Source organism: Lithobates pipiens, unplaced genomic scaffold, assembly GCF_037356315.1.
Source record: "Lithobates pipiens isolate NorthernLeopardFrog02 unplaced genomic scaffold, aLitPip1_a1.2 Scaffold_27, whole genome shotgun sequence".
Lineage (NCBI taxonomy): Eukaryota > Metazoa > Chordata > Amphibia > Anura > Ranidae > Lithobates > Lithobates pipiens.
This window is the reverse complement of record NW_027507788.1, coordinates 27,783,975-27,856,063: the sequence shown is the minus strand read 5'-3', so window position 1 is coordinate 27,856,063 and position 72,089 is coordinate 27,783,975. Positions and strand designations below refer to the sequence as shown.

At 44.8% G+C, this 72,089-nt stretch overlaps 1 protein-coding gene across 1 annotated transcript; it reads right to left on the bottom strand.

Moving 5' to 3' along the window:
- Positions 1 to 57,718: 57,718 nt before the first annotated feature.
- On the bottom strand, positions 57,719 to 60,220 carry LOC143932927 (uncharacterized). The gene has a single exon (XM_077455865.1). The coding sequence runs from the start codon at positions 60,218 to 60,220 to the stop codon at positions 57,719 to 57,721; it is 2,502 nt and encodes an 833-aa protein (XP_077311991.1).
- Positions 60,221 to 72,089: the final 11,869 nt, after the last annotated feature.

Here is a 72,089-nt window from a genome sequence, read left to right as displayed (position 1 = left end):
TAAAGGGATGATGTTTATGGTGGAGGCTGGAGGAAACTGTGGGGGGTGGGGTCTCTGGTGGGGGGGAGCTGGGGGTTTCTCCAAGAAGCTAATGACTTTACAGGGGCACTGTGGGGGACTGGAGGGCACTGCAGGAGCTGTGGAAGCTTGAAAAGAGAATGTGGGGCACTTTTAGAGCACTATGGAGGGACTGGAGGCTCTACAGTAGGCTGGGGTTGGGGCACTGTGTGAGGTTGGGGGGCACTGGGGTTGCTGAGAGGCACTATTGAAGTTTGAGGTCACTATGGTAGATGGGTGGCACTCCAGGAGGTTGGGGAGCACTATGGATGTTAAGGGGTACTGCTGTCCACTATGGTAGGTTGGGGGCACTATGGGAGCTGGAAGGCACTGTGGAGGTTGAGTGGCACTGCTCTCCACTAGGGAAGGTTGAGGCTATTATGGAAGATAGGAGGGACTGTGGGAGGTTGGGGAGCACTGTGATCCACTATGGAAGGTTAGGCGACAATATGGGAGCTGGGAGTCACTGTGGTGAGTTGCAAGGCACACTAGTTGTTGAGGGGTACTGCAGTCCACTATGGAAGATTGGGGAGCACTATGGGAACTGGGAGGTTGGGGGGCACTGAGTGTAGGGAGCTATGGGAGCTGGGAGGCAATGTGGGAGGTCGGGAGGCAATATGGGTGTTGAAGGGCACTGTTGTCTACTATGGAAGGTCAGGTAGCAGGTAGGACTGGGAGGTTTGGGCACTGTGGGTGAAGAAAGGCACCGTGCTTCACTATAGAGGGTTGGGGGACACTATTTAAGCTGGGAGGTTGGAGGGCACTGTGGGTGTAGAAGGGCACTGCACTGCACTAAGGTTGGTTGGACACTATGGGAGCTGGGAGGCACTGTGGGAGGTTGGGGGCGCTAACGGTTTTGAGGGGCACTGTGGACTACTATGGAAGGTCGGGAAGCACTATGGGAGCTGGGAGGTTGGGGGGCAATGTGGGAGTTGAAGGACACTGTGGTCCATTACGGAAGGTTGGTCACTATGGGAGCTGGGAGGCACTGTGGGAGGTTGGGGGGGGGGGCACTATGGTCACTATAGAAGGTCAGGTAGCACTATCAGAGCTGGAAGGTTGGGGGGCACTGTGGGTGTAGAAGGGTACTGTGCTCCACTATGGAAGGTTGGGAGGCACTGTGGAATTGGGGAGCACTATAGGTATTCAGAGGCACTGTGGTCTACTATGGTAGGTTGGAAAGCACTATGGGGTCTGGGAGACACTGTGTGTAGTGAAGAGCACTGTGGTCCACTATGGAAGATTGGTAGGCCTGATGGAAGCTAGGAGGCACTGTATGAGGTTGGGGTAGTTGATCTGCAGCTGACTTGAAACAAAGGCCCGGCAGCGGGCTCTGGCCCCGTGTCTGAGGACCACTGCTCTAGATTGTCATAATTAACTATTACACAATGTCACCTGAGTGCAGCCTGATGGCCAAAGGAAGCTGCCATCTGCCACTTTTCGCACAGCTATTTTTTTCTTTGACATTGATATCGCTTTCCATATTTTATTGGGTTGGTGCTCTGTGGGTACAGAGGACGGCGGTATGAAAAAGCGACAATGCTACAAAAGAATGAAGAACATTATGTCTCCATGACATGTCCCTTTGTAGTAATTTAGCTTTTCCCCGGCGCTATTTGTTTTGATGTACACATCCACAATCCTTATATTAATAATAACAGCCCAGATAAGAGGTTTCACTGGCTCGCCTTTATTTCTCGCTGCAGCAGCCAGGGTAGCTGCTGACTAAAATTATATATGTATGTGTGCGGCTTGTGCAACTTCTCTTTGTGTGAAGAGTTCCATTTGTTGTAGCGACACAATGGAGGCAAACGTTCCGTGTGAGGGTATTAATGATCGCCTTTGCATTAACGGCAACTGGGAACACCGACCGTCGGGAGCTGACTCTGAAATCCTTCCTATAGAACTCCATCTTCACAGATCTATCGCTAGAAAGCCTGTAGTTCCTGGGGGTAGTATCTAAGTGTTATGTTTTTTTTTTTTTATATATAGCAAGTGCGGTGTGAGGTTCCCATCTCAGGACGAGGTACAAATGTAAATTAAGTTGTTGCTCAATGGTGTAGCCATATACTGAAGCTGTATATAAATTCGTTTGGTGCGACTGGGACTGGAGATTAAATGTGTGAAAGGGGAAAATACTCAATTATGGCCACTAGGTGGCTCTTAGTATCATAGGAAATACACACGCTCTTCAGCTCTATCTAGAGGTCATAGTGAGGTATTGTTTCCATTCATACATCTAAATTGCATAGAATATAGCCGGAGTACATTTGATTTGCCCCATTCTGAACAGAATAGAAAAACAGTTATGGAAATCTATCTATCTATCTATCTATTTACTATATCTATCTATATCTACACATTTCTATCTATCGATCTACAGTATCTATATCTATCCATGCTATCTATCTATCTATCTATCTATCTATCTCTATCCATGCTATCTATCTATCTATCTATCTATCTATCTATCTATCTATCTATCTATCTATCTATCTATCTATCTATCTATCTATCTATCTATCCATGCTATCTATCTATCTATCTATCTATCTATCTATCTATCTATCTATCTATCTATCTATCTATCTATCTATCTATCTATCTATCTATCTATCTATCTATCTATCTATCTATCTATCTATCTATCTATCTCTATCTATCTATCTCTGCCCCCAGCACTTGGCCTGCTCCCAGTGACACTCTAATTGCACTTAGTAGAATGGAAGGTTGATATTCTTCACCTGTCAGTGTGTTTTAGGATGAACATCTCCGGTGCCCCTCCCCCTCCCATTCATAAGATCAGTTATCTGGCGGGATCCCAGATTCCGGTCGCCCTGGCAGGCCTGCGGAGAGGAGAAGGAAATTCTGAGCAGACCACACAGATATTACATCTTCCTGCATCACATCAATATATTTCTCATCACCATTAATGTCAGCCTCAGCCACAGGACAGGGAAGATACATTGGGTGCAGTCACTAAGTAATGATTTGATCTGGAGGAATCAGCAGAGTTCTCGCGCTGGGTAAATGTTTTCTTGCTTAAAGTGGAACTCCTGACCAAAACAAAACACATATGGCGGGGGGGGGGGGGATGTCTGTCCATCCAGGCTTGAAATGTACACAGCTCTGCCACACAGTACAGCCCTGTCTGGCAGGGCAGGAGATCTGATTGGTCTCTGCTGCAGTTCAGTAACACTTACAGCCTCCCCACCACCACCACCCCTATCCTGTAACAGTAAAGCCAGTCATAGATGGGTCAAAACTTTGCTGGTTTAGCAAGGGCCAAGATTCAAACCCTCTAAGGGCAGGCTGATTGTACCCAAGTTGATCCAGCGATTGACATGGGTACAACCAACATGTTGGATTTTTACATGTGATTATTGTCAGTGGCTATAGCTGCTAGCAATGACCACTGTGTTTTCCCACCAGGGATGGCTTACCATGCCCCCTGCTGGGAGAACATAACGTTTCCATTGGAGGGATTCTAATGCCCTGTACAGACGATTGGACTTTCCGACAACAAAACCGTGGATTTTTGTTCGAAGGTTGTTGGCTCCAACTTGTCTTGCATACACACGGTCACACAAATGTTGGCCAACAATTACGAATGTGGGAACGTACAAGACGTATGTGATATCTGCATTATGAACGCTACTCATATCTCTGGCTCGTACTTGATTCCGAGCATGCATGGACTTTTGTCCAACAGACTTGTGTACACGCGATCGGAAAGATTGTGTGTAAAGGCAGGCGTCCCAATACTTTTGATATATTGCGCTGATGGGGCTACACTGATAATCAGTGGCCTGATTAGGAGTGTAAATGTCCCCTGTAACTGGAAAACTGGTTATCTGATTTCCTTTCCGCAGACACATGTGATTGACTGTGATTGGACACATCTGATCACATGGTAAAGAACCTATGTCATCATCTCCTTACCCTGCCTGAGGGACATAGCTCACCACAGAAGGGTGCACTGTATGCCAGCAAGATCTGAAGCACATCATATGACGTCCAGCCAGGGTGGGAAAGCCACTGCCCGGCCGTCATTCTAATAGGCCAGGTGGGCAGGTCTTAAGTTAAAAATACATGAATATATATTTTTTCAATTTTAATAGAATTTTTAACCACTTGTGGACCAGCCACCGCCGTTATACGGCGGCAAGTCCCCACAAATCGCCGTAGGTGTACGTTGGCTCCTTTAAGAAAACGATGTGCGTGGCTGGCGGCCGCTATGTCCGCCGGCCACCTGCGTTTGCAGGAATGAGAGCCAGAATGGGGATCTATCAATGTCAACAGACAGATCACGTTCTGACAGGGGAGGAGAGAGGAGAGAGAGATCTGCTGTCTCTAGTGATCAGGAACAGCGATCTCTCTCCTCCTCCAGTCAGTCCCACCCCCATACAGTTAGAAGCACTCCCAGGGAACACACTTAACCCCTTGCTCGTCCCCTTAGTGTTAACTCCTTCCCTGCCAGTGTAATTTATACAGTAATCAGTGGCTATTTTTTAGTTCTGATTGCTGTATAAATGTCACTGGTCCCAAAAAAGTGTCAAAAGTGTTCGATCTGTAATTATTATTATTTTTTTTTGAGGGGGGGGGGGGGATATTTATTACAGCAAAAAGTAAAAAATGTATATTTTTTTAAATTGTCTCTATTTTTTTGTTTATAGCGCAAAAAATAAAAACCGCAGAGGTGATTAAATACCAACAAAAGAAAGCTCTATTTGTGTGAAAAAAAGGACTTCAATTTTGTTTGTGTAGCACCCTCTACCAATAGGTAGGTGCTAGTCATAGGATTTTACTAGGAGACTGTCCGCAACAAGCACAATTAGGCAGGCCTATGCTGCAAGCTAGGGATGTCTGTTTTGATCTGGGGGCTGGGAGTGGTCAGAGTAGCAGTGGATGTGGCCACCTGTGCTCTAGTTATGAGGCGGCTTCCAGGGAGAATGTTCTGGAAGAGGGGCAGGGCCTAGAACTGGAGTGGCAGGCAGCTCATGTGGGAGCCTTGACCAATCCCCAACTGGTATTGACAGGGGGCAGGCCTCCTATGTAAGCTGAGGTAACATGCCACTGGGGGGAGTTGTCGGCTGAGTGAAATGGAGGATGGAATACTAGACCGCAGCAGGAGGCCCCCCCCATCTGGGGGGGGGGTGAGCCAATAGCAGGAGGAGGCTCAGGGAAAGCTGTGAAGGAACTTTGCCTTTACACAGTCATTGGCAATGTCTTTATCATAACACGGTTGTTGATAAAGAACTCCTGGAGCAGAGGGGCAGGTGAAACCATTGGAACGTATGGTCCGGTCAAGTTCTCCATCAAGGACTCAGAGCAGAGAGAGGTCAGTGAGTGTACCACAATGGAGGGCTGGATTTGCCAGGAAGTCTGTGAGGGAACTTTGCTTCTACATGGTCATTAGCAAAGTCTTTATCATTACACGGTCAATGATGAGGAGTCCTGGATCAGAGGAGAGACTGTGGGCAGATGTGTCAAATCGATGTGGCCTGAGAGTACAGGATTTGCAAGCTGGGCTAGCTGGGAACAGTAGTCAACCCTCCAACATGTTCTTCTAAACTATTGGACCTCCAGGGAGAGGCACTACAGGCCTCTGGCCTAGTAGCAGCGAGAAACCAGAGCCAGTCAGAGGAACTATTCAGAGTGGGTCCTTCTAACATACAGAAGAAGATGTGACATATTACTTCACTAACAATTTCATGATAAGTTTGTGCAGGAGGAGAGAATCTCTAGGAACATCACCCTAACACCTTACACGGTCAAGAGTGATGTCCTCACCCTTACACGGTCATGGGTGGGGAATGCCTGGAAGCAATAGTCTGCGGGAGTTAAGCAGAGGAGAATCAATAGTCTGCATCGTAATGCAGGAGGAAATGCAGGAGGAAGATCATAGCTACCATATATGCATATCATTTCTTCAGGCTCAAATATGTACTAACTTTTAAAACCTTTAAATATGATGGCTTCATTTAACTATTCTATGGGCATCCCATATACCCCTTTCCCCAACCAAGTTGTACCCCCCCCCCCCCCCCAATAAACTAAAACAAAACCAGCAAAAGACTGTTCATTGTCTCTGCAAGTTATGTATGGTAGTCTGGCAGCGGGGTGAATTGGTGGATGTTTGTAACTAGTGGCAACTGCACCGCTACATTTGGGTACAGCACTGCACGACCACACAATTGTCAGTTAAAGCGACGCAGTGCCGTATCGCAAAAAATGGCCTGGTAATTAAGGGGGAAAATCTTTGGTTCTGTGGGGAAAATCTTCGGTTCTGTAAGTGGTTAAATTTAAATAAAAAATAAAATAAAAATATATATATATATATTTTTTAAAGATTTTAGCTTTGCTTTACTGTGTCGTTGATATCTGCCCGGGGTTCAGCACAGGCTGAGGCTTCTTATTTTTATAGAAAACAGTTTATTGCCATCCTTTCCATGGGTCTTACACCTCATTATGAACAGAAGCGGGTATTTTTATGAAGTTGAAAAGCTGTGTAGTCGGGTGTATTTCCACATCACTGAAGGGTGAATCCATTAGGCCTCTGGCGGAGATCTCATTAGCCCTCTCTGGCGGTTACATATAACAGGTGCGACAGTCCCGCTTCAGGGTGTCTCTGTGGCCACTTGTGCTGAATTGGCTTTTTTCAAGAATATGCGTTTGCACAGAAGACGGAATACCTCGTGACATCTTTTTCTTCTTGTTTAAAGAGGAAATTCCAACGTATATCTCCGTCATTATAAGGATGAAAATGGCAAAAAAAAACATTACTTTGAAATAGATGTGTTAAAGCGGAACTCCGAGCAAAGAGCTAAATGCTTTATATGTCTGTCTGCCAAAGGCATTGTGTATTTGTTGTGAAGAAAACCGCCAGGGCTGGAATGTGTTAACATCTGCTGTACGTACCCGTTTTCATGGAGTATCAATAAAATTTGAAAAGATTAAAAGCATGTATGGAGTAGGCATGCGCGATTGGTTTCGTACTAATCGAAAATTCGTAAATTTGTACAAATCCGAAATACAAATTTTTATGCAAACGAATTCTGTACGAAATACAAAATTTTGTTTATGAATTTCGTATCCAAATTCATAACGAACATTTGTAATTGTTACGAAAAGTTAATGAACCTAAAAGTTAAAACCCCAGGAAGTCAACACAGAGATGGTGGGAACCCCTCATAATGATAAATTCATCATAAGGAAAATTTGTAATTGTTACGAAAAGTTAACAAACCTGAATGTTAAAACCCCAGGAAGTCAGCACAGCACAGGGATGGTAGGAACCCCTCATAATGGGCACAGCGGGTGTACACTCAGACCCGGGAACTCAGCACAGGGATGGTGGGAACCACTCATAATGGGCAAAGCGGGTGTACAGACCTGGGAACTCAGCACAGGGATAGTGGGAATCCCTCATAATGGGCACAGCGGGTGTACACTCAGACCCGGGAACTCAGCACAGGGATGGTGGGAACCACTCATAATGGACACAGCGGGTGTACACTCAGACCCGGGAACTCAGCACAGGGATGGTGGCAACCACTCATAATGGGCAAAGCGGGTGTACAGACCTGGGAACTCAGCACAGGGATAGTGGGAACCCCTCATAATGGGCACAGCGGGTGTACACTCAGACCCGGGAACTCAGCAGAGGGATGGTGGGAACCACTCATAATGGGCACAGCGGGTGTACAGACCTGGGAACTCAGCACAGGGATAGTGGGAACCCTATGGGAATTTCTATGCTTACGAATGTTATACGAAATACGAAATTCCGTTAACGAACTTCGGATCCAAATTCCGTTACAACAGAAACGTGACTGGTGTTTTGTTCACCAATCAGAGGAAGTCAGCACAGCACAAGGATGGTGGGAACCCTTCATAATGATAAATTCATCATAACGAACATTCGTTATTTTTACGAAACATTAACAAACCTAAAAGTTAAAAACCCAAGAAGTCAGCACAGCACAGGGATGGTGGGGGAGCCCCTCATAATGATAAATTCATCATAACGAACTTTTGTTATTTTGCAAAAAGTTTACAAATCTAACAAAAATTTGTATTTTGTACGAATCCGAATTGAATTTCGGACACGAATTACAAAATACGAATACATTTTCGTACGAAATGGAACGAAACTAATTTATTGAGGGCACGCATGTCTAGTATGGAGTTGCGAATCATCTCCTCTATTGATTATCAGGCTGGCAGCTGAGCGACTGCTTTTCTTGCACGCGACAGCTCAGGAGGTTAATTCCATGGTTTGGGGTAGTAGCTAGGGATGAGCTGAACACTCCCTGGTTCGGTTCGCAGCAGAACATGTGAACAGGCAAAAAATTTGGGCGAACACGCAAACACCATTAAAGTCTATGGGACACGAAAGTGAAAAATCAAAAGTGCTAATTTTAAAGGCGTATATGCAAGTTATTGCCAAAAAAAGTGTTTGGGGACCCGGGTCCTGCCCCAGGGGACATGTATCAATGCAAAAAAAGTTTTAAAAATTACAGTTTTTTTGGGAGCAATAATTTTATTAATGCTTAAAGTGAAACAATAAAAATGAAATATTCTTTTAAATATCGTGTCTGGGGGTATCCTTAGTATGCTTGTAAAGTAGCGCATTTTTCCCGTGTTTACAACAATATCACAGCAAAATTTCGAAGGAAAAAATTTAATTTACAACTACTCGCGGCTTTCATGTATTGTCAAGTCCCAGCAATATAAATGAAAATCATTGAAAAAAACACCCCCCCCCCATTCTTCGGGTCTGGTATGGATATTAAGGGGAACCCCGCACCCAAATATAAAATAAATGGTGTGGGGTTCCCCCAGGCACTATATACTCTGAACAGCAGTATATTATGGCCTGCCCTACATACTCTGCAGAAAATTGGGCCTTAGGTGTTGGTGGTACCAGAACACTGTAAGCCCTCACAGTTACTCTTGGTGAGCACAGGAACGGGCCCTGCTGTGAAATACTATATCAAAAACTGTAATTACATGCCCCTTTTAAACAGAGGCAGAAAAATTGGTGGTGATGGTGGTACCAGAACACTGTAAGCCCTCCCAGTTAATCATGTTAGGCGCAGGAACGTGCCCTGCTGTGAAATATTATATCAATATTTGGAATTACATGCCCCTGTTAAACAGGGGCATAAAAATTGGGACCTTGGTGGTGCCACAACACTGTAAGCCCTCACAGTTACGCTTGCTGGGTGTAGGAATGGGCCCTGCTATGAAATATTATATCAAGAACTGTAATTACATGACCCTGTTAAACAAGGGCAGAAAAATTGGGCCTTGGGTGGTGGTGGTGCCACAACACCGTAACCCCTCAAAGATACTCTTGTTGGGCACTGCTGTGAAATATTAGATAAAAAATTGTAATTACATGCCCCTGTTACACAGGGGCAGAAAAATTGGGCCTTGGGTAGTGGTGGTGGTGCCCTAAATCAAAAATATTGTTGGAAGCTGGCCTCATCAAGGTTGAGGAGGAATAGGATAGTCAGCATAGGCAGTCTTAAAGGGATCCCACATCCATAGAAAATTCATTCAGTTACATCAGCATCAGGTGCTTGATAGCTGCTGATCCAAAACGTATTCATCTTTATGAATGTGAGCCAGGACAGGCCAGTAGCTCAATTGCATATTGAGCAAGTTCTGGCCAGTGGTCCATCCTCAAGACCCAGTAACCCAGTGGATGCTCTGTTGGAAAGGGCTCCAAGTCTGCTCTTGCCCCTAGATATTCCTGTACCAGGTAATACAGACACTGGCGATGGTTGCTTAAACTGATCAGACCTTGGCTCTGAGGACTAAAAAATTGTTTAAAGGCATAGGTCAGCCAGCCACCTTCTCCACCGCTCTTCCTCTGACTGAACGAAGCCTTAGCAACACATTGTCCAGCACCAGGAAACTGTAACCTCCCAGGGTCTGGAAATGCATTGCACAAACCTTTCTTTAAGCCCTCCTGAAGAAGTTTCATCCTCTGCTCCCCCTGCGAAGGTACAACCTTACCCTTGTAATGTGGATCAAGATGGGTTGCCAGTCAGTAATGATCCCTCTCCTTGATATCACGAATCCTAGGGTCCTTTCGCAGGCTTTGCAGAATCAGGGAAGCCATGCAGCGTAAGTGTGCAGAGGCATTCGATTCTGAGTCCTCTGGGTCACTAAGGATCACATGATCAGTAACAACCTCCTCCCAGCCACGTATAACTCCTTGGGTCTCTGGGGACTGAAGACCATCCCTTGAAGACTGCTGCTGAGTGTTATCCTCCACATCCATGCTGACACAATCCTCCTCCTCATCTTCTTCCTGTGTGTTTTGCAGGCCCACAGGTATGTTATCTGGATAAAGGGGGCCTTGAGAGGTAAGGAAGTGCTCCTCTTGATCCTGCTGTTCTGCCTCAAGTGCCCTGTGCATTATTCCACGAAGCGTGTGCTTCAATAGGAAAACTAGAGGGACAGTGTCACTGATGCATGCATTGTCGCTGCTCAATATCCTTGTGGCCTCCTCAAATGGTGAAAGGACAGTGCATGCATCCTTGATTAGTAGCCACTGGTGTGATGAAAAGAAGCCAAGCTCCCCTGACCTTATCCTGGTGCCATACCCGCACAGGTACTCATTGATGGCCTTCTGCTGCATGTGCAGCCGCTGCAACATTGCCAACGTTGAGTTCCACCTGGTGGGCATGTCACAAATGAGGCGGTTGGTGGGCAGGTTGCATTCCATTGAATGTCAGCCAGCCGAGCACTGGCATTGTATGACCGGTGGAAATGACCACAGACTTTTCTGGCCTGCCTCAGGAGATCCTGTAAGTCGGGTACCTGGTCAAGAACAGCTGCACCACCAAATTCAAGACGTGTGCCAAACATGGAGCATGGATCAAGGGTCCCTGTTGGAGGGTGGAGAGAAGGTTAGTACCATTGTCGCATACAACCATTCCTGCCTGCTGGACCATGAGTCAGCGGTAATATGCACCTTACTGCTGACCGCCCTGTACAACAAGGCCAAAACATTGCCTTCCACATTCCGGTAGAGAGCTGGAATGGCCTTCCATGAAAATAAATGGCGTTTATGAAACTGCCACTGAGGTACAGCCCATTCCACAAATTCACGAAAGAGGACAGAGTCTACCAGCTGAAAAGGCAGCAGTTGCAGTGCTAGAAATGTGGCCAAGCTAGCATTTAGACGCTGAGCATGTGGATGGCTGGGATCAAATTTATTTTTACGGTTCAGAAACTGGGGTAGGGAAATTTGCCTGCTAAAATCAGATGGTGGTGTACTGCTAGCAGATTGGCTGCAAGTCTTGGGACACCTATTGCTATACCTTCATTCCTCTCAGTGCAGGTTTTTAAGAGGACTGGAGGTATAGTGGAGTTGGAGATCCCAGATGAGGAGCAAGGAAAATCCGCCTTTTTATTTGCTGTGGATCTTTCAAGTGCTGTTGCCAATGGACTGCACGGAAGGTCGTCATATGTCTGGTCAAGCATGTGTTCTGGCCACGCTTGATCCAATTCAGACATAGGTTGCAAACAGCAACAGTGAGATCTGCTGCACACGTGTCAAAAAAGGCTCACGCCAAGAAACTTTTAAAAGTCAGAGGGGGGGTTAGCAGCGCCCTGCACCTGCGGAGCTTTGCGGTGTGATGCAATAGGGTGCCTGCCCTTAAGCTGCCCCCTAGAGGACATCCTGCTTCGTTGGAGTTGTACCTCCTCCTCCTTCTCTCAGGCACCCAAGTACAGTCAGTGACCTCATCATCCCCTCTCTCCTCGTCACTGGAGCAAACTTGGCAGTATGCTGCAGCTTGAGGGAACATGACTGCCAGTTTCATGTCCTTCTTGAGCACCCCCTTTCTCTAGGCTCACGTTACTCGCTTCCCCAACCTGGGAACCAACATTGGAGCTTTCAAATCGCTGGGAGCCGGTGGAATAGGCTTGCTTTGGTAGCTACGTTGGAAGGCAAACTACTCTGTACCTGGGTGACAGAGGATGAGGACGGCTTTGTTATCCACGCCACCAACTCTTCTGCATGTTCTGGCTCAATAACACAGCCAGCAGCAGAAAAAAAGGACAAACGTGCCCCACGGATACCTGCAGAGGATGCACCATGTCCACGACCAGCACTGTTGACTGTAGACACTGCTTGCCTTCTTTTAGTGGCCTGTAAGTGTCTGCCTCTCCTTGGTGGCCTTCCAGACATGATGTATATTTTGTTTTGCAACACAGCACTACACTGTATTAGATACTGCGTACACCACCAGAAGTGTAGTAGAAACTGTACACACTGTATTAGATACTGCGTACACTGCCTGCACTGTATTAGTAACTGTACTACGGCTGCACTATATTTTGTACTGTGTACACCACCAGAAGTGTAGTAGAATTTGCCAAGAACGCCCCATAATGTTCACTGTTCTGTGAACGGGCGAACACCCAATGTTCGACATGAACATCAAGCTCATCCCCCTAGTAGAAGCACCTTTTCCTTTCTCATTGTATATGTGGTCAGCCATTCTCATGATGTACACTCCATTGCTGGTTAAAAAATCCCTCTGCAACATCCTTGGTTAGCAATACACACCTTCCTGGTTTAACTTCATGGCTTATTACATCAGCTCCCTACTCAATGGCAATCAGACTGATTCCCTATCCAATAAGGGGGCTTGGGGGGGGGGGCACAGAGGTGACACGGGAAGCTGAATGGCTGAAGCAGGAGGATCGTTTGCCTAAATTATTGTACAGGATGAAAGAAATGTGTCCACCGCAGGAGATACGTTTCCTTGCTATTTGGGTTATGGTCCCTTTCAGGGGGACAACTTGAATGTAGTTTTGAGTAGTCATGGGTTTTCATCCATACAGGGTGAAGGTCTCTGGGGTTGTCCAGTTGGAGAGCAGTGGACTGATTTACAGCTCTCTCAGAATTGGCAAGTTCCCATTTAGGACTTGGAATTTGGAGGCTTGGACAGACTTTGGGTAAGAAGTCTCCAAACTCAGTATACAGGGACTTTAGTCCTGAAAAAGGAAAACCCACTTGCAGGGAAGGCCTTAAAAAGGGACAGGAAGGAGTCAACACCTGTCTTTAAGAGTGTGAGGCAGGTCACATCTGTAAGAAAGTGTGGACTGTCTAGTGACTGAGAGACAGTGATTGCTGAGCACAATAAGTACACATAGATTGGGGGGGCTGTAGACTTCTTCTTTTGTTTGGTGGATTTACTGGTGGTACCATATCCTCAATTATTGCATTGGTACAAACAACACTCCCTAAATTAAAAAAAGGCTAAACAGGTGACTCTTGTCACCGAGAATCCTTGGTTGCCAGGAAATAGGCAACTCCTGACACTCAGCATCCTTGGTTGCTAGGACACAGGTTGCTCTTGTCACCAACATCTTTGGTTACCAGGGAACAAGCAGATCTTGTTGCCCAATATCCTCAATTGCCAGGACACAGGTGGCTCTTATCAGCCAGCATCCTTAGTTGCCAGCATATAGGCAGCACTTGTCACTCAACATATTTGGTTAACAGGACACAGGTGGCTTTTGTCACCCATCATGCTTGGTTGCCATGACATGGGTGGCTCTTGCCACTCAGCATCCTTGGTTGCCAGGATGCAGATGGCTCTTGTCCCCCGATATTTTTGGTTACAAGGACAAAGGCAGCTCTTGTCGCCCAGCATCATTGGTTGCCAGTACGCAGATAGCACTTGTCCCCCAATATCTTTGGTTACGAGGACAAAGGTAGCTCTTATAGCCCAGCATCCTTGGTTGCCAGGACTCAGGTGGCTTTTGTCACTCAGCATCCTTGGTTGCCAGGACATAGGCAACTCTTGTTAACCAGCATCCTTGGTTGCCAGGACACAAGTGGCTCTTATCCCCCAGCATCCTTGGTCGCCAGGACATAGGCAACTCTTGTCATCCAGCACCCTTGATGACAGGACTCAAGTGGCTCTTTTCCCCCAGCATCCTTGGTTGCCAGGAAGCAGACAGCTCTTGTCACCCATCATCTTTGGTTACCATGACATAGGCAACTTTTGTTGCCCAGTATCCTTGATTGCCAGGACACAGGTGGCTCTTCTCGCCCAGTATCCTTAGTTGCCAGGATGCAGGTGGCTCTTTTTACCCAGCATGATGACAAGACAGCAGTGATCACTCTAGTAGTGGAGATAGCTACAGTGATTTCCAGCTTGTAGAGGGATCCCACATAGTTGCTGGACCGATGTAACTTTGCCAAAATATGTGGAGTTCAGTTTTGCACATTTTTTTGTGTGAATAGATTAATGTAAATATAGATACTTTTGCCACCACTAATATCCTTTTTTACCTGCAAAGCCTCGTACACACGATCGGATTTTACACAGACAAAACCTCTGACATTTGTCCGAAGGCATGTGCCTGGATTATGTCTTGCATACAAACAGCAACGAATTGTCGACCAACAAACATGAACATAGTGACGTACTATGTTGTTTTTCCGCTCTTTATCGCCACCCTTTGGGCTCCTTCTGCTAATTTTGTGTTAGTAGAGGTTTGGTGAGTGTGGATTCGTGCTTTTCCGTTTGTGCTTTTCAGTTTGTTTCTGAACGGTTGTTCTTCAACCAGACATGTTGCGGAATCGAAGGAGATAACGTGTTTTTTATTATTGGCCTTGGAGTTATTGCTTTGATCCAAGTCCAGTCCAGGAAGAGGAGGAGTTCTTGGACCAAAAATTAGTTTCTTTATTAATAGTGACCATATATGTCATACGCCTTTGCTGCGGGAGTTCCAGGAGAATAATCCAGATGATTTTCGGAATTATCTCCGGATGACGGCCTTCTGCTTTCACCAACTCTTGGCATTGTTGACCCCCTATATTAAGAAGCAGGACACATGCATGAGGCTTTTATTTTATTTTTTTTGTTGAATAATATTGATTTGAGTTGTTATATTTTCTATATTCTTGGATACATAGAATGCACTTTTTGGTTAAGTTCTATTGGCGGCTTAAGTGTCAAGCCTCGTACACACGATCCAGCTTTCAGATGGGAAATGTTCGATGACAGGCTGTTGGTGGAAAATCCGACCGTGTGTACGCTCCGTCGGACAGTAGTTGTCGGATTTTCCACGGACAAATGTTGGATGCCAGGTTTTTTAATTTTCTGTGGACAAATGTCTGTTGTCGGATTTTCCGAGCGTCTTTACACAAGTCCGACGGACAAATGTCCAAAGTACAAACACGCATGCTCGGAAACAAGGACGAGCCAGAAGCAGTCGGTCTTGTAAAGTAGCGTTCGTAATGGTGAAATTAACATTCGTGACGCGGCAAATTATGAAATCTGGAAATGCAGCGCACAATTCTCTTCTTCTTTAATGGGATAATAATGAAGCTGCTTTTCTGGTGATACTGATGGAGTTATTGCAAACTAATTTTCAAAGGCTTTTTTTTTCTAGTGATATCAAGAATGATATTAATATATATTTTTTTTATTTAGGCAAGTTACCACAACACCATTATCCTGAAGTTTATTAAGATCAAAGATACAACTATGTTGGTGTCCCTTGTCAATTTTAAATTTTTTTAAAATGCAACTGCCTCCTCCCAAACTGTCATTTGAAGTAAAACACATAGCCAAGCATTATTCTACACAATTTTTTTTATTGTGCATTAAAAAAAAAAAAAAAAAAATCAGACATGCTATCTGCCAATTGAACTTAAAAAGTGCATTCTATGCATCCAAAAATATACCAAATCAAATCATTATTCAACTAAAAAAATAATGTCAAAGCAATAACTCCAAGGCCAATAATAAATAACATGTTATCTCCTCCGATTCTGCAACATGGCTGGTTGACGAACGGCCGTTCAGAAACGAACTTAAAAGCGTGAAATGAAAAACGTGAATCCACACTCACCAACTTCTACTAACACGAACAAGGGTGGCGCTAAAGAGCTGAAAAACAACGTAGTACATCACTACGTTCGTATTTGTTGGCCGACAATTGTGTGGCCGTGTGTATGCAAGACAAGCTTGGGGCCAACACCCTTCGGACAAAAGTCCATAGTTTTGTTGGCCAACAATCCGATCGTGTGTACGAGGCTTTAGGGCCCAACTGTCGCCAACATTTTTTTGTTTTGTTTTGCATTGCGTGGGAAAAGGTTAGAGCCTCTGTCGCATTTTTATTACCATTGGTGACTGTATTCTGAGAAAATCAGTGAGCCAATCACACAAGCATGAAATTACATTTCTAGGGGGGGGGGACGGGGGGGGGGGCTCTGTACACCATCTGTATACAGGACGCCTCCATGTTGCATTTTACAGAAAATTACAGCTCTGCAGATTGAAAAAGAAAGCTAATTGTTAATATTATGAAACTGTAACATGACTGTAGCAATTGCTATATTATTTTTTTATTTGCTATATTTTGATCACAAAGGCGGGGTTACCCTTTAAATAAATAAATAAGGAGTGGGTTCACCTACAGATTACATACATTATACAGCAATAAAGGCACAGTGACTGCGAATACTCTTTGCACAATGCAGGTTTTACATTATCTGTCACTGGCAGTAACATTTATTTACAGGGATGTGAACATTTTTTTCTTAACGTGTTTTATGCAATTTTATCTGCCACGTCTATAATAAGACCTATCCCAGTGATGCTGATCATATTCATTGCCGCTAGGCCATGTCCTTCAAGCTATTGTGAGCACAATCACATCCCATGCAGGTAGGAGGAGATGGCGGCATTATGAATAGGAGATTGTGTAGCAATGTGCCAAATTCATCATGTGACACGGCATGCCAAGCCTGACCTTTCTCCAATGATATTATCACAATTTTATTTGAACTATACCATGTGATCATTTCACTTGACTCATAAAAAACAAACAAAAAAAAAAAGCGGTATTAAACATAAAAGCAAACATTTGTTATATTGCAGCTTAGCAATTCTTAGATGCGATGGCTGCATTCGTTTTCTTTTTTTGTCTATCTTTCATATGGTGAGCCAGTCAGTAAAGCTGTTGTTTCTCAAAGGCACGAGTTCTCCAGCAGAATGTATCAGTTTACATCAGCGGTCTCCAAACTGCAGGTTGGGGGGGCCGGATGCCCTTTGCTTGTCTTTATCCGGGCCCTTGGGGCATTATTCCTTCCACTGACACCAATAAGAGGGGCGTATTTCCTGTCACTGACCCCAATAATGGGACATTATTTCTCCCACTGACACCAATGATGGGCCACTAATCCTCCCACCGACGCCAACAATGGAGCACAATTCCTCCCACTGACACCAACGATGAGCACAATTCTTCCCACTGACAGCAACGATGGAGCACAATTCCTCCCACTGACAGCAACGATGGAGCACAATTCCTCCCACTGACACCAACGATGGAGCACAATTCCTCCCACTGACACCAACGATGGAGCACAATTCCTCCCACTGACACCAACGATGGACCGCAATTCCACCATGTATTAAAATCCTGCAGTGCCTGCAAGGTCCCCCTCCTCAAAAAGGCACATGTAGAGACCCGTCTGAAGTTTGCCAATGAACATCTAAATGATTTAGAGATGGATTGGAAGAAAATGTTGCGGTCATATGAGACCGAAATTGAGCTCTTTGGCATTAACTCAACTCGCCTCGCCATGTTTGGAGGAAGAAAAATACTGACTATGACCCCAAGAACATCATCCCTACAGTCAAGCATGGAGGTGGAAACATTATGTTTTGGGGCTGTTTCTCTTCTAAAGGTGCAGGCCGACTTTGCCACATTGAGGGGCCAATAGACGAGGGCCATGTATTGTAAAATATTGGACTGACAGCAATGATGGCACACAATTCCTCTCACTGACTCCAATGATGGGGCACAATTCCACCCACTGACACCAATGATGGAGCACAATTCCTCCCACTGACACCAATGATGGAGCACAATTCCTCCCACTGACACCAATGATGGAGCACAATTCCACCCACTGACACCAATGATGGAGCACAATTCCTCCCACTGACACCAATGATGGAGCACAATTCCTCCCACTGACACCAATGATGGGGCACAATTCCTCCCACTGACACCAACGATAGGGCACAATTTTTTCTATTGACACCAACAATGGGGCAGAATTCCTCCCACTCACACCAACAATGGGGCGCAATTCCTCCCACTTACACCAAAGATAGGGCATTATTTACTCCTACTGGATACCAGGTCATATTCTACTCTGACTGGCTGCAGTCTGGCCCCCCCTGAAGTCTGAAGGACAATAAAATGGCCCTTTATTTAGAAAGTTTGGAGACCCCTGGTTTACATGGATGAGACAAACCACTTAGCACTGGCAGGGGTGCTAAAAATTATCAACTTTTATTTATTCTTGCAAAACCTTTACCCCAAAAGGAAAAAAAAAATGTTTGCTGTAACTGCTTATTAGTGTGATCTGAAATGTGGCTTTGATGTGTTAGTGTATTTAAATCTGCTAATACATTTAACACTCCCCCACCCAGACTGACAATGCTGCTGTGCCTCCTATACTGCTTCATCCAGAGGTGTGTCTCACTAATACTAGAAGTGTGTTACTTCACTAAATGAAGAAAAAAAAAAAAGAAAACAAATGCGGCCACCACATCTACTGGTTGTTAAGCTGCAATATATTACATTTTTGGTTTTGGGTTTAATACCACTTTAAGGGCGGGATGGCGCTGCAGTCCAGCATTAGGTGCAAGCTTTTATAATATATTTAACCACTTGCCCACCTTTACGGCTACAGCCACTAAGCCATTTTGGGGGCTCCCTTCAGAATTATCATGCTGGTGACACTGGCAACAGATTGTGCACCTGCACCCCCCCCCCCCCCCAAAGCACCTTGTCTCCATTTTGATGAGGACAAGGGCCTCTGTCTGACAACCCTGGCCGTTGGTTGTTGGGGTCTGCGGGAGGGAGGCTTATCGGAATCTGGAAGCCCCCTTTCACAAGGGGTCCCTCAGATACTGGCCCCCCACACTATGTGAATGAGTATCGGGTACATTATACCCCTACCCATTCACCTAAAAAAAGTGTCAAAAATAAAACAAATTACATGGCATGGATGGGCACTGATAGGTGGCACGGATGGGCACTGATGTGCACTAATTGATGGTATGGATGGATGCCAATCAGTGCCAAACAATAATGCCTGCCAATCAGTGATGCCCATTGTGGGCACTGATTGGAATCCATTGTGGGCACTGTTTGGCATTCATTGTGGGCACTGTTTGGCATCCCTGGTGGTCTAGGGTGGCATACCTGGTGGTGACATCCCTGGTGGTCCTACTGGCATCCCCGGTGGTCCAATGTGGGCATCCTTGGGAGGGCTGCGCTGATAATAAATCAGCGCAGACCCCCCCTGTCAGAGGAGCAGCTGATCGGCTCTCCTCTACTCGTGTCTGACAGACGCGGGTGAGGAAAAGCCAATCAATGGCTCTTCCTGTTTACATTATGATCAGCCGTGATTGGACACGGTTGATCACATGGTAAAGAGTCTCTGTCAGAGACACTTTACCTAGATCGGGGTTGCGGTGTGTCATACTGACACACAGCAACAACGATCACCCCCAAGGGTGCGCAGCAGCTTGATATCCTGGCAACGTCATATGACGTCCGGTCAGGGTATTGAAACCACTTTGCCGCCCTCATTTTGCTATATGGCGGGCGTCAAGTGGTTAAAATACACCTATGATAAAAATTATAGATCCTTCATTTATCTGTAAGTGGGAAACCTTACAAAATCTGCAGGGGATCAAATAATTATTTTCCCCACTGTATGCTAGCGTTTGATTCCTGGTGCTGCTTCTCCTTCTCCTAGTCCGGGCTGTGCTGCTGCAAGATGCCAATACTGGGTCACTTTCTAGTCATTACTCTATTTGCATTTAGGAAAATACATTTAATGGTGTAATAATGAATGGAGAACTGCATTAATTTGTGTCTTTTATATCTCCCCGGAGTTCAGCTTTAACTTGCCATGTGGTCTTCAGACCTTTATGTGACACTTTAAGCTCTTTTTGAAGGATTGACTTGGGCTGAATCACATTAAAATTGGTGTCTGGTAAGCATCTATTTCCTGTTTATTATATCATTATTAGCAGCTTATTCATACCGTCGCCAGAGTGACTGCGACACGACAGTCTATCCAGTTCTTGTGTGCGCAGATTACCCTCCAGTGGCCACAATCTGAATATGAGCAGCCAAGTATAATTACCTTATCATAATAATCATTTATTGTCATGTTCATAGGAGACCTCCTTTTCCGGCACATCTGTATTTAGATAAAGCACATTAGGCTCAATTCACAAAGCTAAAACACCAAGATAAGGATCCTGAGTTTAAAAAAGTGACAGTTATTTTCAGCCGAATGAGATTTGAAAATTACAGTCACAAGGCTACAATAAAGATCCTTATCCTTTTTGTAAAGGTTTATGAATTGAGCCTATTGTGTTTGGATACACGGAGCATGGAAAATGACACATTAAATATGTTTGTTAAAATGATGTAAGAAATAAATAACTATGGTATTAAGTATTATGTCAAATGATTTCTTACCATGAGGCCTCTAAATATCAGAGCACACTAAGCGCAAAATGTAACTCATGATCTATTAGTCTGGATCCACTGATTTTTATGTTTTGTATTTAAGGAAATAGTATATATGATCATTCGGGCACATACCAGGGGTCTCCAAACTTTTCTGCAGGGGGCCACATTGTATATTTACAAATATATGTGGGCCAAAAAAAAAAAATCATCATGAGAATCTCCATTAAAGTCCCCCTTCCATCATGGTCCCAGTCAGAGCCCCTTTTACATCAGAATCCCCCCTTCCATCAGGGTCCCCATTGGAGTCGCCCTTTTAACAGGGCCCTCCGTCAAAGTCCCCCCTTACATCAGGGTCCCCATCAGAGCCCCCCCCCCTTACATCATGGTCCCAATAAGAGTCCCCCTTACATCGGGGTCCCCATCAGAGCCATACCGCTTACATCAGGGCCCTGCTTACATCATGGTCCCAATAAGAGTCCCCCTTACATCAGGGTCCCCATCAGAGTTGTCCCCCATTATACCAGTGTTCCCATTAGAGCTCCCCTTACATAATGGTCCCAATAAGAGTCCTCTTTACATCAGAGTCCCCATCAGAGTGGTCCCCCATTATACCAGGGTTCCCTTTAGAGCCCCCTTTACATCAGAATACCCACCAGGGCCCACCTTCCATCATGATCCCAATCAGAGTCCCCGTTACATTAGACTCTACCCTTACATCAGGGTCCCCACCAGATCCCCCCCCCCTTACATCATAGTCTCCATCAGAGCACCCCTTCCATTATGGGCCCAATTTGAGTGCCCCTTACATCAGAATTTCCCCTTCCTCCCCCCTCCCCTTACTCTCCCCCCTCTCCCCAGAGTTTCCATCAGAGCTCCCCTTACATGAGAATACCGATCATAACTCCCCTTCCATCATGGGCCCAATCTAAATCTCCCTTACATCAGAACCCCCCTTACTTCAGGGTCTTAATCAGAGTCACCCTTACATCAAAATACCCATTAAAGCCCATCTTCCTTCATGGTCCCAATCACAGTCCCCCTTACATCAGAATCACCATTACATCAGGGTCCCCACCAGATTCGCCCTTACATTGGGGTCCCCATTAGAGTCCCCCCTAACACCAGGATCCCCATCAGAGCCCCCCTTATATCAGATTACCCATCAGAGCCACCCTTCCATCATGGTCCCAATCAGAGCCATCCTTACACCAGAATCTCCCCTTACATCAGAGCCCCCTTAAATGAGAATACCCATCAGAGTCCCCCTTACATCAGAACCCCACCTTACTTCAAGGTCCTCATCAGAGTCACCCTTACATCAGGGTCCACATCAGGGCCACCCTTATATCAGGGTCCCCATCAGTCACCCTTACATCAGGGTCCCCAACAGAGCCCCCTTTCGATCATGGTCCTAATCAGATACCGCAGGCTGCATACCCTCACCAGCATTTTATGAATGTGCAGGCCATGGTATACAGTAGTATGTGAAGTATAACAGTGAGCGGATAGCAATATGTATACTCTATATTATGAATGAGCCCCTTAGTTCTTCTTCTCACTAGGCAGCCACCAACCCGTGCCAGAGCATTTCCAACTGCCAATAAGCAATCTCCAGCACCATTTGGACTTTCGCTCACACTGATGCCTAGAGCCCTGAAGAAGCTGCACTAAATCCCTGAAAGGTGTTGGCTGTATTGTACTACCAATGTGATTAAAAGTTCTTTGGATTTTTGACATGTCTGATGACTCTCTGTAAAAGGTGCTCTTCACCAAGACACACTGTACCTGCTGAAAAAACAATATCCCAGCTGGTGCTTCCAGGACTAGTTCATAAAGCGTCATTAAAGGCAATTTGTTTAAATTCAACTAACAAACATGTCATACTTACCTGCTCTGTACAATTGTATTGCAAAGAGCGGCCCGATGCTCCTCTTGTGGAGTCCCTTGTTGGAGCTCTGGGATTCTCCTCTTCTGTCTCTGCCCCCATAGCAAACACTTGCTATGGGGGTAGATGTGCAGGCTCTGTCCTGAGCCAGGCTACGTGCATTTATAGATACACACAGCGTGGCTTGGCCCTGCTTCCTCTTCGCAGGATTTGACTGACATCAGCAGGAGCTGATGGCTCCCCACTGCTGCCTCTGTGCCTGTGAGGAGAGAGAGAGCAACAATGCTCTAAAGAGGAACCAGGTAAGTATTTGGGGGGGTGATACTTGAAGGGGCTGATACTGCTGCCTCTGTGAGGAGAGAGCAGCAATGCTGTAATGAGGAGCCAGGTAAGTATTTGGGGGGGAGGGGGCTGATACTGCTGCCTCTGTGCCTGTGTGGGGAGAGAGAGCAGCAATGCTGTAAATAAGAGCCAGGTAAGTATTGGGGGGGGGGGGGGGCTGACACTGCTGCCTCGGTGCCTGTGAGGAGAGAGCAGCAATGCTGTAAAGAGGAGCTAGGTAAGTATTTGGGGGGGGGGGCTGATACTTGTAGGGGCTGATGCTGCTGCCTCTGTGCCTGTGAGGAGAAAGCAGCAATGCTGTAAAGAGGAGCCAGGAAAATATTTGGGGGACGCTGATACTGGAAGGGGGCTGATACTGTTGCCTCTGTGCCTGTGAGGAGAGAGAGGGAACAAGCGATGCTCTAAAGAGAAGCCAGGTAAGTATGATCTGATTCTGGAAGGTTTTATAAGGTTTAAAAAACCTTAGGCCTTCACAACCATTTCTAAGTCCTAACCTCTAAAGTATTAAATAAGTTCAATGCAAAACTGCAAATCAATTTCTTTATTATTTATCAAGTTATAAATAGTTTAACAACTGTAGCATAGAAGCTATTCTTAGCCACAGACTTATTTAAAAAAAGGGGGTAGCTTGGGCCAGCTGGTGGTATTAATGATGAGACTGTCAGTTGTCAATGATAGCCAGGGAGAAATGCTGAATCGAGAAGTTGAAACAATGGAGGAGATTTACTAAAACTTGTGTACTCAGAATCTGGAGCAGCTGTGCATGGTAACCAATCAGCTTTAAACTTCAGCTTGTTTAAGCTTTGACAATAAAACCTGGAAGCTGATTGGTTTCTATGCAGAGCTGCACCAGATTGCACCGTGCAGTTTTAGTAAATAACCCCCAATGAGTTCCTGGGCCTGTATCCTACAACAAAGAGCTACGTAGTACATTGTAACCTCAATGATTATGTGTTATGTTTATATGGGAAATTTCAATTACATCAACTCTTATCATCAGAAGCTCCTATGGCCTTCGAACGCCATCTTGGAGCAAAAGAAAGTTGACCCAGCTCTGCCCAGCAACAGACCTCTGCTATATTGATCTATTGCTTACTGATAACAGCTCACCACCACCCTGAAAGAGGAAAATCCTGCTGGCCAGTACTGTAACTAATTTTTTTCTGATGGGAGCAGACAGCTGAGTGAACATATTCATGACTTTATTAGTATAGCGATATTCCATTGTTGCCCCAGTGATGACGTCTCCTACTACTAAACGTACGCCGTGTGGAGGACATAGTTGTGGCGTCAGCACCCCCGCCGGGGCACAGGACAACTATTACATTGAATGCTTATTGTTCATTACATTTGTGAGAATATAATCTGTTTGAATAAAGCACGCATTTTTATGGAAATTGCGCAATGAGCGATTTTTCTTCCTCTTTTGCTTGGCTTATGGTTGGAGAATGACAACTGATCTGCTGAGGGACCCGGATGATCCTTATTGAAGGACCAATTGCCATGAGGTTCCTCTGAAGGGAGTCATTTTCCATACCCACAGTGAGAGGTTTTTCACTGATGTGTGGTCAGATCCTATGATAAGGTCTCATGTTTGGCCAGAGGCCATTTTTTCACATTTAGTGATCACTTGGAGCACTATTTGGACAAGAGAAGCACGTGAGGAGCACAACTTTTACACCAATATTGCATTTGGGACCGGTAGTGTATTTAGGTTTTGTGCTGCCCTAGGCCTGACTAAACTCGTGCACCCCCTAATTTAAATAAGACACACCCCTTCCTGTCAAAGCCACACCCATTGCTGTTTAATACCATTCCTAAAATTTTGGAGTGGGGACACTAGTTTTGAGGGCCTGGGGGGTGCAATGGATTCCCTTAATTTGCATAGATTTCCTCTCACTTCCTGTTTGCCTATGGGGCAGGAAGTGAAGGAAAATCTCTGCAATGGGACAGGGATGGTAAAAAATAAACTGACAGGGGCTATAACCCTCCCTTATTCTATCCAATTCTTGCCGATAGTTCTATTTCTAATAATTGTATGGAAAGGACTAAGAAGATATAACCATGCCAATGGTGCAGCAGAAAACATATAGCACAACGAGGAAGGTTTGTGGTCCAGGATGATAGGGCAGTCAAAATTAGAAGCGGTGCCCCCACCCCAGTTGCGGAGTGTCGGCCGGCAGCATTCCGGAAGCAGTGTGGCTGCTTTATGGGGGCACTAGACTAATTTGCCTCTCAACCCAGTCCGCCCCATAAGACTGGCACTACAGTAACAGTGTAGCGCAAGCCGGCAGGGACTCTTTCTGTGCTGCCTCCCTGCAAAGTGCTGCCCTAGGCCTGGGCCTTGCCGGCCTAGGCCAGGATACAGCGTTGTTTGAGACTATATATTTTTATGCGATACTTTTGGACTTGGCATTTTAATGAGTTTTTTTGCATGACAGCACACATTTCTGGAATTTTATATAATTTATATTTATGATTGCTTGTACGTGATGAATTGCTTTTATGAATTTGAGCACTTATACAGTATGTGCTTTAATTGGTGTTATGACAGCACTATATCTCATTTTGATTTGTGATATGCTCTTTGACAGCGCTACTTTTTTCATTTTTTTATATGTTTTGGTATTGATATGTGCAATACAGTGAGTGTAATTGTTAATGTAATTTTTAGGTAGTTACACATAGCGTAGATAATCCTCTTTTTGATGTTCCATCATTGTTCAATCACCAACCTGTCAGTTGGGTCAGTGACCATGCCACATAGCACAACTGGATAAAGATAAAAGTGAGAACACTTTACCATAGGTGCCTAACTGGCAACAGTAGCTTAGAAAGGTAAGTCATTTCAATACATATACTGAATATAGATATAAATTCCAATTACAAATACATATTAGTGGCTTGCCTGGAGTTCAACCTTAAAGTACACACATTTCTAAAAGTGATAAAGCTTTGCAGGCACTTTTTTTTTTTATATATGCCCAATCTGTTCGTTTTCACTTTCTAAAGAATTTTTAAAAAATACAAGATTGGGGTTTATGTGGCAGGTGCAGCTAAGCCTCCCGTCTCCGAATATTAAAGTAAAGGGGCAGGTTCTTAAAATGTGCCTTCATTCTTGCCTTTGCAGTAATTATGAGCACCTGCAAGCTTATGGGAAGCTCTAAGGAGACATTCAACTGCATCAATAAAGGCAACAAAAGTTATAGAATGTAATTTTAATCAAGAACATTGTACTTCGTTGGGTATAAAATGTGTCAAATGGAAAATTCAAGCAAGGCTTCTTTTAACTCCTCTGATGTCACGCTGGTGTGCCTGGATGCAGGGCTGCCATTAGAAATCATGGGGCCCATGTGGCTTACTCGACAGCCCCCCCTCCCCATGTCTCTCCATACACTTTAACCCCCCATCTTCCCAGTGCTGGCACATTACAGGGTTCAAGGAGGGTATCATTATTATACTTGATAAATGTACAGGCTGGAGAGAGAAAAACACAGAGAGAGAAAGAGAAAGGAAAAGGAGAGAAGAGAAAGAAGGGAGATAGGAGGAGAGGGGGGGTAGGAGGAGAGAAAGATAGAGATAGCGAGAGGAGGATAGGAGCAGAGAGAGAGAGAGAAAGAGAGGGGGAGATAGGAGGAGGGGGAAGGAGGAGAGAGAGATAGAGACAGAGAGAGGGGGATAACAGGAGAGAGAAAGGGATAGAGGAAGAGGGGGGATAGGAGAGAGAAAGGTAGAGAGAGGGGGAATAGGAGGTGAGAGAGAGGGCGATAGAGAGAGAGCGAGCGAGGGATGGAGGGAGAGAGAGAGAGAGAGAACGTGGATAGGAGGAGAGAGGAGGGATAGGAAGAGAGAGAGGGGAGATAGGAGAAAAGAGAAAGGAGAGGGGGGACAGAGAGAGGGGTGGATAGGAGGAGAGTGTGAGGGGGATAGGAGGAGGAGAGAGAGGGGTAAAGAGAAAGAGAGAGAGAGGGGGGTAGGAGGAGAGGGGGGGTTATGAGGAGAGAGAGGGATGGAGGGAGAGAGAATGGATAGGAGAGAGAGGGGGGATAGGAGGAGGAGAGAGAGGGGTGATAGGAGAGAGAGAGAAAGGGATAGAGGATTGATAGGAGGTGAGAGAGAGGGGGATAGAGATAGGGGGGATAGGAGGAGAGAGAGGATAGGAGAGAGGGGGGATAGGAAGAGAGAGAGGGAGGGATAGAGAGAGGGGAAATAGGAGGGGAAAGCGAGGGGGGATAGGAGGAGGAGAGAGAGGGATAGAGAGAGAAAGGGGGGATAGGAAGAGAGAGAGGGAGATTGAGAGAGAGAGATGGGGTACAGAGAGAGGGGGGATAGAGAGAGAGGGGGGGAATATAGAGATAGAGCAGGAGAGAGGGGAGGAAAGGAGAGGGGATAGAGAGAGAGGGATGGAGGGAGAGAGAGAGGGATAGAGACAGAGAGTTGATAGGAGAGAGGGGGAATAGGAGGAGAGAGTGGGGGGGGGGGGTAGGGGGAGGAGAGCGAGGGATAGAGAGAGAGGGGTGGAGAGAGAGGGGGGTAGGAGAGAGAGAGGGATAGAGAGAGAGGGATTGAGAGAGAGGGGTGATAGGAGAGAGAGGGAGATTGAGAGGGGGGGAATAGAGAGAGATAGAAAGGGATAGAGGGGAGGAACAGTGAGATAGATATGGGATAGAGAGAGAGAAAAAGAGAGATAGGTAATAGATATGTGGGCTACTCCCATAGGAGACGCTGGAAATTACCCAAGTTCTTTTTTTTCCCAGTAATTGCCCCACAGCCAGAAATACATGGTCACAGTCACTCATAGGCTCAATAAACAGTCTAGGGGTGCTCTTTTTGGTGTTTTTATTTTTGGGGTAACTTGAATAGGGTTGGAGAATTGAGTAGGATACTACCGAAACTATGTACAAGATGAATATAGCAAATGTCCTTCTATAAAACTATAAGCAAAGTCCTTGTAAAAGCAAACTGTGGACTTGGCTTTGTAGAAGTAGTGACTAAAGGCAAAGAAACCTCTTTTTAGTGATTAGAGCAGAGTCCCTTCACAAAGAATCAGATAGAAAGATAGATTGAGCTCTTCAGGACACCAGCCGATGTCCCCTGCTGATGCTCTAGCACAATGAGGAGTGGCAGCAAGTCTCTAAGATCTTTCACAGTAGTCTGTATCCACACAATGTCCGAGGATAGGGAAATTTGTGGTTGAGGCTAATGGACTTTAATAGTACCATAACAATTTGAGATACACAGGAGTATAAAAAAAAGTAATTTTTATTAAATTAACTTCAATATGTTAAAACATAAATTTATTTATTTAAAAAATATATATAAATATATATATATATATATATATATATATATATATATATATATATATATATATATATATATATATATATATATATATATATATATATATATATCTGTCTATTCAGTCGGGGGTGGTACAACTGAAAAAATAGCGGTACCAGTTCACCCTGTATTAGATTGGAATGCTCAACATGTTTCGTGCCCACCGGGGTGGACCCACTCTTTTTGGACTGCTGCTGGTGTTGCTGCCTCTGGTAAGGGATATGACCATCTGGTGGGGGGGGGGGGGGGGGGAATACCATACTTGCCACTACTATGTTGTCACTATCTGATCATGTTATATGATGTCTTACAATGTAAATTTTGATAAATTTTTTCTTCTCTTATCTCTGTAGTAGTATAAACTGTCTGTTTTTATGACATCTGAATATGCAAACAAAAGCTCCTGAGGAAGTGGTGAACATCCACAAAACATGTTGCGCATGCCAATCTCACTAATACAGGGTAAACTGCTACCATTATTTTTTCAGTTGTACCCAGACCTGACTGAATAGACAGATATATATATATATATATATATATATATATATATATATATATATATTTATTTATGTTTAAACATATTGATGTTAAAGCGGAGGTCCACCCTAAAGTGGACCTTCCGCTCATTGGAATCCTCCCCCCCTCCGGCGCCACAATTGGCACCTTTCAGGGGGGAGGGGGATGCAGGTACCTGTACAGTACAGGTATCTGCACCCACTTCCTGGATAGCTCTCTGCGGAAAGGGGCGTAGATTACGCCCCTTTCCGAAAGTCCCCCGCTGCCTGCTGGGAAACACACAGATCCCAGAGGCAGCGGGTCCATCCTCATTGCGCAGCGCGACCCGCGCATGCGCAGTAGGGAACCGGGAAATGAAGCCGAAAGGCTCCACTTTCTGATTCCCATACCCAAGATGGCGGCGGCAGCACCCGAGAGACGATCGAGAGATTGGCTTTGGGTGCCGACATCGCGGGCGCGCTGGACAGGTAAGTGTCACTATTTTAAAAGTCAGCAGCTGCAGTATTTGTAGCTGCTGGCTTCTAAAAAAAAAAAAAAAAACGCGCACTCCCGGCGGACTCCCGCTTTAATTTAATAAATATTACTTGATTTATACTTCTGTGTATCTCAAATTGTTATAATACCATTAAAGTCCATTAGCCTCAATGACAAATTTCTCTACTTCGATAAGATGTAGGTACCACTCTCTACTTATTATTAAACTTTGGCACTCCAATTAAATGTCCTATGACAGTTGGTTGTCTCCTTCCAACCTTCAACCTTACCTCCATCCATGTGACACCCTTTTTTCTGTGATACCAGACAAGATCTTCAGATGACATTCCCTCAGTGAGCTCTCTACAACCTTAACAAAGCAGGCCCTCTGGTCGCCCAGCTGAAGCCTCAGCACCTTGCAAGTACATGGCAGGCAATAGCAGAAAAACTCTGGATAGCTGCACACCGGAAAAAGGCTTAGGCTGCTTTCACACTGGGGCGGTATTCAGGCGTTACAGCGCTAAAAATAGCGCCTGTGTAACGCCTGAAAAAAAACAGCCCCTTTAACTCCAGTGTGAAAGCCGGAGGGCTTTCACACTGGAGCGATGCGCTGGCAGGACGGTGAAAAAAGTCCTGCTAGCCGCATCTTTGCAGCGGTGAAGGAGCGGTGTATTCACCGCTCCTACCCATTGAAATCAATGGGACACCGTGGCAATACCACCGGCAAAGCGCCACTGCAGCGGCGCTTTGCGGGCGGGTTTAACCCCTTTTCGGCCGCTAGCGGGGGTCAAAACCACCCCGCTAGCGCCCGCACACCGCCGCTAAAACGACGGTAAAGCGCCGCTAAAAATAGCGGCACTTTACCGCCGACGCCGCTCCCGCTGCAGTGTGAAAGCAGCCTTAAAGTCCTGTGTTTTTATTAAAAGCCGGGGATCACATCACATCAAATAATCCACGGCAAAGGAAAAGGGTACAAAAATTCTGACGTGTTTCGCACAATCAGTGCTTTCTCATAGCTCAGCATATATATGTAAATATATATGTAAATATATATATATATATATATATATCAAATATATATATATAAAAAAAGGAAGACGGTGCTGCATGTAAAAAAACTAAATATTCAGTCCATAAACATGTACAACATATAAAGATGTGCAATCCAAAAAATCTATTGAAGAGGCATATATAAATGCCAGTGTGTGCTAAGTTGAATTAATATGCTTTAGAAATTGCAGTCCCAGTTGAAGCCTTGTATGAGGAAACGCGTCGGGTGGAGCTACGGGTCTTGACGTCACCACGCACCAGCTGGCTGGCATGAGCCGTGGCTGAATCCCGTTTTGTTTGGATGTCAGTGTCTACGATGTTTTAGGAATAAATACTTTTCAATTTGAGTACTGTACTCTTCTTTCCATTTCATAAATATATCCCTTAGAGGAATCTATCTTGCTAGAAGGCTTTGAGAGGAGTATTTCAGCAGAGAAAAGCCGCTACAGGAGGAGGGATCCCGTTATTGGAAAAAATCTGTGGATACAACTCTGTTGGCCAAGTGATCCTTCCTGTGTGTGCCTATCCGATCTCTATAATTTGAGATCCATCATATCGGATAAGCGGCGCTGTTTTACTTACTTTGTTTGAGGAACAGAAAAATCATTTGTTCTTCTGAGTTCATCCTGGTTGTTCACATTGAGTCAAGCACTTTTTGGACTACACAGTTTTAATATTTAATATTTTTTATTCTCATCTCAGTAATTTCTAAAGCACATTAATTCAACTTAGCACACACTGGCATTTATAGATTTTTTGGATTGCGCATCTTTATTAGTTGTACACAATTGCTCGGTCATGCAACACTGTACCAAATAAAATTTAAATCATTTTTTTTTTTCACACAAATAGAGCTTTCTTTTGGTGGTACTTGATCACCACTGGTATTTTTTATTCTTTATTATATAAACGAATAAAGACCAAAAAAATAAAATAAAACAATATTTTTTACTTTCTGTCATAAAACATATCCAATAAAAAAATAAAATCTTCACAAATTTAGGCCAAAATGTATTCTGCTAGATATACTTGGTAAAAAAAAATCCCGGTAAGTGCAGATTAATAGGTTTGCGTGAAAGTTGTCCCACTATAAGTTCACCGCCATTACTAGTATACAAAAATAAATAAAAATTCCAGTTTATATCCCATAGTGATGCTAAAAACTATGGTATATATACACTGGCATTTTTTTTTGTATACTAGTAATGGCGACCATCAGCTATTTATAGTGGGACTGCGATAGTTCTGTGGGCAATCTGACACTGTGGGAACTGACTAACTACCACTGACATCTCCAGTGACATTAATACAGTGATCACTGATAATAGTATACACTGTCACTGAACAAATGACACTGGCTGGGAAGGGGTTAACATCTAGGGGTGAGCAAGGGGTTAATTGTGTGCCTAACAGTGTGTAATGTGTGTTGCTTTTTACTACAGATCGCTTTGTTTCTTTTCTCTGCTTTGCAGGGAAAAGAAACAAAGTGATTGTTCCCTCTGTACAGAGCTCTGTGTTGATTGTCAACACAGGGCTCTGGCATAGCTCCCAACTGTCCATGATTTTGAGGGACTGTCCTTGATTTGAAACAAAGTCCCTCTGTCCCTTTTTCCTCCACATTTGTTGTCTGATCTATATAGTTGTATATAAAACGCGCTAATTATCTATCAAAAAATGTCTCCCAGTGATAAACCTTTCCTCCAATTCCTAAATTGCTGCATTTGTAAATGTAAAAAACAGTATAAAGAAATAGTAATGGTAAAAAAAAAAAAAAAAGCATTTGTGGGTTTTTGTATAACTCTGCTTTAAAGGAGGCGTGGCAGGGGGTGTGTCCTATGCCTACATACTTTTGCTAAAAGGTGTGCTTCGTTCCCATCCCAAAATGTTGGGAGGTATGCTCTGGGCTGTTATTCGACACATCCGATCAGCAGGTCCTGCCCATGAATCGTTGGTGGGGATCTGCGGACAGACTCCCGCTGTGTACAATCCACAGGTAAGTAGGTGGGTGGGGGCATCTGTTTGTGCCCAAAACCCGGAAACAGGCAGTGACGTACGGGTACATTGTGGTGCTTTTAGGAGCTGTCCCATTACAGTATATGTACTGCGACGGGTCGGCAAGTGGTTAAAGAATTCCAGGTATGGAATATCCGTATCCTTGTCACCATCCTGCTCCTCCTCTGCACCTCATCCAATCATATCTATTGAGAATCTGATTGGATTACTTTCATTGAGAAAATGCAATGCATTCTCTGAATGGTGTCTGTGGTTACATAGTTACATTGGTCCAGCTTGAACCAATGTAAACACCATACCCATGGAGTCCCCCTATAAGCTGGCAATCACTTTTGTAGGCACCCCTACTCCAGTGATCTTCACTAGCTTCTGGATCCTGTGCCCAGCGACTGGGCCACCTCCTGTGTTCACAATGGAGCAGGGCAGCCACTAGGCACAAGATCCGGAAGCTAGTGAAGATCACTGGATTAGGGGTGCCTACAACAGTAATTGCCAGTGTAGCCAAGTCCCAGGCCCCTCGAAGCCTAATGGTGACCTCCAGAGTTAGAAACATCCTTCTGTGTAGAGTGGGTTACAAGGCATGGTGGGTGTAATGCAAGGTAGACTGATGGGTGCCAGACACTTCTTGAATGCAAAGAGATGTATTGTCTCTTAAACAGAACTGTGGAAGAGAGGGTTAGGGCCAGGACACCCTTTAGTAGATGCATTGCTAATTAGCAGACAGCCATGCAGGGAAAAGCATCCACACTAGACACCACAACCTTATGAGTAGGAACGCTGTCTCCTATGCAACAATCTTGTAACAGTTTCTAATAAGAGTTGCAGCAAACTCCTTTACTTCTTCTACAATCTCCTATAGTAGAACTTCACTCAGCTGAGCTCCCAGTCTTTCACTAGACTAACAGATCCGCTCGCCACTGGATCTCTTCCAATCTTCCCACTGAGTATCTTCCTCAAGCGTCACCTCCGCGTCCCTGCTGGGTCCCTAGTTTGGCAATCACAGATACTCCTCAAGCGTCACCCAACTGGCCTCCTCAGTCCCTGGCTTGACACACAAGACTGCTCTGCAAGCGTCACCTCCGCTGGCTGGGACCCTGGCTTGACACCTGCTGAAGTTTTCCCAATTCTTCAACATTCCCAGTTGTTGACAATACTGCTCCGGTACTTGCTTCAGCTACTCACAGTGGTCTCCGGTAGTAAGGTGGATAGTCCCTTAGTGGCAATAGCTTCCCCTTCACCTTTGGCCATAGATGGTTCTCCGGCCGGCAGAACCACTGCTTTTGGTTGGACTCAAAGCCACTGTCCCAACCCTATGCTGCTCTCTTGCTTCCGGATAGGCCCTCAGACAGCCTAGCAGCCAGATGTCCCTGAGATAGGCCTGCAGGTTTATGGCCTAGCAACCCAGGACATTACAACACACGTCCACCCAGACAGCCGTCCAGGTGGTACAAACCCCCGATCACCTGACTCCACCCAAATAAACAGGCCCAGCAGGCTAAGGCACCCAAGAAGATCCCTGCCCATTGGCTGAGACACCCCATTCAATCCTAATCTGTCCTTGCGATGCCCTTGTCTTATCCAGTGCCACCAGATACCCGGCCATCTAGTGACAGAAGAGAGAAGTGCAGCAATTCCAGAATTAGGGTGAAATCAATTGACCTCCTATCAGTTGGCCAAAGCTACTATCACTTGGCAAATAAATTTAATAACAACCCTGCCTAAACATCAAGGTGCTACATCAGCTTATAGAGGGACCCCACAGGTATGGCATATACCAGGCATATGCAATTAGCGGACCTCCAGCTGTTGCAAAACTACAAGTCCCATCATGCCTCTGCGTGTCATGATTGTGGCTGTCAGAGTCTTGCTATGCCTGATGGGAGTTGTAGTTCTGCAACAGCTGGAGGTCTGCTAATTGCATATCACTGGTGTACATAGTTACATAGTAAGTAAGGTTGAATAAAGACACCAGTCCATCCAGTTCAACCTGACTGAGTGTCTACAATTGTCCTTATCCCTGTACATTGCACACTCGCATCAGTCCCTACCCTCAAGGAGCCCACAATCCAAGGTCCCCATCCATTTACTAGGGCCAATTTTTGGACAGAAGCCAATTAACCTACCTGCATGTCTTTGGATTGTGGGAGGAAACCAGAGTACCCGGAGGAAACCCACGCAGGCACAGGGAGAACATGCAAACTCCAGGCAGGTAGTGTCGTGGTTGGGATTTGAACCAGCAACCCCTCTTACTGCTAGGTGAGAGTGCTAACCACTACACCACTGTGCCACCCTCTAAGCTGGACCAATGTAACTATGTAACCATATTCATACCTGGAATTCCTATTTAAATACTGGGGACATGGGCATCCGCAGAACTTTTTTCAGGCGGGGGCATAATTTTAGGGTCACCCATGCGCCGCCCCTTTTCGACAATGTCATTATCACATTATCATGGTCAGAGACTGCAGACATAGTACAGTCCCTAGGATAAGTAGTGGATAATGGCAGACGGACCCTCTTACCAGACCCAGCGAAACTACGGTAGTGATCCGCTGGATGATTGCTCACTCTGGGTTCATGGTCAGAGACTGCAGACATAGTACAGTCCCTAGGATAAGTAGTGGATAATGGCAGACGGACCCTCTTACCAGACCCAGCGAAACTACGGTAGTGATCCGCTGGATGATTGCTCACTCTGGGTTCCCCAGGGGCGACTCTGGTTAGTAGTGTAGTATGTCTGTACCCTGGCAGTGGCTCAGTCTTTTTCTCTCTGGCGGTGCTGGGCAGTGTGCCTCTCTCTGGTGGTGCTGGAAAGCATGGCTCTCTGCAGGGCTGGACTGGGCCAAAAATTTGGCCCTGGACTTCATCCAGACCAGCCCACTTTAATTTTGCAAACAAGCACAAAAACAGTATATAAAAGTATACGTAATTGTGCAAAAAAACATAAGTAGCATAACATAAGAAGTCCTCACTAACCTCTTTTATTATTTCACTTATTCTCCTCTGTATATTTCTCATCTTTCTCACATCACTGCGTGAAGTTGAGGGCTAGCCATGCAGCCATTACTTTGTCACTGAAACCGGCCCACTGAGCCATCGGCCCACGGGGAAACTCCCTGTAGTCCCAATGGCCAGTACATGCCTGGCTCTCTGGTGGCATGGGGCAGTGTAGCTCTCTCTGGCTTCTGCCCAGCACACTCCTCGTTCTTTGTCCTGTAGCACTCTCTCCCTTACCTTTTTTGCAGGCTGCAGTCTCTCAATCTCTCTCTTGATCGAGCTGTAGCCTCTTCCCTGTAGAAAATGGGGCTGCCAATCTTTGGGACTACATGTCCCATGATGCTCTCCTCTCCTAGTCTCCTTTGATTGGCCCTCAGTTGTGGCCAATAGGGAAGGAATGGAGTGGGCAGGAAGCTGGGAGGGGAACCTGGTGAGAGCCGTTGTCTCTTCCCCCTGACAGGAGAAAGGGAGGGTGACCGGGGGAAACCTGATAGCTCACCTTTCTCCTGTCACAGCGCTGCCGAGTTCTCTGCTGGACTGAGCAGGGAAAAGAGCCGCAGTCACACTACACTGATAGGGGGGCTTGACAGAACCTTGAGGGTGTCACCCTAATAGTGATGGAACTGTGCTGAATTTAAGATCTGATTCCAGGGGGGTGCACTTGACCCCCCTTGCCCCTATCTGCGGACCCCCATGACTGGGGAGACTCTGCATCAGAAAGAGTTTCAGTGGCTAAAGGCTCAGAGATTGCTAATGCCGCGTACACACGGTCAAACTGTTTGACGTACTTAGTCCGTCATACAATCCGACGGACAATCCGGCGTACTTTCCACTGAACGGACTTGACCACACACGGATACACAAACAGTCCGACGAAAGCTTGCGCGATGACGTACAGCACGTACGACGGGACTAGAAATAGGAAGTCCAAGACACAGCTAAGCCCTGTAAATCCTTTCTGGGCATGCGCCATTCTTAGTCCGTCGGACTAGCATACTGACGACCGTATTGTCCACTGAAACCAAAGTACGACGGACAGATTTTTGGAAAAAACAAAATTCTTAGTACTCCGGACTGCACGCTGAAAAAGTCAGCTGAAGCCCACACACGAGCGGATTGTCCGCTGAAATGTGTTTCAACGGACTAAGTACGTCAAACAGTTTGACCGTGTGTACGCGGCATAAGGCTGTAGGTAGATCAGATTCTGCAGGTGAGGGAACCTCTAAGTTCAATGTCAGCAATCATCCATGGCAGCCTTTCTCAACCTTTTCAACACAGAGGAACACTTGAAATAGTTCTCCAGTCTCAGGGAACCCCTGCTAAAAATGAGAAATCTACAACTCATGATACATTAGTGTGATGGTCAGTGGGAAGAATGGTCCTTACACTTGTGGTCATTGGGAAACCTCCTTACAGATAGTTAAAAAAGACCAATGGTGTCAGTGAGAAATTATCTGAGAGGCAGATTGCCCAATGCTGAAGGAACACCTAGCAACTTCTGGAGGAACCTTAGGGTTCCACGGAACCCTGGTTGAGAATCACTGATCTATGGTATCTGGCCCATAAAATCCAGCATGACTGCAAAAAAATGCTTTTTGGATAGAGGTGGCCGTGCACAAAGGTGTTAGGGAAGAATCCAAAGATGGCAAAGACTCTAGGATTGGAGGCCAAAAATATACAGGCTACTGGTATGGTTGCCACCTCATCCCTTTAAACCCGGACACATATTAATTACACAGCTTCTGTGGCTGATTAAGGTGGTAATTAAACTCATTTGGTGCCTTATATGCATTTAATTAGCCTCAGAACCTGTGTAATTCAAAGGTGTTCGGGTTTAAAGGGATGAGGTGGCAACTCTAGCTACTGGTGAAGGCCATGGCAGAGGCAACATGGCAAGTGGCATCACAGCTATTAGCAGAGTGTGAATGGAGACACCTGGTACTTTTCAACATGTGTTTTGTGGACTGAAGCAAAAGACGGACTCAGGGTTGGAATTATAAAATGAGTCAGGTTGATAAAGGACACAAGTCCATCTAGTTCAACCAAAAAATAAATAAATAGAAAACCTCTATAAACACAATTCTATACCCACACTTGATCCCCGGAAGGCAGAAAGAACATTCTAAAGCATGGTCCAATTTGCTCCAATGGAGTGAAAAAATTCTTCCTTGGTGCCCCAGGAGGCAATCGTGGAGAAACTTCAGTAGGACGATTCTTCCTCTGAGCTGAATGGCGGGAAAGAGAGCGTGGAGGCACTTCAACCAGGAGATGACGTCAGCACTCAATCCCTCAGCATCAACCCCCAAAAGCAGTGGTAATGGGAAATTTGAAAAAGGCGCCCAGCGATCTAATAATGTGCAATAATGACAGTGGCCTAGGGTTGCCACCTTTTCTTCAAGTCAAACCCGAACACTTTAGCGGCGCACAGCAATTTTTTTTAATAGTATAAACTATACATATATTTTTCTATTAAATAACATTTCTAATCATATGAAGTTAATAACAAGAGTCCCCCTTTACATCTGAACTCTTAAGGCCCATACACACGATCAGACTTTTTGACAACAAACATGCAAATTAGCTGTTTTGGAGCAACATCCGACCGTGTGTACGCTCCATCAGACAAACTTTTTAGGTTTTCATCGGACTTTTGTTGGCTGTGCGAACGGACAAACTTTCTGGCAACAAAAGTCCGATGGAGCAAAGTCTGATCGTGTGTACAGAAAACCATAGGACTTTTGTACAAAGTACAAACAAGCATGCTCAGAACCAATGCAAAAGATCAGACAACAATACACAAGTTGACCAAAGGTGGCGGTAAAGAGCAGAAAAACCACGTGATTTGGTGAAAGTTGGCTGAAAAAGTCCTGCTGTGTGTATGCAACAAAAGTTCAGGGCCGACGCCCTTTGTACAAAAATCCAAGGGAAAGTTTGTACAAAGTCCTATCGTGTGTATGAGGCTTTAGAGTTCGCTTTCACTGTAAGGGGGGACTCTGCAGACTCTGATGTAAGGGAGAACTCTGGGGCCTATAACATAAGCGATGCTCTGGGAACCCTGATTTATGGGGGGACACTGAAGACTCTGATGTAAGGGGAAACACTGTGGCCTCTGGTGTAAAGGGGGACTCTGATGTAAGGGTTGCTCTGAGAGCCCTGATTTGCCTTAGTGTACTTACTCAGATGTGGGAGAGAGAAGGGGGAGACTTCAGTCACAGATAGGGATGGATGGTGAGCTCAGAGGTGTAAATCGAGCCCTCTCTCCTCTCCCGCCTGTGTGTGTGTTTGGGGGGGGGGGGGGTTGTCAGTGCTGGCTTTGGGCAGTGAGAAAGGGTGTAACACACACTCTAAGCCAGCAACCCTGCTGGTAAGCCATGGTCCAGTCTAAATAAAGTGTCCGGTTCAGGCAGTCTGAAACCTGGACAAATGATTCCAAACCCGAACTGTCCGGGTGAATCCTGGACAGATGGCAACCCTACAGTGGCCAAGTGATCTGTCGTTTTTTCCCACCCTCCTGGGATGCTGGGATGAGCAGGAAAGGGTTTAATATATCCAATCATCTTGTCCTGGTTCTTGGTCCTCCATTATCCTTCAACTATGCTAACGAAAACAATAAACTATCAAATTCTGTGTCTGTTCTGGTCCTCCATAAGCAACTGTTATGACTGAAGCTTTAATTGTGTGCCTAATCCTGCCAGTATTGTTTGTCATACATAATAATATATATATAATATAATATATAATATAAAAAGACTGCTGTTTTTATATATTATTGAAACCTATTTAAGGGTTAATTATATCACTGCAAGAAGAGAAAATGTCCATATTGCAATTCTTTACATTATTTCTGCATGCGCGGTTGTTATAAGGGTACATTTAGATACGTGGTAGCTTTAAATTCTGGTATAATATTGCCACCTAGTGGATGATCATCATTATGACATTTTTTTGCATTCTTTTCGATAAGAAGGCATTTAAAGGTCACCATTGTAAATACTGTCATGGATGCATATTATTTCAAGGGTTAATTTATGGATTGTTGCTATACAAATAGAAGTTTCACACAATTGGCAGGTATAAAAAACACAATTTGTTTGTTATAAAATTTTCACAGTTGACAATCATGAATGACACACTTAGGCCCCTTTCACACTAACGTCCCGTTCAGGCCCGCCTGTCAGTTTTTCAGGCGGACCTGAACGGGTGCTCCATAGAGCTCTATGGAGCGTCAGATGTCAGAGGTGACGTCCGCTGACATCCGACCCGCTCCGATCCGAAAAAGTGTGACGGAGGAAAAAGCTATTTTTCCATCCGTCTGCGGATCGGATCGGATGACGACGGGCACTGCGGTCCGTCGTCATCCGATCTCCCATAGGGGAGAGCGGCGCTGTGACAGGTCCGTCCCTGCACAGTGTGCGGAGACAGACCTGTCATCTCCCTGCTCAGCGGGGATCGGCGGAGTGATCCCCGCTGAGCAAACGGACATCCACGGGGCGGATCAGAACTGATCCGCCCCGTGTGAAAGGACCCTTAAGCCCCATACACACTATCAGATTTTCTGCTGATTTTTGGCTTCAGATTTACCAAAACCATGTAGTGAAGGACCTGCCTGATTGCATAGAAATTCAAACTCCTAAGGTTTGACCTCATATTATATGGTTTTGGTAAATCTGAAGGAAAAAAAATCAGCAGAAAATCTGATAGTGTGTATGGGGCTTAACCACTTCAGCCCTGGAAGGATTTAGCCCCTTGCTGACCAGAGCACTTTTTGCGATTCGGCTCTGCGTCGATTTAACTGACAATTGCGCGGTCGTGCGACGTGGCTCCCAAACAAAATTGACATTCTTTTTTCCCCACAAATAGAGCTTTCTTTTGGTGGTATTTGATCACCTCTGCGGTTTTTATTTTTTGCGCTATAAACAAAAAAAGAGCGACAATTAAAAAAAAAAAACGCATTATCTTTAACTTTTTGCTATAATAAATATCCCCCAAAAAATATATAAAAAAAACATTTTTTACCCTCATTTTAGGCCGATACGTATTCTTCTACATATTTTTTGGTAAAAAAAAAACGCAATAAGCGTATATTGATTGGTTTGCGCAAAAGTTATAGCGTCTACAAAATAGGGGATAGTTTTATGGCATTTTTATTAATGCTTTTTTTATACTAGTAATGGTGGCGATCTGCGATTTTTATCGTGACTGCGACATTATGGTGGACACATCTGACATTTTTGGGACCACTGGCATTAATACAGCGATCAATGCTATAAAATTGCATTGATTACTGTAAAAATGTCACTGGCAGTGAAGGGGTTAACCAATAGGGGGCGGGGAGGGGTTAAGTGTGTCCTGGGGAGTGATTCTAACTGTCTGGGGGATGGGCTGTGTGTGGCGTGACACTGATCACTGCTCCCGATGACAGGGAGCAGGCGATCAGTGTCCTGTCATTAGGCAGAATGGGGAGATGCTGTTTACATCGGCATCTCCCCGTCCTTGAGCTCCGTGACACGATCGCGGGTATCCCCTAGCAGGTACGTTACTTTGCCCAGCCGTGCCATTCTGCCGACGTATATATGCCGACATCGGTCGCCAAGTGGTTAAGGGATATAAAACATTTGCTGCACGAATGTCAGACACATTCCTGCAAACTGAACAAAATCTCACCTTATGTTTTCGAATAGATTAACTAAGGGCTTTTTTTCTCAAAGAATATGTGCAGGACCCCCCCCCCCCTCCCCCAAGTCGCCCTTTTCATTGCCCCCCAATAACCTCCGAGCACCATCCCTTGTCTCTGTCCCCTACCCACCTATCAGTACCACCCCTGTTAGAGAATACAGAAGATAATTAAATCCCCTAAATCCTGTAACAATAGACCCCACAGCAACAATAGATCCCCCTAGAAACAGAAGATAGACCAAGAAACAATAGACACATATAACAACAATAGTCTGCCCCAGGAACAAAAGATCCTCCCCAGCAACACGGACCCCTGCACTAACAATAGATCCCCCTAGAAACAGAAGATCTGCCAAGAAACAATAGACACATAACAACAATAGTCTGTTCCAGAAACAAAAGATCCTCCCCAGCAACACAGACCCCCGCAGCAACAATAGATCCCCCTAAAAACAGAAGATCCCCCCAAGCAATAATAGACACACAGACTATTGTAAATTCCAAAAGCCAATATAAAGGCATAGTAGTGGTAAAAAAAAGCACTTGTGGGTTTAACCAATCTTGTTTTTTTGTACAATTCTCCTTTAAGGGGGGCGTGGCAAGGGGTGTGTCCTATTCCTGCATACTTTTGCTGATAGGTGTCCCTCATTCCCATCTCAAAAAGTTGGGAGGTACAGCCTAACCAAGCATGTAACTGTGAATAAGGGAGGACCCACTTACCTTCCTACGTTTGCGCTACTGAACTGTTGGTAATAAATATCCCCCTACAGTCTGCAATCTACACTTCAGAGAGTGACGATCTTCTGGGTGTCCCACAGCTCCCCCCTCCACATCACCACTGTATGCTGCAATGGCGCAGAGGTCATTTGGGGGGAACCAATGAGTGGGGGTGTCCGGCGCTCCCAGAATTGTTGGTTTTCCGGCAGACTTCGGAGGACCATTTCTCAGAAACAAAGCATTGAGCAGTGAGGGCAGCACAAGAGCTGACTATTCCTTTCTTCTTTACAGGTTCATTCTTGGTTGATCCTAAGCCTGTTTCATTATATGTTTAATTATATGGCAGCATAGCTTTAAAGAGTAATTCCACCTTTGTTAAAAAAACGATATGACGCATACAACTCCCGCTCACACTTTTTTGTAATTTACCCTTCATAAAAATGACATTCTGCAGCCAGCGATGATTTACTAAAGCTGGCATTTTTCATTTCATACTTACCTCCTCTGTGCAGTTGGTTTTGCACACAGTGGCCCCCCAATCCTCCTCTTCTGGGGTCCCTCTGCGGCACTCCTGGCTCCTCCTCTTCTCGAGTACCCCATTGGAGAGCCGTTCTCCCTTGAGGGTTATCGGGCAGGCACGCTCCCAAGTCCTGCTGCTGCGTCCATTGACACAGACAGCAGGACTCGGCCCCGCCCCCTCCCCCGCGTTATTGGATTTGATTGACGGCAGAGGGAGCCAATGGCTTCGTTGCTATCAATCTATCCAATCAGGACCGAGACAATGACTGCTGTGCTTGTCTCTGTCGCTGGAAAGATCGGGTTCAGGTAAGGGGGTTTTTCACCTTAATGCATAGAAAGCATTAAAGTGGAGTTCCTCCAACATTTTTTTTTTTTTTAAGTCAGCAACTATGAATACGGCAGCTGATGACTTTATGGACACTTACCTGTCCAGGGTGCCGGCAATGTCGGCACCCAAATCTGATCTGTCCCTCAGCTCTCGGGTGGAGGCGCCGCCATCTTTCATAAGGGAATCATGAAGTGAAGCCTTCCGGCTTCACAGCCTGGTTCCCTACTGCTCATGGGAGAGTCACGCGATCCCACCGGTCCCTGCTGCCTTCTTGGACCTGTGTGTCTCCCAGAAAACAGGGCGGAGGAGGGGCCGGAGATGCTGTAGATAGCCACGGTTATTGCAGCTATCTATGCCCGGAAGTGGGAGCAATCACCTGGATTAGACAGGTATCTGCCCCCCCCCCCCCCGAAAAGGTACCAAATGTGACACCGGAGAGGGGTGGGATTTCCGAAAAGCGGAAGTTCCATTTTTGGGTGGAACTCCACTTTAAGGTGAAAGACCTTGAGGGTTTACAACGTCTTTAAAGCAGAGTTCTTCCCAAAAGTGGAACTTCCACTGTAAGACTTCCTCCCTAGCTCCTGATGGTTAAACTGAGCTTTTGGGGAGAAGGGGGGAGCAGGTACCCCGATTTTGGCAGGTACCCCCAGCCACTTCCGTTACGCTTACCATAGGTGATCGGAAGCAGACGTTCTCCTTCCCCCTCCCTCCCGAAGTCTTCTGGGACACTGGACAGGTCCTAGAAGACTTCAGGACCAATCACAGAGCGCAGCGCCGCTCACATATGTGCAGCGGGCACCCGGCTGTGAAGCCGAAATCTGTCAGCAGCCAGGGTGCCCATAGTAGAGATGCCGGTGCCACAGAGGGAGGAGAGAGGAAGAAAACAACTGGGGTGAGTGCACCGCTGCATCGTGGGACAGGTATTTATTGAAAGTCAGCAGTTACAGGTTTTGCTGACTGGAACTCCGCTTTAACCACTACTATTATTACATTGTAATATAGAATGAAATCATTCAACTCACCATAATCCAGAATCAGTGGGACCCAACAGCGTGTCACCTGAGTCCGTCCTTACATCTGGTGTCCCACAGTGGAGAAACCCCCCTTACATCTGGTGTGCCCCAGTGGAGAAGCCCCCCTTACATCAGGTGTCCCCCAATGGAGAAGCCCCCCTTTCATCTGGTGTCCTGCAGTGGAGAGCCCCCATTACATCTGGTGTCCCCCATTGGAGAAGCCCCCCTTACATCAGGTGTCCCCCAGTGGAGAAGCCCCCCTTACATATGGTGTCTCCCAGTGGAGAAGCTGCCCTTACATAAGGTGTCCCCCAGTGGAGAAGCCCCCCTTACATCCGGTGTCCCCAGTGGAGAAGCCACCCTTACATCAGGTATCCCCCAGCAGAGAAGCCCCCCTTAGATCCGGTGTCCCCCCATGGAGAAGCCACCCTTACATCAGGTGTCCCCCAGTGGAGAAGTCCCCTTAAATCTGGTGTGTCCCCCCAGTAGAGAAGCTTCCCTTACATCTGGTGTGTCCCTCCATACCAGAAGCAAAGGAATTGTTTTGATTGGTCAAAGGACAAGTCGCAATCATCTCAAAGGATCCCGTTCATTGAAGTGGCATGAAAGTTGGACATGAAGTCGCAGGGCACAGTTGGATCGGAAGTCGTATGACTTCAGTAGCAGATCAGTGTGAACATAGCCTTACCAAATCCATACAATATGAGGTCAAATCTAAACACAGACCCTCACACTACATAGCTGAAGGTAAATCTAAAGGAAATTGAACAAGAAAATTGTATAATGTGTGGCCAGCATAAGTTTGTTTGCCAGTAACTCTTCCCTGTGCCATAGTTACACTGTATCCCCACCTAGTGGGCAAATGTGAGAATTGTGAATGGTGTTCCTGTTACTCTCGATATCTTCTTTTTTTAACCCTCGGTTTAAGTGTCCCATTGTAAGGGTCTATATGCCTAGGGGGGCAGGATAAATTGTCAATCATGTGACCATTGTGATTTGCTGCCACAGTGGTCACATAATCAGGAGCTGGTCCCACTGGCTACTAATGATTAGTGGGGACCGTGGGATCTCGTTGACAGCTTAGTCTCTGTGCTGGGAGCATGCAATGAGTGCACCCACAGCACAGAAACATCAGCTTGTAGGGTAGGCGGGTGACACTTCCTCCATGTTCTTCCCCTTGCTGGGCACCAAGTGTGGATCACATAGGAGGCCTACCCCAGGATGGATTCTTTTGGCTATGCCAGGTCATGAACAGGGTTCACTAATACTGACCACGCTCTGGGTCAATCGGTCGGCGGTCAGGTAACCTGCCGCCTGAAGGTGTACTCACCAATGTTCGGAACCAGGCGGGGGCCACGCTCATGTGAGGAATCACACAACTTTCCTGAAATTTTGGCAGAACATGCATAATATACAGTAAAGTCCTTTCCAGAACTACACCTAACTGTAGCTGCCCCAGTACTACTAACAAAGGATGACACTGCAACACACTAATGCATGCAACATGTGTTAGCATACATTGCAATAATGCACAGAAGTATCATACATAAAGATGGCAATTCACAGAACAATACAAAACACAAAATCTTCCAGAACACTTACCAGCCATATAGTAAAAAAAAAAAAAGTTTCAATTGTTTGAACAGTTTCTGCTGAGTTTACATCGGATACAATTGCAAATATAAGTGAAGCCGCACTGCCACATCAAGGCTCCTCTGCAAAGTGCGTTCCCTAACTCTACACTAACGTCATTTATAAATTGCGAAATACATAGCAATAAATACATTGAGAGTCTAAACTAGTTTTAAACATAAAAAAATAACAGAGGTTTTGGTTACACATATTTGCAATCATGTGTGAAAACACCTGAAAAAAGTGGTGGCCTCCAACCTCCTCTCATAGCCACCCCAACACACACCTGAGAAAAATGACCAGCCTCCAATCTCCCCTCATAGCCGGTCAAACCCACACATTTGAAAAAAAGCCAAAAAAGGCTGCTGGCCTGAAACCTCCACTCGCAGCCAATCCAACCCACAACGAAAAAGACTACCGGCCTCCAACCTCCGCTCATAGTCAATCCATCCCACACCAAAAAAGACTATCGGCCTCCAACCTCCCCTCACAGCCAATCCATCCCACACCGCAAAAGACTACCGGCCTCCAACCTCCCCTCACAGCCAATCCATCCCACACCGAAAAAGACTACCAGCCTCCAACCTCCCCTCACAACCAATCCAACCCACACCTGTGGAGATTTTTAGGTACCAAAGTTTGTCGCCATTCCACGAGTGTGTGCAATTATAAAGTGTGACATGTTTACTCGGCGCAACATCATCTTTCACATTATACAAAAAAATTGGAATAACTATACTGTTTTTTTTTTTAATTCATGAAAGTGTCCCTTTTCCCCAAAATTTGTGTTTAAAACACCGCTGCACAAATAACGTGTGACATAAAATATTGCAACAATCGCCATTTTATTCTCTAGATTCTCTGTTAAAAAGATATAGATAATGTATATAAAATATTATAATGTTTGGGGGTTCTAAGTGATTTTCTAGCAAAGAATAGGGATTTTAACTTGTAAACACCAAATGTTAGAAATAGGCTTAGTCATGAAAGGGTTAATATCGCTTAACCACTTGACAACTGGGCACTTAAACCCCCCTCATGACCAGACCAATTTTCAGCTTTCAGAGCTCTCACAATTTGAATGACAATTACTCAGTCATGCAACACTGTACCCAAATGAATTTTGTCCTTTTTTTCATACACATAGAGCTTTCTTTTGGTGGTATTTGATAACCTCTGGGTTTTTTATTTTTTGCGCTATGAATTAAAAAATACCGGAAATTTTGAAAAAAAAAAACGCATTTTCTTTGTTTCTGTGATAAAAAATTTCAAATTATTAATTTTTCTTCATAAATAATATGACAATTTATACTGCTACATATCTTTGGTAAAAATAACCCAAATTAGTGGATATTATTTGGTCTTTGTGAAAGTTAGAGAGTCTACAAGCTGTGGTGCACATCATAAAAAATTGATCACACCTTATGTACTGTTGGCCTATCTCATATGTTGTGACCTTTTTTTGAAAGTAGACATTCCAAGGTATTTAGTAAGAGGCATTGTGAGCTTTTTGGTGTTTCCCCACAATTCTTTGCAAAATGAAGATTTTTTTCCCCACAAAATTGTCATTGTAATAGGTTATTTCTCTCACATGGCATGTGTATACCACAAATAATGCCCCAAAATACATTCTGCTACTCCTCCTGAGTATTACGATACCACATGTGTGAGACTTTTCCACAGCCTGGCCACATAGAGAGGCCCAACATGCAGGGAGCGCCATCACGTGTTCTAGGAGCATAAATTATATAGCTAACTTGTTGACTACCTATTACACTTTTGAAGGCCCTGGAGCACAAGGACAATGACACTGACGTGGCACTGATGACAGATGTCACTGATGACAGGTGACACTGATGACAGATGGCACTAATACGTGGCACTGATGACACGTGACACTAATATGTGGCACTAATGACATGTGTCACTGATGACAGATGGCACTGATACACGGCACTGATGACATGTGACACTGATAACAGATGGCACGTGACACTGACGACAGATGGCACTTATATGTGGCACTGATGACACGTGGCACTAATACGTGGCACTGATGACAGATGGCACTAATACGTGGCACTGATGACAGATGGCACTGATACGCGGCACTGATGACATGTGACACTGATAACAGATGGCACTGACACTGACGACAGATGGCACTTATATGTGGCACTGATGACATGTGGCACTAATACGTGGCACTGATGACAGATGGCACTAATACGTGGCACTGATGACAGATGGCACTGATACGCGGCACTGATGACATGTGACACTGATAACAGATGGCACTGACACGTGGCACTGATGACAGATGGCAATTATACGTGGCACTGGGGACAGATGGCACTGACAGGTGGCACTGGGACAGATGGCACTGACAGGTGGCACTGGAGACAGTTGGCAGTGGGGACACATGGCACTTTATTTTAGTTTATTTTCACTAACCGCTGCAGCGGTTCATCTCTCCCTCCTCACACGCGGTCTCTGGCGATTAAAGATAACATATGAGATCATCTCTCATTGGACACGCCAATCGTGCTGTAAACGGCCGATGTGATTGACCATTTACAGCGATCTGTGACTGGCTGTGTCCATTGGACACGGCCAGCATAGAACTTCCCCGATGCGCGCCGGCATGGAAATAAACAGGAGGACATCCAGGGACGGCCTCCCGGGAATTGGCGTTTGCGCTGCAGCCGTCTTTCGGCTATAGCGCAGACGCCTAGTGGTTAAAACAGTATCTCTACTTTTGGTAAATAAAAACAATCCCCCCTGGGTGATCTATGTACATTGCAAGGATATAAACAAACTTTGTAGCAGATCCCTACCTTTTGTTGCCTGAAGAAATAGCTGTGTGTTTCACCATGTCCTGGGCAGACTGATTCTGAAGGGAGGGTCTGGTTCGTTATAATCACCTGGTGCACTCTCAGTGTTCTAATGAGAACAGCTGTAGTGTCTGCATCCCTTCAAGTATTTAACCCTTGGGAAATAGCTCACAAAAAAATGAAATTCTGTTGCAAAGGACGACCGGAAATTTTACTTGCATCTTAGTGCAGGCTTCTGGGAAAATCAGTGAGCCAACCACAAGGAGGAAATGACGTTTTTGTAACCATCCTGTGGCTCTGCACAGGAACCAGAAATGCTGCCCAAAACTGAATTGCATATTCCAGATGATGTACAGAGGAAGATTATTACTCTCTTTGGAGTATTTGCAGTCAGTGTACTTAACAACTTCAATACCGGGCACTTTTACCCCCTTCCTGCCCAGGCCAATTTTCAGCTGTCACACTTTGAATTACTATTACTCAGTCATGCTACATTGTACCCAATCTAATCTTTTATCACACAATTAGAGCTTTCTTTTGGTAGTATTTAATCACAACTGGGTTTTTATTTTTTGCTAAATAAACTAAAAAATACCGAAAATTTTGAAAAAAAATTCTTTGTTATAAAATTTGGCAAATAAATAATCTTTCTTCATAAATTTAGGCCAAAATGTATTCTGCTACATTTCTTTGATGAAAAATAACCCAAATCAGGGTATATTATTTATTCTGTAGGAAAGTTATAGAGCCTGCAGACTATGATGTATACACTAGTGATGGCGAACCTTGGCATCCCAGGTGTTTTGGAACTACATTTCCCATGATGCTCATGCACTCTGCAGTGTAGTGGAGCATCATGGGAAATGTAGTCCCACAACATCTGGGATGCCAAGGTTCGCCATCACTGATGTATACAGTATATCTGAAAATTGACCAGTCCTGATGTACTGACACCCTCTCATTTCCTGAGGCCTAAAAATGTCAGGACAGTACAAGTACCCCCCCCCCCCCCCCAAATGACCCCCTTTTTGGAAAGAAGACATTCCAAGGTATTTAGAAAGAGGCACAGCGAGTTTTTTGAAGTTGTCATTTTTTGTCACATTTTTTGTGAAAAGAACAGTCACTATTTTCTTTTTTACATACTGTCGGCAGTGCAGTACAGCGTCATCATATAACTGGTGTGGCTGTACGGAAAAAAAAAAGTAATAATTTTTTATTACATTTTTTTTTTTTTACGATCTGCGACCAAAATAATATGTTACCATAGTATCATTGTACTACTATAGGGAAGTAATTAGAATTTTTTTTTTACACATTATGATTGCTTATAGCAGTGAATTGAATTGCTATAATCAACTATTTTACTGAATGAAACAGATTCATTCCGTTTTTGTTGTGATTATCTGTGATTGGCCAGAGCTAATCACATGGTACAGATGGGCTGTGATTGGCCCAGATGTGGTCACTTTGACCAATTACAGCCGCACACAGTGGATGGCATGAAAGGAAGCCATCCATTGTTTAGAAGTCATGTGATCTGCTGTGATTGGTCACAGCGATCACATGGTACCGGCAGAGAGCCGGTACACTGCTCAGTGCTCAGTCACAGTGACAGATCGTGTTGCAGAGTGGCGCCTTCTGAGGCCCCATTCACGCCTGAGCATAGCATTTTCAGGCAGAAAATCGTGCGATTTTGCATCATTTTTACAGCGATTTTGAAGCATTTTTTACCGCGTTTGGCGCAATTTTGTACAGGGCAAAAGGTCACCAATGTAAAAAGAAGAAAAACGCCCAAATCTGCCCAATTCGAGCGGCAAAAAAGGGTCCAGAACTTGTTTGAGCTTCAGGAGTTCGGCTTCAGGCGACTTGGAGTGGAGATGTGAACCGTCTCCATTGAGAATAATGGATTTTTTCCCCTCCAGAGTTTTGTAGCTTCAGGCTTCAAGCTACAAAACGCTCAGGTGTGAATGGGGCCTGAGAGAACATCATATGATGTCCAGTCAGAAGGATGAAAGACCCACCCGGGCCATTGATCTGCCTTAGGCCGGGTGGGAACGTGTTAAGACCCCCCCCCCCCCCCGCACTTGCAGTCCTGGGAAAGCTACCTGAAACCAATTACAGTGCCTTGAAAAAGTATTCCTACCCCTTCAAATCTTCCAAATTTTGTCATGTTACAACCAAAAACGTAAATGTATTTTATGTGATAGACCAACACAAAGTGGCACATAATTGTGAAGTGGAAGGAAAATGATAAATGGTTTTTAACACTTTTTTTTTTTACAAATAAATATGTGAAAAGTGTGGCGTGCATTTGTATTCAGCCTCCCTAAATCAATACTTTTTAGAACCACCATCTTTTTAGGGATGTCTTTACCAGCTTTGCACATCTAGAGAGTAATATTTTTGCCCATTCTTCTTTGTAAAATATCTCAAGCTCTGTCAGATTGGACGGAGAGCGTCTGTGAACAGCAATTTTCAAGTCTTGCCACAGATTCTCAATTGGATTTAGGTCTGGACTTTGACTGGGCCAAACTAAGCCCTTGTACACACGGTCGGAGATTCCGACGGAATGTTTCCGATCAGACTGTTTTGTCGGATAATCCGACTGTGTGTGGTCTCCATCGCATCGGAGTATCCGACGGACCAAGTTTTCCAACTTGTCGGTAAAATTTTCCGACAACATGATCCGATCGGACATACTCCGATCATGTGTAGAGAATTCCCATCGGACAAAGTGCCACGCATGCCCAGATCAAATTCCTACACCAAAGCTATTGGCTACTAGCCTGAATGTAGTCCCGTCGTAACGAAATAACGTCATCACGTTCTGAATGATCGGATTTTCCGACAACTTTGTCCGACCGTGTGTATGCAACAGTTTCGGACAAAATCCGTCAGAAAAAATCAGACGGACAAAATCGGACGGATTTGGTTGTCAGAATGTCCGACCGTGTGTACAAGGGCTAACACATGCATATGCTTTGATCTAAACCAATGTATCTCAACTCCAGTCCTCAAGTACCCCCAACAGGTCATGTTTTCAGGATTTCCCTCAGATGAAACGGCTGTGGTAATTACTAAGGCAGTGAAATGTATCAAATCACCTGTGCAAAATAATGGAAAGCCTGAAAAGATGACCTATTGGGGCGCCTTGAGGACTGGAGTTGAGAAACATTGATATAAATCATTCCATTGTAGCTCTGGCTGTATATTTAGGGTCATTGTCCTGCTGGAGGGTGAACCTCTGCCCCAGTCTCAAGTCTTTTGGAACTCTTAACAGGTTTTCTTCTAAGAGTGCCCTGTATTTGGCTCCATCCATCTTCCCATCAACTCTGACCAGCTTCCCTGTCCCTGCCAAAGAAAAGCATCTTCATAACATGATGCTGCCACCACCACCATGTTTCACGGTGGAGATAGTGTGTTCAGGTTGATGTGCAGTGTTAGTCTTCCAAAAAATTTAATTTTGGTCTCATCTGACCAGAGCACCTTCTTCCACATGTCTTCTCACAAACGGGACTTTGTATGGCTTTTCTTCAACAATGACTTTCTTCTTGCCAGTCTTACATAAAGCCCAGATTTGTGGAGAGCACGACTAATAGTTGTCCTGTGGACAGATTCTCCCACCTGAGCTGAGGATTTCTGCAGCGCCTCCAGAGTTACCATGGGCCTCTTGGCTGCTTCTCTGATGAATGCTCTTCTTGCCCGACTTGTCAGTTTAAGTGGACGGCCATGTCTTGGTAGCTTTGCAGTTGTGCCATACTCTTTCCATTTTCGGATGATGGATTGAGCAGAGCTCCGTGAGATGTTCAAAGCTTGGGATATTTTTTTTTATGACCTAACCCTGCTTTAAACTTCTCCACAACTTTATCCCTGACCTCTCTGGTGTGTTCCTTGGCCTTCATGAAGCTGTTTGTTCACTAGGGTTCTCTATCAAACCTCTGAGGGCTTCACAGAACAGCTGTATTTATACTTAGATTAAATTACACACAGGTGGACTCTATTTACTAATTAGGAGACTTCTGATGGCAATTGGTTCCACTAGATTTTAGTTAGGGGTATCACAGTAAAGGGGGCCAACACACAAATAAATGCACGCTACACTTTTCATATATCTATTTGTAAAAAATGTTGAAAACCATTTATCATTTTCGTTCCACTTCACAATTATGTGCCACTTTGTGTTGGCCTATCACATGAAATCCCAATAAGATACGTTTACGTATTTGGTTGTAACATGACAAAATGTGGAAAATTTCAAGGGGTATGAATATTTTTTCAAGGCACTGTACAAAAGTCTGAGCCCTTGTACACACGGTCGGACATTCTGACAACCAAATCCGTTGGATTTTGTCCGAAACTGTTGCATACACACGGTCGGACAAAGTTGTCGGAAAATCCGATTGTACATAACGTGATGGCGTTATTTCGTTATGACGGGACTACGTTCAGTCTAGTAGCCAATAGCTTTGGTCTAGGAATTTGATCTGAGCATGCGCGGCACTTTGTCCGTAGGAGTAGGCTACACATGATCGCAGTATGTCCGATCGGAGCATTTTGTCGGAAAATTTTACGGACAAGTTGGAAAATTGGTCCGTCGGATACTCCGACGGAAACAGTTCGATGCAGACCACACACAGTCGGTTTATCCAACAAAACGGTCCGATCGGACACATTCCTTCGGAATCTCCGACCGCGTGTACAAGGGCTGATACAGATTTAGCACTAGATAAGACATATTTTTGGTCCACACAAATGCAATTAAGAAGCAGACAGATTTGCAATCTGTTACAGTTACTTTAGTGCAGCAGAGGGAGAATTTTATGAATGGAGCTGAACTCATAGGGGTCCATATGCTTGCATGGGTTTCCTCCGGGTTTTCCACCCATACTCCAAAGACATGCTGGTAGGTTAATAATCTCCTGTCTAAATTGTCCCTTGTATGTGTATGAATATGAGATTGGGACCTTAAATTGAAAGCTCCTTGAGGACAGGGGCTGTGAATGCACAATATATACTGTATGTAAAGCGCTGTGCAAATTGGCAGTGCTACATAAATACCTGTAATAGATAAATAATAAATAAATGTGTTAAATCTTTGCCATGCAGATATCTAAGCATTTGCAGAGGTGCAAGAAATGATCCGTGTTTTGTTTGTAATATAATTATCTCCTATGGTTGTCAGCTCCATCTAGTGGCCATAATGCAGTATTTTTTTTTTGTTATTTCAAGAAAATACCACATTATGGTCACTAGATGAAGCTAGAATTCATAGTTAATATTACAAATATGGGGATCCGCACAGCAAATGTTTTATGCAGAGACCCCATAGCAAATCCTTCTCATAGTCTGTACACTGTCAATACCACCGTACAGCATGCAAACTATCCATTTGATAAATAAAGAACTTGCAACTGTGTTTTCTAACAGGTTTTAATTGTATAATTGTGATAACAGAACAGTAAAAGAACTTATTTGTCAATCAATCTAAAGAAATATACAGTTGTGCTCAAAAGTTTGCATACCCTGGCAGAAGTCGTGAAATGTTGGTATTGATATTGAAAATATGGAAAAACTGATCATGGCAAAAAGTTAAATTTCCCACATCTGTGGCTTTTTAAATTGCAATTAGTGTCTGTGCATAAATTGTCAATGAGTTTGTTAGCTCTCACATGAATGCAGTGAGCTGGCTGGATACTGAGCCACGGAGAGCAGAAAAAAAACAGTCAAAAGACCTGCATAACAAGGTAATGGAACTTTATAAAGATGGAAAAGGATATATAGAGATATGCAAAGCCTTAAATTTGCCCGTCAGTGCTGTTTAATCACTTATCAAGAAGTGAAAAATTTGGGAACTCTTGATGCCAAGCCAAGGTCAGGTAGACCAAGAAAGATTGAAGGCACAACTGCCAGAAGAATTGTCTGGGATATAAAAAAAAAACCACAGGTAACCTCAAGAGAAACACAGACTGCTCTTGAAAAAGACAGCGTGGTTGTTTTTAAGGAACACAATACGACAATACTTGAACAAAATGGATCTGCATGATTGAGTTGCCAGAAAGAAGCCTTTACTGTGCCAATGCCACAAAAAAGCCTGGTGAGGCGTGTCAAGGTGTTGTGGGGCTTATAGCAACCGGGCTTTTTTGTGGCATTGGCACAGTAAAGGCTTCTTTCTGTAAACTCGACCATGCGGATCATTTTTGTTCAAGTATTATTGTATTGCACTCCTTAAAGCGGGAGTCCACCGGGACTCCGCGTTTTTTTTTTTTTTTAAAAGCCAGCAGCTACAAATACTGCAGCTGCTGACTTTTAAATAGTGACACTTACCTGTCCAGCGCGCCCGCGATGTCGGCACCCGAAGCCGATCGCTCGCTCGGCTGCCGGGTCCCGCCGCCATCTTGGGTATGGGAATCAGGAATTGGAGCCTTTCGGCTTCATTTCCCGGTTCCCTACTGCGCATGCGCGAGCCGCGCGGCGCAATCCGGACGGTCCCCGCTGCCTCTGGGAGCTGTGTGTTTCCCAGCAGGCAGCGGGGCACTTGCTGAAGGGGGCGGGCGCTTGCGGAACGGGGCATAACGTACGCCCCGTTCCGCAGAGAGCTAGCCCGGAAGTGGGTGCAGTTACCTGGATTATCCAGGTAACTGCACCCCCCTCCCCCCTGAAAGGTGCCGATTGTGGCGCCGGAGGGGGGGGGGATTCCGATGAGCGGAGGTCCATTTTAGGGTGGACCTCCGCTTTAAAAAACAACATTGTTTTTTTTCCAGAGCAGCCTGTATCCCGAACAATTCCTCTGGAAATTGTGGCTGCAATCTTTCTTGGTCTTGGCTTGCTATCAAGAGATCCCCAAATTTCCACTTCTTAAGTAAGTGAATGAACAGTACTTACCTGAAAATGTAAAGCTTCGGATATCGTTTTATTACTTTTTCCATCTTTATAAAGTTCGATGACAGCCTTGCATAGGCAACCGGGGTATGATGCCATATGAGCACTCAAAACCAGTAAAGTCTCAACAGGGATGGAAGCAAACAATCCTAAAGACACAGCATGGAGGTGGTGCCTGAGCAACCCAATGGTAGAACAAGAACTAGAAACCCAACAGGATCCATTCAGGATGCCCAACACAAAGCGTCATTAAACGGCATGCAGATACTGCCGCACACTGTATTCAACTCCAATGTAAGGTGAATGAACAATTGGCTTCAGCTCAGATCCTGGCATGTTTCACCTACATTGGCCTTAATCGTAGAGGGCAGTAGCTGAGACATATAGACTCACATCTTGAATTGTGGACAACAGAGTAAAAGCTAAAAAACAAAGCAAGAAAAATGCTACCAAAAATTAGGGTCGTGTTTTAACAGCAAAGCTGAAAAAAGACTCCAACGTCCTAGGACACTAGCAAACAATCAAAGCATGATGTTAGTAAGAGGGGTTATTTTGAGCTGGTTTACAATTCTTTTGAACAAATGTAAAGATCTTGCGAGCTACCTAATCAAATCTCCCCTAACATATAATGATATACTGACAGCTGCTAGCACTAATCACGTCCCATACTATTGTGTAAAATAAAAATAAAATAAAATAAAAATAAAATTATTTTGATTATTCCAATTCTTTTGTTTGCCACTGTCCAATCCTCCTATACTATTGTATTAAATCAAAATCAAAATAAAAATTCAATAAAATTAAAATAAAAATAAAATTATTTTGATTATTCCAATTCTTTTGTTTGCCACTGTCCAATCCTCCTATACTATTGTATTAAATCAAAATCAAATAAAAATAAAAATGCAATAAAATTAAAATAAAAATAAAATTATTTTGATTATTACAATTCTTTTGTTTGCCACTGTCCAATCCTCCTATACTATTGTATTAAATCAAAATAAAAATAAAAATGCAATAAAATAAAAATAAAATTATTTTTATTATTATTCTTTTGTTTGCCACTGTCCAATCCTCCTATAGCTGACAATATAACCCAAAGGTGAAAGATTTCCTGAGGCCCTCATTTAATTGGACATTGAAGCATTTCTTCTGCTACCCAAGCTCTGATGTTTTAATTGCAAAAAGATCAGTTAGGAGAAGCTCAATGTGACTTTGCCCTTAACACTTGCATTGAAAGTGACCGCATTGTCTTTTTTTCTGTAACCTGGTTATTAACACATAAAGTCATAGCAATGGAATTGGGATGCCCAACATATCCATACCCATGTGATGGTCAGTGTCATTTTATTCCTTGGTGTGGTAGCAAAAGCAAACTGTTCTGCTGGGAAAAGATACAGACACTATCCCAATATGAAAGTATTAGAAAAACACATGGTCCAACTGAACACATCAGCACCTCATCCCGATAATGCCTTGTACACACGGTTCGGACATTTCAACCACAAAATCCGTCTGATTTTTGTCCTAAAGTGGTGTCGCATACACACAGTCGGACAAAGTTGTCGGAAAATCCGATCGTTTCCGAACGTGATGACATTCGTTCATTACGACGGGACTAAGTTGAGGCTAGTAGCCAATATCTTTAGTATCGTAATTTGATCTGAGCATGTGTGGCACTTTGTCCGATCAGAATTCTCTACAAACGATCGGAAAAAGTCTGATTGGATTTTGTTGTCGTAAAATTTGAGATCCTGCTCTCAAATTTTTTTCCGACTGAGAAAGTCCGATAGAGCCCACACACGATCGGATTTTTCGACAATATAATCCGATCGGACCTTTTCCGTCGGAATTTCTGACTGTGTGTACAGGGCATAAGACTTATAAAACAACAAAAGGAAAAGTAAATGGGATTATAAGTGGTGCCGAACCGCAGTCAGAGGTCATATCTTTAAAATTAAGGATTTTATTACAATTGATCATTCAAAATCTTGATCAATTGAATTAAAATGATTGACTTTAATAAAGTCCTGTGGACACACGGGCCGAGTATCTGGAGAAATCGGCCGGTTAAGAAAAAAACGCAGACATGGCCCGTGTATGCCACAGCTGTTTGCCCCAGTCTCCATTGGGCGAGCATGCCGGAAAACCAGCAGCCGACCGTCTCTCGGTCAGCACTCTCAGCCAATAGCGGAGAGCGCTGATCGGAGTGTTCTGGCGGGGGGGGGGGATGGGCGTCCCGCTGTCAGAACACAACAGCTCAGTGGGGGAGATCGCTGAACTAACTTTGTACAGTTAATACAGGGGCTCAAACCGACATAGTGTGTACCAGGCTTAAAGATATGACTCCTTGAAATTGACTCTGAGGGAGGGGTTCCGGCACCACTAATAATCCCATTTACTTTTCTTTTTTTTTCTTCTAACACTATTCCAATTTGTATGCTGTTTTGCAGCAACAAATAAACACATTATGAAATGTTAACCAATAAACATTTGTGTTGAGCAGACGCCTGACTGTAGTTAAAGTGGAAGTAAACGCATCGATTTAACAGTTTCAAAAAACAGTTACATTCCCGACACGGAAATGTAACTGTCACATTGCTTGTGCTCAAACCATGGCTGAAGTCATAACTGATCACATGTGCAGCATCATGGCAGTTGAAGATTAAACAGAGCCCAAGATGGCAGCTTCCTTGGCTGAAAACGATAGAAGGGTTTACTTCCACTTTCAGCAATGTAGGGACACTAACATAAAAAGTAGAAAACAAAACTAAATAAGAGTAATGCGCTCAGCGAAGGTCGTCTGTAAGAATACTGAGACCTGTGTTGTGTGGTTAGGTTCCCTTATTGTAAAAAGCACCTTCTCTTGCACTCCTTACCTTTACATGGCCTCTTGAGAGTAGCTCTTCCCGCACTCTTTACACTTACATGGCGTCTCCCCTGTGTGAGTCCTGTCATGAACAGTCATATTCCCTGCTTGAGTGAAGCTTTTCCCACAATTTTTACATGAATATGGCCTCTCCCCTGTGTGAGTCCTGTCATGAACAGTCAGACTCCCTGCTCGAGAGAAGCTTTTCCCACACTTTTTACATGTATATGGCCTCTCTCTTGTGTGAGTCCTGTCATGAACAGTCAAACTCCCTACTCGAGAGAAGCTTTTCCCACACTTTTTACATGTATATGGCCTCTCCCCTGTGTGAGTCCTGTCATGAATAGTCAGACTCCCTGCTCGAGAGAAGCTTTTCCCACACTTTTTACATGTATATGGTCTCTCCCCTGTGTGAGTCCTGTCATGAACAGTCAGACTCCCTACATGAGAGAAGCTTTTCCCACACTTTTTACATGTATATGGCCTCTCTCTTGTGTGAGTCCTGTCATGAACAATCAGACTCCCTACTCGAGAGAAGCTTTTCCCACACTTTTTACATGTATATGGTCTCTCCCCTGTGTGAGTCCTGTCATGAACAGTCAGACTCCCTACTCGAGAGAAGCTTTTCCCACACTTTGTACATGTATATGGCCTCTCCCCTGTGTGAGTCCTGTCATGAATAGTCAGACTCCTTGCTCGAGAGAAGCTTTTCCCACACTTTGTACATGTATATGGCCTCTCCCCTGTGTGAGTCCTGTCATGAACAGTCAGACTCCCTACATGAGAGAAGATTTTCCCACACTTTTTACATGTATATGGCCTCTCTCTTGTGTGGGTCCTGTCATGAACAATCAGACTCCCTACTCGAGAGAAGCTTTTCCCACACTTTTTACATGTATATGGCCTCTCCCCTGTGTGAGTCCTGTCATGAACAGTCAGACTCCCTACATGAGAGAAGCTTTTCCCACACTTTGTACATGTATATGGCCTCTCCCCTGTGTGAGTCCTGTCATGAACAGTCAGACTCCCTGCTCGAGAGAAGATTTTCCCACACTTTTTACATGTATATGGCCTCTCTCTTGTGTGGGTCCTGTCATGAACAATCAGACTCCCTACTCGAGAGAAGCTTTTCCCACACTTTTTACATGTATATGGCCTCTCCCCTGTGTGAGTCCTGTCATGAACAGTCAAACTCCCTACTCGAGAGAAGCTTTTCCCACACTTTTTACATATATATGGCCTCTGCCCTGTGTGAGACCTGTCATGAACAGTCAGACTCCCTACTCGAGAGAAGCTTTTCCTACACTTTTTACATGTATATGGCCTCTCCCCTGTGTGAGTCCTGTCATGAACAGTCAGACTCCCTACTCGAGAGAAGCTTTTCCCACACTTTTTACATGTATATGGCCTCTCCCCTGTGTGAGTCCTGTCATGAACAGTCAGACTCCCTGCTCGAGAGAAGCTTTTCCCACACTTTTTACATGTATATGGCCTCTCTCTTGTGTGAGTCCTGTCATGAACAATCAGACTCCCTACTCGAGAGAAGCTTTTCCCACACTTTTTACATGTATATGGCCTCTCCCTTGTATGAGTCCTATCATGAACAGTCAGACTCCATACACGAGAGAAGCTTTTTCCACATTTTTTACATGTATATGGCCTCTCCCCTGTGTGAGTCCTGTCATGAATAGTCAGACTCCCTGCTTGAGAGAAGCTTTTCCCACACTTTGTACATGTATATGGCCTCTCCCCTGTGTGAGTCCTGTCATGAATAGTCAGACTCCCTGCTTGAGAGAAGCTTTTCCCACACTTTGTACATGTATATGGCCTCTCCCCTGTGTGAGTCCTGTCATGAACAGTCAGACTCCCTACTAGAGAGAAGCTTTTCCCACACTTTGTACATGTATATGGCCTCTCCCCTGTGTGAGTCCTGTCATGAATAGTCAGACTCCCTGCTTGAGAGAAGCTTTTCCCACACTTTGTACATGTATATGGCCTCTCCCCTGTGTGAGTCCTGTCATGAATAGTCAGACTCCCTGCTTGAGAGAAGCTTTTCCCACACTTTGTACATGTATATGGCCTCTCCCCTGTGTGAGTCTTGTCATGAACAGTCAGACTCCCTACTAGAGAGAAGCTTTTCCCACACTTTGTACATGTATATGGCCTCTCCCCTGTGTGAGTCCTGTCATGAACAGTCAGACTCCCTACTAGAGAGAAGCTTTTCCCACATTTTTTACATGTATATGGCCTCTCCCCTGTATGAGTACTATGATGTCTCTTCAGACTTGCTAATACAGAGAAACTCTTCCCACACTTTTTACATTGATATGGCCTCTCCCCTGGATGAGTCATTTGATGTGTTTTTTTGTGTCCTAATAGTGACAGTTGTTTTCTGCCCCCCGCACATTGGCAGGATCTCTCTTCTGGTTGAGGCCTACAGAGAGTTTTCATATCTCCTAAATAGCCCTCATCACACTCCTTACACAGAGAAGTCCTCTCCTCTGAGACCAACATCTGAGGTCCCTTTAGACTTGCTGGGTCACTGAAGTTCTTTACACACTTTTTGCATAGCTGCGGCCCTCCCGTTGAAAGCTGTACCTGTAGTTCTCCTCCGGTATCCTCTTCTGTGGGACCTGAAGTATCTCCAGAAAACCTTTCAGTAGGTTTGTATTGTGGCTTTTGTGCTAAACCATCTCTACGTGACCTTAAGTTATTTGTGGCTAATTTGTCTCTACAGACTTTACAGTGGTGTGAAAAAGTGTTTGCCCCCTTCCTCATTTCCTGTTCCTTTGCATGTTTGTCACACTTAAGTGTTTCGGAACATCAAACCAATTTAAACAATAGTCAAGGACAACACAAGTAAACACAAAATGCAATTTGTAAATGAAGGTGTTTATTATTAAAGGTGAAAAAAAATCCAAACCATCATGGCCCTGTGTGAAAAAGTGATTGCCCCCCTTGTTAAAACATATTATAACTGTGGTTGTCCACACCTGAGTTCAATTTCTATAGCCACACCCAGGCCTGATTATTGCCACACCTGTTCACAATCAAGGCATCACTTAAATAGGAGCTGCTTGACACAGTAAGGTCCACCAGAAGATCCTTAAAAGCTACACATCATGCCGAGACCCAAAGAAATTCAGGAACAATTGAGAAAGAAAGTAATTGAGATCTATCAGTCTGGAAAGGGTTATAAAGCCATTTCCAAAGCTTTGGGAATCCAGCGAACCACAGTGAGAGCCATTATCCACAAATGGCGAAGACATGGAACAGTGGTGAACCTTCCCAGGAGTGGCCGGCCGCCCAAAATTACCCCAAGAGCGCAGCGACGACTCATCCAAGAGGTCACAAAAGACCCCACAACAACGTCCAAGGAACTGCAGGCCTCACTTGCCTCAGTTAAGGTCAGCGTTCATGCCTCCACCATCAGGAAAAGACTGGGCAAAAATGGCCTGCATGGCAGAGTTCCAAGGAGAAAACCACTGCTGAGCAAAAAGAACATCAAAGCTCGTCTCAATTTCTCCACAACACATCTTGATGATCCCCAAGACTTTTGGGACAACATTCTGTGGACCGATGAGACAAAAGTGGAACTCTTTGGAAGGTGTGTGTCTAAGTATATCTGGCGTAGAAGGAACACTGCATTTCATAAAAAGAACATTATACCAACAGTAAAATATGGTGGTGGTAGTGTGATGGTCTGGGGCTGTTTTGCTGCTTCAGGACCTGGAAGACTTGCCGTGATAAAAGGAACTATGAATTCTGCTGTCTACCAAGAGATCCTGAAGAAGAATGTCCGACCATCTGTTCGTGTACTCAAGCTGAAACGAACTTGGGTTCTGCAGCAGGACAATGATCCTAAACACACCAGCAAGTCCACCACCGAATGGCTGAAGAAAAACAAAATAAAGACTTTGGAGTGGCCTAGCCAAAGTCCTGACCTGAATCCTATTGAGATGTTGTGGTATGACCTTAAAAAGGCCGTTCATGCTTGAAAACCCTCTAATGTAACTGAATTAGGACAATTCTGCAAAGATGAGTGGGCCAAAATTCCTCCAGGACGCTGTAAAAGCCTCATTGCACGTTATCGCAAACGCTTGGTTGCAGTTGTTGCTGCTAAGGGTGGCCCAACCAGTTATTAGGTTTAGGGGGCAATCACTTTTTCACACAGGGCCATGATGGTTTGGATTTTTTTTCACCTTTAATAATAAACACCTTCATTTACAAATTGCATTTTGTGTTTACTTGTGTTGTCCTTGACTATTGTTTAAATTGGTTTGATGTTCCGAAACACTTAAGTGTGACAAACATGCAAAGGAACAGGAAATGAGGAAGGGGGCAAACACTTTTTCACACCACTGTATATATCTTAAGGTTTTCATTTCTTGAAAGGTTCCGTAGTGCAGAGGGATTGCCTGTTGATTCTTCTGGAAGAGCAGACGAGGTGCGATTCTCTGTGGGCTCTGCTGTACGGGACTGCTGTTCTATTCCAGACCTTCTCACAGGTATGGAGTGCATTAACCGCATGGGCTTGCTTAAAGAGTCTTCATTACTAAAAGCTATTTTGCACCACTGACATGGGTGGATATCTGCTGTCTGTCTTTGTACTGGAAAAAAAAACAAAAAAAAGTTAGTTAGTTAGTTAGATTTCAGTATAAGCACAGTCATATTTTTTTTTTTTTTGGCCAAACTAAGCCCTTGTACACACTCGGAAATTCTGACAACCAAATCCGTTGGATTTTGTCCAAAACTGTTGCATACACACGGTTGGACAAAGTTGTCAGAAAATCCGATCTTTCAGAACGTGATGACGTAATTTCGTTACGATGGGACTACGTTCAGGCTAGTAGCCAATAGCTTTGATGTAGGAATTTGATCTGAGCATGCGTGGCACTTTGTCTGATCGAAATTCTCTACACATGATGGGAGTATGTCCGATTGGAGCATTTTGTCGGAAAATATTTCCGGCAAGTTGGAAAATTTAGTCCGACGGATATTCTGACGGAAACAGTCCGATGCAGACCACACACAGTCGGAATATCCGACAAAACGCTAAGTGGTCTTAGCCCTTGTACACATGGTCGGAGATTCCGACAACCAAATCCGTCGGAGTAATTCAGGCGGATTAATTTCGGAAGAGGTCCGGAACTGATGTTGCATACACACGGTCGGACAAAGTTGTCGGAAAATCCGATTATACATAACGTGATGCCGTTATTTCGTTACGACGGGACTACGTTCAGGCTAGTAGCCAATAGCTTTGGTCTAGGAATTTTATCTGAGCATGCGTGGCACTTTGTCCGTCGGAGTAGGCTACACATGATCAGAGTATGTCCGATTGGAGCATTTTGTCAGAAAATTTTACCGGCAAGTTGGAAAAGTTGGTCCGTCGGATATTCCGATGGAAACCACACACAGTCGGAATATCCAACAAAACGGTCCAATAGGACACATTTCGTCGGAATCTCCGACCGTGTGTACAAGGGCTAAGAGATGAAGCCTATGCAAAAGTTGGACTTTTCTGTTATATTTTTATGGTAGTGCCTTCAGTTAATTGGTCTTCTGCAGTGGAAGTGGGACCCCCAACTGAGATCACCTAGCCCCACAGTAGATTAATTTTCTCCTTTTCGTCACATAAGGATGTCCAGTCTTTAGATATCTTCTCAAAGGCTTTACTGCAAAATGAGAATGTGGATAACCCAAAACATGGCGCCTACTGCTTACAATCTTTGGAAGAAGTTCAAACTTCACTTCCACATAGCAAACTTAAAGTGATATTAAACACACACTGTTTAACCACTTAAGGACCGGAAGTATTTGCCCCCTTAATGACCAGGCCATTTTATGAGATACGCCATTGCGCCGCTTTAACTGACAATTGCGCGGACAAGTGCAGTCAGATTACATACAGGAGAATCTCCTGTTTACTCTGCAGCCTCTGTAATAGGAAGTCCTGTCTCCTGGGCTGGCATTGGACGACTGTTCTGTCTATCATGGGAGGCGGGACTTTGTTTTAAAGAGGCCGCCGAGTAAACAGGAGATTCTCCTGTATGTAATTTGTTGGCACTCCCTGTCCCCTCAGAGGCTGCAGATGGGTATGAATCAGGCTGCACTGATAGCAATGGCGAGGCTGCATTCATGGCAATAGTGAAGCTGCATTCACATCAATGGTGAAGCTGCATTCATGTCAATGGTGAGGCTGCATTCATGGCAAAAGTGAAGCTGCATTCATGGCAATGGTGAGGCTACATTGATGGCAATGGCGAGGCTGCATTCATGGTAATGGTGAGGCTGCATTGATGGCAATGGTGAGGCTGCATTCATGGCAATGGTGAAGCTGCATTCATGTCAATGGTGAGGCTGCATTCATGGTAAAAGTGAAGCTGCATTGATGGCAATGGTGAGGCTGCATTGATGGCAATGGTGAGGCTGCATTGATGGCAATGGTGAGGCTGCATTCATGGTAATGGTGAGGCTGCTTTGATGGCAATGGTGAGGCTACATTTTTGGCAATGGTGAGGCTGCATTCATGGCAATGGTGAGGCTGCATTCATGGCAATGGTGAGGCTGCATTCATGGCAATGGTGAGGCTGCATTCATGACAATGGTGAGGCTGCAGATGGGCACTGGTTAGGCTGCATTGATGGGCACTGACCCTTATAATGCTTCACAGAGCTTTATTTAAAATTGAATTTTTTCACTGAAACTTAAAGCGAAGGTGGATGTTATATGCATGTGCGTGTTATACGCCTATAAATATGGTATATCCAAATAACAAAAGAAAAAAGGAAAAAACCGTGCTACAGTGAAAATAATAAATAATCTCTGTGAAAGATTAACTGAGGTAAGAGCTGCGGTTCTGATCTGTACCAAAAATACAAACTTAAATAAAAACTAAAAATTAAGAACCGTACTAACCTTAAAAGTGTCAATAATAAAAAATAGCTGCACTCTATAGAAATCACACCCCTTTTGCTCTAAATTATCCTGAGTGAACTGCAAAGAGCAGTCGCAGCTTATGCTAAGTGAAACCAGTGCACCTAAATCAATAGTGTCCAAAATAATTGATTAATATCCAAAAATGTATTGGTTAATGTCTAACCACCATAAATATAAGAACAAAACAAAACCTGTGGAAAAAAAATTGTTATGTAACTGTCATCAAATGTAAAATGTCCATTGATATGCAGTCCAAATGACAATAGATACACCAAGTGACAGAAGTGTGCCTTATAGGTCAAATGATGATAAAAGTTTGTCCAAAAATTCTTCTCCTTTTGTGAGCCGTGCAAACTCCACCACCACCTAAGTAAGAATTTGCTCCTTACCAGACAATTCAGACCCCAAAGGGTCACAAGTGGCATGTAAGAACGATAGAAGCTACTCCAACCTTCGCATTCCTCCAATATTAATAATGACCTCCTGTGCACACATCCACTACAACAGGCTTCTGAAGGACTCTCCCATTAGCCGTGTTTCATTAGTAGGCATCCCAACATAAAAGAGAGAATGGCTCCAATAGTGTAAAATCCCAATTTTAATAAAAATGTAAATAAATAAAAAATGCACTTACAAACATGCAGAGATATCGGGCCTTAAGTGGGTAGCGCCAGGCGAACGCATACCATCACAAACCCGACCTCCCCAGATCGTATAGACAAACCACGAGGTGATGTCGCACTGAGCGATCAAGGGGTTAAATGTGTTCCCTGGGAGGAGTTTCTAAGTGTGGGGTGATGGGACTGACTGGAGGAGGAGAGAGATCGCTGTTCCTGATCACTAGGAACAGCAAATCCCTCTCTACTCCCCTGACAGAACAATGATCTGTCTGTTTACATTGACAGATCCCTGTTCTGGCTCTCTGTGGAGAGATTGCAGGGAAGCCAGCGGACATCGGTTTCAGCATCGCGCCACGGGTGTACGCCCCTATCGCTCTTAAATCAGCCGACATACACCTAAGGCGATGTGCACAGGAGAGCTGACCTGCCGCAGTATAATGATGGCAGCTGGTCCTTAAGCGGTTAACCACTGAAACCCCCTTCCTAACCAGATCAATTTTCAGCTTTCAGTGCTCTCACAATTTGAATGACAATTACTCAGTCATACAACACTGTACCCGTATGACACTTTTGTCCTTTTTTTTTCACACAAATAGAGCTTTGAGTGGTATTGGTGGTATTTTATCACCGCTGGGTTTTTTATTTCATATCTTTGGTAAAAATACCAGTCCAAGGTATTTAGTAAGAGGCACGTTGAGTTTTTTGAAGTTATAATTTTTTCCCACAAGATTAGCAAAATTAGATTTTTTTTATTTCTCACACACCATGCATACCACAAATTACACCTTAAAATATATTCTACTACTCCTCCTCAGTATGGCGATACCATATGTGTGACATTTTTTCACAGCCTGGCCACATAGAGAGGACCAACATGCAGGGAGCACATCAGGTTTTCTAGGAGCATAAATTGCACATCTAATGTCTAGACTACCTCTTAAACTTTTGAAGGTCCTGGAGCACCAGGACAATGGAAACACCCAAACGCATATTCTATGAGGCATAATACTTTTTTTTACACAAAGTTGTCCAATTATAAGATGTTTCCAACACATAGCATGTACATATTACACCCCAAAAAAAAAAAAAAAATTACACCCAAAATATATTCTGCTACTCCTCCTGAGTAGGGCAATACCACATGTGGAAAACTTACACAGCCTGGCCACATACAGAGGCCCAACATGTAGGGAGCACCTACAGCTGTTCTAGAGACATACATTTCAAATCTAATTTGACTACCTATTACACTTTTGTGAGGCACTGATGGGCCTTATAGTGGCATGGATGTGGCACTGATGAAAAATTATGTGGTATGGATGAGCACTGATGTGGCATGGATGTAGCACGAATGAGCACTGATGTGGCATGGATGATCACTGATGTGGCACGGATGATCACTGATGTGGCATGGATGATCACTGATGTGGCACAGGGCATGGATGAGCACTGATGATCACTGATGTGGCACGGATGAGCACTGATATAGCATGGATGTGGCACAGATGATCCCTGATGGAGCACGGATGTGGATGTATGAGCCAGGGATGGAGCATGAATGTGGATGGATGAGCCAGGGATGGAGCAGGGATGAGCATGAATGTGGATTGATGAGCCAGAGATGGAGCATGAATGCGGATGGGTGAGCCATGGATTGAGCATGAATGACGATGGATGGAGCATTAATGAGGATGAATGATTCAGGGATGGAGCATGAACGACCTAGGGATGGAGCATGAATGAGGATGGATGATCCAGAGATGGAGCATGAATGAGCCAGGGATGGAGCATGAATGAGGATGGACCAGCCAAGGATGGAGCATGAATGAGCCAGCGATGGAGAATGAATGAGTCGGGGTTGGAGCATGAATGAGGATGGTTGATCAGGGATGAAGCATGAATGAGGTTGGATGATCCAGGGATGGAGCATGAATGAGGTTGGATGATCCAGGGATGGGGCATGAATGAGATAGGGATGGAACATGAATGAGAATGGATGAGCAAGGGATGGAGCATGGATGAGCATGAATGAGCCAGGGATGGAGCATGGGTGAGCATGAATGTGGATGGATTAGCCAGGGATGGAGCATGAATGAGGATGATCCAGGGATGGAGCATGAAAGTGGATAGATGAGCCAGGGATGGAGCATGAATGAGCCAGGGTTGGAGCAGGAATGAGGATGGATGATCCAAGGATGAAGTATGAATGAAGATTGATGATCCAGGGATGGAGTATGAATGATGGATGATCCAGGGATGGAACATAAATGAGCCAAGGTTGGAGCATGAATGAGGATGGATGATCCAGGGATGGAGCATGAATGATGTTGGATGATCCAGGGATGGGGCATGAATGAGCCAGGGATAGAGCATGAATGAGCCAGGGTTGGGGCATGAATGTGGATGGATGAGCCAGGGATGGATAGATGAGCCAGGGATGGGCACAGATCAGAGCTGTGGGCACTTCAGATCCAGCCCACAGCACTGTTGCACCAGCTCCCTCCTCTCACACTGTACTGATTGGTGTGAGGAGAGGGAAGTTGAACTGGACATGCTCCAGTTTGTTTACAAGTAATCACTCCATCCAATCACATGGTAAAGGCCCTTTACCCTGCAGGTCACAGGCATTCCAGGGGGTGCAGGGGAGCTCCATTAAGGGAGGACGTTGTAGTAGAGTTATCCGACTGTGCTTCAGTCGTTTTTTGGCTATGGCCTGGTCTGCAAGCGATTAATTTACATTGTCCCTTCTATTTCTGTATATGGATGATGGCACTGTAATTATTAAAAAAAACAAAAACAAAAAAAACCATCTAATTACCCCTTTTCTAATCGATATACAGTTGTCACATGACCCAGATATTTCCCAGCCGGTCTGCAGGTAAACATAAGCAGGATGAGCTTCTAGTCCTCTGCTGTTGATCACATGTTCAAAATAGAAGCCCCCCTCATTCTCTCGTAAGCCCATCTCGATCCAGTGATGTTGCACGAGACTCGGCTGTCTGGGACTCTCCCTTCTGATTGGCTGAGACACTGGCTCCCACTGCTGTCAATCAAAGTCAGTGAGCCGAGGAGAGAGAGAGGGGGCAGGGCCAAGCCCCAGCTCCATGTCTGAACTGACACACAGAGCAGGGACTCGGCTTGGGTGCCCCCATAGCAAGCTGCTTGCTGTGGGGGCACTTGGCAGGAGGGAGGAGCCAGGAGCACCGCAAGGGACCCGAGAAGAGAAGGATCAGGGCTGCTCTGTGCAAAACCACTGCACAGGGCAGGTAAGTATGACATGTTTGTTATTTTTAAACCAAAAAAACAAAACTTTAATATCAATAAACGTTTAAATTGTCATACAAATATATATCTGAAATCAAATCTTTATTATTTTTTGGTAAAGACATGGTGTGAGTGGATTTCTGCCAGTCACAGGCTGTGTCACTCAACTCCAGCCTGTGTCTTAGAATAAGAGAGAGGTGAAACCTCCATCAATCTACATGTAATATCCCACCCCCAATTGTTTTTAGCTAAATAGTGGCATGGAGGTGGAAGGAGGGAGTGGGCTGCTCAGATCTTATAGGGTGGAAATGCTCAGCAGAGAAACTCACTGAAAACTGAGCATGTGCAGAGTTGTCAACACTGCTGTGCAAAATTCCTAGCTGAGTTGGGGACATGGACGGAAGGGGGAGATAGAGAACAGTAGAGCTGCCACGACGAGTCGACGTAATCGATTATGTCGACTACAAAAATACGTTGACGTGCGTGCAGGGCGTGGATGTGCGACAGTGCTCAGTATCTCCCGCTCTCCTCCGTCCCCCTCTCTTCTCCCCCTCTGTGCATCTGTCCCCCTCCGCGCTGCCACCCCCCTCTCTTCTCCCCCTCCATGCTGCCGTCCCCTTCTCTCTGCTCTTCTCCCCCTCTGTGCTGACGTCCCCTTCTCTCTGCTCTTCTCCCCCTCTGTGCTGCCGTCCCCTTCTCTCTGCTCTTCTCCCTCTCTGTGCTGCCGTCCCCCTCTCTCTTCTCTTCTCCCCCGCCGTGCTGCCGTCCCCCTCCATGATGCCACCCCCCTCTCTCTTCTCTGTGTCCCCCTCCATGCTGCCGCCCACCCTCCGTATCTCAGGATGAAGAGCCGAGGTAGGAGCCGGTAAACCCAGCTCCTTCGTTTGTCAGTAACCACTGACTGTCCATTCACATAGCTGAAACATTGTAACCGCCTGTGATTACGATGTCTCAGTTAATGAATGGAGAGAAGCCGCTGTCTTCTCTCCATTCATTATCAGTGCAGCAGAGGCTGGGAATCTCTATCCCCAGTCCGTTTCCCTGTCTCAAATGGGAGATGTCAGAGGTCTGTTAGGACCCCTGATATCTCACCATAGCCCCCCCCCCCCCCAACAGGGCTGATAAAAAAAAAATCGCAATAAATGAAAAAAAAAATTGTAAAAAATAATAATAAAAAACAAAACACACTGACACTGTCCCCACACACCCTCCCCCTTAAAAAAAGAAAACATTGCAAAAAATAAATTCTAAACATTCATGAACAGAAAATATAAAGTTAAGATAAAAGAATATATATATATATATATATATATATATATATTCTTTTATCTTAACTTTACAAAAAATAAGTACATAAAAAAAGGTAAGAATATAAGTACATCCTTATATATAATATATATATATATGTATGTACTAGTTATATTCTTTTATCTTACTTTTTTTTTTTGATGTACTTATCATTTTTTGTAAGGTTATCCAAAGGATTAATTAGCTAATCAAAAAAAAAAAAAAACACTAGATTAATTAAAAAATAAAATAAAATAATAATCGGATAGTCGTTGACTAATCGAAAAAATAATCAATAGATTAGTCGACAGACAAATTAATCAATAGTTGCAGCTCTAGAGAACAGCAGGATCAACCAGGTTTTTTTTTTTTTTTGCAGAATACAGAAAATGAATCCCACAGTGACTGAGTGAGTATAAACAGCATGTAATACAGCGTTTATCAATAGTTTTTTATGATGTGGGTTTAGTGACACTTTAAAGAGGAAGTAAACCCAGATGACTTCCTCTTTCATTCCCTGCAAAGGCAAAGCATAATGGACTACTATGCATCGCATAGTAGCCCATTATGTGTCACTATCCTGACACAGGAGCCAGCGAAGTCACCGCTGTCCCCTGTAGTCCGGCGCATCCATCTTCTCGGTGGGTCTCGCCGCTCCGCCGCTGTCATTCGGTGAAGCCGCGATGACGTCACGGGAGCCGCCACGCGTGGCATATCGCCGTTGATGGCGGCGCTCTCAGTGCGCCGCTGTCTACGGCGCATGCGCCGTAGACAGCAGTGCCTGTCTTTCGGCAAATATCTCCTAAACCGTGTTGGTTTCGGAGATATTTCTTGGACCTACAGGTAAGCCTTAAAGCTGAAGTCCGCCGTTTTTTTTTTTTAAAAGCCAGCAGCTACAAATACTGCAGCTGCTGACTTTTAAAATAGTGACACTTAACCGCCCAGCGCGCCTGCGATGTCGGCACCCGAAGCCGATCTCTCGATCGTCTCTCGGGTGCTGCCGCCGTCATCTTGGGTATGGGAATCAGGAAGTGGAGCCTTCATTTCCCGGTGTCTTGTCAATTAGGGTCCTCCATCAGATGCTGTCCTCTGCGTACTGCGCATGCGCAGTACACAGGAGCACAGATTCCGAAAATTGCCGAGGACGAACGGCGCCTGCGCCGTGAGTCCAGGTTCTATCCCCACTATCCAAGTGGACATAGAGTTAGAATAAAAAAGAGCCGAGCGCAGCGAGGCCGAGCCCGAAGCGTGGCGAGCGAAGCTCGCCCGCGAGGGGCCCTCTAAAATTCTAAACCCTATGTCCGCTTGGATAGTGGGGCTACCTCCTCCACTCACGGCGCAGGCGCCGTTCAGCTTCGGAGATTTTCCGAAGCTTCGTCTGCTCCGTACTGCGCATGCGCAGTACGGAACGGACACATATCGATGGCCGGACTCTATTAGGCAGAACACCGGTTCCCTACTGCGCATGCGCGAGTCGCGCTGCGCAATAAGGATGGTCCCCGCTGTCTCTGGGATCCGTGTGTTTCCCAGCAGGCAGCGGGGGACTTTCGGAAAGGGGCGTAGATTCTGCGGAAAGGGGCGTACCTTCTGCAGAATCTACGCCGGAAGTGGGTGCAGATACCTGTACTGTACAGGTACCTGCACTGCCCTCCCCCCTGAAAGGTGCCAATTGTGGCGCTGGAGGGGGGGGGGGGTTTCCAATGAGCGGAAGGTCCACTTTAGGGTGGACCTCCGCTTTAATCTAGGCTTACCTGTAGGTCAAAATCAATCAAATCTCTCTCTACGGCTCCAAAACTCATGACCTATCCTCCGCCCCGCCTTCCTCTTTTCTTTGAGTCTGGGGGACAGACTAAATTTCTCATAATCTCAAATTCCGTATACTGCCATCCGACTCCATTATTTAATAATCCATCTTTCACCCCCATGCTGTTTTAGTGGTGGATTAACCAGGGATTATTGCGTACTGCTGACCTTTGTAAGAGATGGAGTCCATTACCTCCAATATCTATGGGAAAAACATCAGCTTCCAGACACCAAGCTCTATCGCTATACACAGTTGTAACTTTGCAAACTCTTTGCAAAGCAAGGGTGACATACTCACCCTAACAGCCTCCGAAACTTTGAGCAGGTCATGTGATAGACAGTGAGGTTATATTTTAGCAATCTAATATATACTCATATCAAAACCCCTTGCATAAATGGGAACGTGATTTCAATATGGAATGGGAATTAGAAGACTGGAATAATCTAGCAGGCCACACTTCCAGATT

Excerpts from the sequence above, each read along its gene's own strand:
- LOC143932927 (XM_077455865.1), bottom strand. The coding sequence starts at position 60,220 with ATGTTGGTCTCAGAGGAGAGGACTTCTCTGTGTAAGGAGTGTGATGAG.